The 72,089-nt window shown below is 45.7% G+C and overlaps 2 protein-coding genes across 9 annotated transcripts; both read right to left on the bottom strand.

The window, feature by feature from the left end:
* Nucleotides 1-17,202: 17,202 nt before the first annotated feature.
* LOC120109241 (two-pore potassium channel 5-like) lies at nt 17,203-25,615 on the bottom strand. Its single transcript, XM_039122989.3, has 2 exons — nt 24,528-25,615; nt 17,203-17,622 (listed from the first exon to the last, which is right to left on the bottom strand). The coding sequence occupies exons 1-2, from the start codon at nt 25,490-25,492 to the stop codon at nt 17,475-17,477; spliced, it is 1,113 nt and encodes a 370-aa protein (XP_038978917.3). The 5' UTR covers nt 25,493-25,615; the 3' UTR covers nt 17,203-17,474.
* A 5,261-nt stretch (nt 25,616-30,876) lies between these two features.
* On the bottom strand, nt 30,877-63,633 carry LOC103720047 (Pseudouridine synthase family protein). 8 transcript variants are annotated; one of them, XM_089928146.1, is made up of 7 exons: nt 63,493-63,633; nt 63,305-63,416; nt 59,153-59,292; nt 58,492-58,854; nt 58,292-58,354; nt 55,127-55,333; nt 30,877-31,186 (listed from the first exon to the last, which is right to left on the bottom strand). In XM_089928146.1, the coding sequence occupies exons 1-7, from the start codon at nt 63,556-63,558 to the stop codon at nt 30,989-30,991; spliced, it is 1,149 nt and encodes a 382-aa protein (XP_089784272.1). In that variant the 5' UTR covers nt 63,559-63,633; the 3' UTR covers nt 30,877-30,988. The 8 variants fall into 8 exon arrangements, with proteins under 8 accessions (XP_089784272.1, XP_088569542.2, XP_088569540.2 ...); XM_088713414.2 differs by having other exon boundaries at nt 30,881-31,186; nt 63,305-63,413; XM_088713415.2 differs by having other exon boundaries at nt 31,023-31,186; nt 55,117-55,333.
* Between the last annotated feature and the right edge of the window lie 8,456 nt (nt 63,634-72,089).

Below are 72,089 nucleotides of genomic sequence, written 5' to 3'. Positions count from 1 at the left end.
GCGGTCGACGATCCCCGATCCCCGAAGCGGACAATACTTTCTGAAGCAGAGCTCTGCCATTGAACTAGCGCGCACCCTACTTCGGTAGAGCGCCCACAGGCCCGCCGACCTGACACAAGACTCCTCGACTAAGGTTGAGGCGCCCCGGGGTCCGACCAGAGGGTCTCAAGCTCCCTCGGCCTCGAAAAGAACTGTAGATCGATAAAGCCTCCCCAGATCCTCTCAACTTCGGTGGGTGTCGTCGGGTCCGTGAGAAGCCCGAGCCCCCTTACAAGTCAAAATGACTCCGGAGGACGATGAGGAAGGGAAGCAACCTACCCCGCCATGTGAAACACAACTCCGAGAATGCAAGAGGTACATCCAACTCGATGCCCTCCTTGTCAAATTTTATCTACATACCGCTAATCATCTAACGTTGGAGTCCTATCCCGCCCCAAAGTCGGGCTACTCCAATGGGTCGGCTTAAGACCGATCTCCTAACTACATTATGCATGCTCCGTTCGACAAGTCTCCACTCGTCAAGTCTCAACTTGAACAAAGTCTTCGTAAGTTAGGGCCCAACTCGGCCCCCATACGTAGACTCCGATGTCTAGCTGAGAAAGTGGTCTCGGCCACGAGCATACCAGCCGAACACAGATACTAAGGCGATCTTTAGAGATTCCTGCCTTACTCACCGAAATCTCGGTAAATTCCGAGAACGATAACTATGGAAATCTCCGGCAATAACTTAATTATCCGCCCGCGTTCCCCACGAAGGGTCCGGAGTTGAGTTCGGAAACTCGACTAAACTCCCCGAATAGCGGCACGGACAGACCGACCCCGGTCTTACTCGAAGGGCTAAGGCCCGACCTCGATGCCTTGGGATTTTTCCGAAGGCCGAACGTGACGACTTTCGCAATTCTAAGATCCGAGCTGTGGGACTTAGAGAAATTTTCTGGAAACCTAAGCTCGGAGCTCCCTTTGCTCGGAATGACTAAGATCCGAGAAGGCTAAGGTATAACTCAGGAAAAGGGCAACTTCGTTAAGTGGCCCGAGAACTAAAATACAGAGTTAGAGGTCGTCAAGGCGGTTAGCTAAGACCCTAGCCTCATTCACGACAAGAAAGGGAAAGACGAGCACAACATGACAAAAGTATTCTTTCATTGACAAAGGGCCGGAGGGCCAATTACAAAATAGGAAGTCGGCAATTCAAGAGCCGACCTCGGATACAATGAAAAAGAAAAAAATACGCCAAGTCTTGAGCGGCGGCAGTAACATCTGCGGGGTCGTCCGTGGCGATGGCCCCAGGACCTTCAGCCGGCACAGGCTCGGGGTCTTCTCCAACTGGCTTAGCACTTCCCAGATCATGCCATCCCCCTTCCCGTTTCAAGTCAGCACCTTTCTTTCTCCCTGACATGTCTTGCCCACGCTTCTTTAGCATCTCTATCAGGGAAGGATCCATCTTCTCCGCCTGTGCCTCCACAATCTCGCCCGCTGACATGAAAAAATACGCCAAGCCTTAAGCGGCGGCAGCTACATCCGGGGGATCGTCTGGCACTGTGATGACCTCGGGATCTTCAGCCGGCACAGGCTCGGGGTCGGGGGCAGGGGCCTCGGGCGCCGCCTCCGGGACGTCGACCGTCTCAGCCGCCGGTGCCGCCTCCGGGACACCCTCCGTCTCGGCCGCCCTCGTCGAAGGCTCGGCGGGGTCTTGTTCGTACAATCCTGCCTCGGATGTCAAAATGGCAGGAAGGTCTTCCATGTCGGACCCGTAGCCCGCGTCCATCCTCGGGCGGACCGTCGAAAAGTCGTACTGGGGGCAGTACCGGGTCACCTGCAGCCGGAAGTTCTCGAAACCTCGGAGAAACCCGTCGACCGTCTCCTCCTCTAACATGTCGCGGAACTCCTGCGACCCCTTGAAGAGCTCCACGGCATGATCAGCTCGCTCGAGTGCCCTCCTCTCTCGGGCCTCGAGCTGCTCGATTCGGAGGCGGGAAACCCCGTCCTCATACCTGAGGCCCGCAACCTCGGATTGGACCTCCCCCAGGCGCGCCTCCGAGGCGCGCAAGGCCAACCTGGTTAGGGCGTGAGCGGCCTTCTCCTCCTTGAGCCCCTCCGCCATAGCGAGGCGCTCGGCCTCGGTGGCCGCCCTCCGAGCTTCGGCCTCGGCCAACGCCGCCTCCAGCTCGGCGATCCTTTTCTTAGCCGGCTCCAACTGCCGGCTGACCCGCCGGGTCTCTTCCTGGCATCCCTGGGCGATAAACACCAGGGTGTCGAGCTCGTGAACATGCTGTAAAGAAAGAGACAAAATGATCATGAGTTAAAAACATACGGATTCACTAACAACTTCAAGGAAATCGAAAAAAGGACTTACCCGGGCGGTGTTGCAGTAAGCACTGTCAGCGACCACCTCCAGCGGAATGTTCCGGAACTCGGCCCGGTCCGCTGGAAGCATCGCACGCCGAAGCACGGAGCGTGCGACCTCGGCGTTATGAATGGCCGAGCTCCCCTCGGGAATAGGGGAGTCCGGCTCGACTGACTCCTCCTGGGAACCTCGGGAAGGGCCCGGCATGCCCGAGCCCGAGGTCCCGGAGCCGCTCGCTTCGGGGCCTCGAGTCGGCTCAGGTCCCGGGCGCTGCTGCCGGATCGTGGACGGCTCCCCCCGCTGGGCAATGGGGGCAGGGCAAGGAGGGGCTGATGGGCCCACGTGGCTGACGACCCGTGCCCGCCTCGGGTCGGCTGTGGAGGCCCCCGCCTCGGGGCCACTCGTCCCGGCCGACGTCGAGGCGCCGTCTGATCTCGCCCTTTTCCGAGGCTGAGGCATAGTTCCGCCGGCCTCGGCCTCTCGCCTCCTCAGGCGGGAAAAAAGCGATGTGTTGCTGGTCGGCATGAGGGGAATGTCTGAACAAAAAATTTCACTAAGTGTCAGACCAGTAGCAGTGAAAATAAAGGACAAGGAAAGAAAGTAATATAACTACCCTTACCCTCGGGGCGCGCCGAGCTCAGACCCACGCTCGCCAGGGCGCCCTCCCGCAGGAGCTCGGTCAGGTTGTTGCCCCTCCCGAGGGCTCGCAGAGAGTCTAGGGTCCTCAGCTCCCTCCCCGACGGTTCGGAGAGCCTGTTGAGGGCCTTCAACCGAGGGTGTCCCCACCTCGGGTCGAACCCCCAAGGCGCCTCGGACGCCAGGAAGAAAAACTTCCCCTTCCACTCATGAATCGAGGAAGGGGCGCCTTGGAAGAGTGACATACCGCCCCGAAAGGCAAAGTATAGCCACCCTGCATCCGCCGGATTCTTCTTCAATAGAAAACACCGGCGGAAAAGACCCACTGAGATCGGGATCCCGTGCCCGAGGCACAGGGACAAGAACCCGATTATTATCCTCCACGAGTTCGGAGCCAACTGCGCCGGGACGAGCTGGTACTCGGCCAGTAGGTTGTTCACGAACTCGTGAACGGGAAACCGCAGACCAGCCCAGAGTGTCTCGCGGTAGACCGCGATCCGACCTGGGGGCGGCTGCGTCACCCTGTCCTCCGGCCCCGCGGTTTCAAGGCGAAACCCGGGCCGGAAGAAGAAGCGGGAGCGGATCAACTCCAGCTCCTCCTCTGACAGGCTGGACCCTACCTCCTCCGGACCAAGACCCATTTTACAAGAGCGAAGTGAAATCGAAAACAGAGAATGAAAACTGGGGAAGGAGAAGGAAGGAGAACCCTAGCAGTTGCAGGGTAGGAACCTACTGGACATTGCCGGAAATCGCTCCGGGCACCGACGGCGAGGTTCGGTCGAAGAAGGAAGCAAGGGAGAAAGACAACAAAAATAAGAGGCAGCCAAATAAAACCTTTAGGGCAACCTTAAGGGGTTTATATAGACCCCCTCGGCGGTCCAGATCGGCAGGGTCGGTTCCCATCCCCCGATCGGATTGCACCACGTGTTGACCTCGGAGACCGAGGCACCGTATTCACTCCGGATCAATAAATCGGGTACGAAATCGAAGCCCTGTCCCATCGGATCTCGGGGCCTCATTATGGGTCCGCAGAATCGAATCGCCTTGAACAACGAACGGACGGCACCTCCGCTCCCCTCATTTAATAAGGCCATGGGGCACGTGGAGCCCCGACGTAGCCTTCACCTCGCCGGATCCATGATCCAGTAATACGAGATCGGAAGCGTCCGATCCTAGGTCATGCCGCGTGTCCGTTTTGAACCCCGTAACGGCACGCTCATTGATGAGCGGAGAATTCCGATTACGGGATCGAGGCGTCGCCTCGTCGAGCCCAAGGACCCTCATCATGAGTCCGCCGCACGAAGCGATCTTGGCGATCTAAGAGACGCCACCCCCGCTACACCCGCTCCGAGAAACGTAAAGACACGAGCTCCACCATAAGTTCGCTGAATAAAGCGACCTCGAAACGCCCAAGGGCGCGGGTCTCGCCATAAACACTCCGAGAAACACGAGGGCGCAGACGAGATTCGCCCCCCAACTTTAATGATAGACTTTACTTCCCACGTCCGAGCCCGCAAGCCGCTCGAACTCGGAAGTCGGGGGGTAGTGTTGGGGGAATAAGATTTTTCCCCCAAGTGACACAAATGCCCCCAAGAAGCCGCACAATCGCCGACCCTGAACAGCTGAAGTCGGCGTCCGACCTCGGAACGCCCGACCTCAAGACATCCGACCTCGAGACTTCCGACCTAGGAAAATCCTGACGCTCAAGGTCTACCCTTGTCAGCCACCTACTACGGCCATACTCCTCCGAGGTCCAACTGAGGACCATGCCCTGCCACTGCTTCAGCATTTATTGCGCATGGCCGCTGTAACCCTCCGGTTCACTCTACAATTAATGTGGATCTCCGGCTTACTCCACCATTAATGCGGATCTCCGGCTTACTCCACAATTAATGCGCATGGCTCCTGACATCTACGGATCCTCGGCTCTCTACGGCAAGTTAGCCCAGCAGAGTCTGGTCAACCATGATAAGTCTCTGATCTCGGCCATACCTCCGACACCAATGCAATGATTCGCCTGGTAGCGTACTGGTTCGGGTCGTACGACGCCCTCACCGCCGACATCAGCACAATGATTCGCCTGACCGTGCGCCGACCTGAGCCACATGCCGAGCCGTACTATGGCCTCGCCCTGTTACATCACAGGTAAACCGACCCCCACCTATAAAAGGGAGCCTTAGCTTCTCAGGAGGGGGTTGGGGTTGGAAAATTCCGCGCCTTACAAGTACTGTTTATCTCCTCCTTACACTATCTGCCCCCTCCCTGACTTGAGCGTCGGAGGGCCGGCGCCGGAAAACCCGGCCACCGGCTTGTCTGCAGGCACCCAGACGGAGGACGCCGCCCGCTGACGGATCGCTGCCCTGCCGTGAGGATCCCCAGCTCCCTCTCTCCGGCCACCCCAGACGGAGGACGCCGCCCGCCGACTGGTCGCCGCCCCGCCGTGGTGACCCGCAGCTCCCTCTCCCTCGACCGAAGATTGCCCCCGGGTCCAATTTCCAGCAACATCACCCAAGATTTTTTTCCTTAAAAAAATGAATTTTATTTCGAGGGAATAGGAACCCAGAATATAAAGTTTAAAGATCAACGATCATGATTTCAAGTTTTTGTATTATCACTCTCAATAAGAAAAGATCAATTATTGAAGATGAATATTATATATGTGTTAATAGTAATTGTTTATCTTTCACCCCCTAATGAAGGAAGTAATTTGCATTTTTTTAGTTTTAAACTTATAGATGCAGTAATCCTTTCATAAAACCACTGAGCCTTTACCAATTTGATAGAGATGAGTTTGATTTCAGATATTTAGTAGAAACTAAAATTAACTGTTGCAGTACTGGACTTCGTACCGGTGTTATATTAGCACAGTATCGGTACGGTACCATAAAATTTTTTTTGTGACATATCGAGTGTCGGTACGTTACTCATACCGGATACCGGTATCAAACTGGTATGGTACGATACGTTCCATATCGTTCTGTTTGGGCCGATATGTTACACTATGGTTGAAACACAAAGACTTTTAGATCTACAAGCATCTTTAGAAGATCTTGTCGACTAAGTTGATCAAAAGAAAAAAAAAGAAAAAAAGAAATTACCAAGACAAAAAGCAGGGGAACACGGTGGAACCTAGCAGGGTAGTCTTCCACATCTGTGTACCGTATTTTGACTCTCAACACAACATTAATCCAAGTTATTCAGTATAAAAGGGATGCTTGTCTGCAAACTATGAAAGCAGCTACATTTTACCAAGGTTTTTATCAAAAAGTTACTCCATTTACCAAGGTTCAGATTCTTCGATTGAGAACTTAATGAAAGAAATAGCATGATAACTGCTTCCAGACTATTCTTAAAATGCATTAAAATTTATAACATAAATGTGAAAAGAGTCCGGTAACCGATCCCTCAATGTATTGGGTTTTCTGGTTACTAAAGGGAAGTACAAAGTAGCTGCATAAAATTCCACCGTTCTAGTTGAATAATGCCAAGGAATTCAATTTTGGTTACATTTCAAATGGATCAATACTCATCTTAACCAGCCTTAGTCCCAAACTAGTTGGGATTGGCTATATGAATTCTTTTCATCCATTCCAATCAGTTGAGAATCATACTTTCAGAATAATTTAATATAATCAATACTCAATCAAAATGATTTTTTTTTTTTTTTTTGTTAGCTTGAAAGTGATTGTGTTTGTAGCAGAGGCTTCAAACGTCATTGTGTTATGCCATTTTCAAAAATAAAAAGCATCTAGGAGGGAATAATGGTGAACAATCATGTTGCGGATAAGGCTTTAATCAAAGCCTGCAGAAACTATATCTAAGTTTTGCATTAGTCTAGAAAATACAAGAACTTTGAATAAGAAGTAAATACATGAAAAAAAAGCTTGACAAGAACCAAAGAAGCACAGCAGGCACTTACTTGAAGAGACAAAGTGGGTTTTGTAAGTGGTAAGAGAAGGATGAAGATGGAGCCATCAAAGGCTATGCACAATGCTAAGCAGTGCATGTTAGTGTGGGCTAAAACTAGATAAATATCGTAATAAGCATGATTGCTGTCATGGAAAATTCCTACATAACTTCTGTAGATGTGCTAATCACATGGTAAAAAGATTTTTTTTTTTTTTTTTTTTGTACAAACACTTGAATGATCTAGATCACATTTCATTAAGAAGATGAACTGGGGTACAATAGCCAGATGAGAAACACCTAGCTAATGGAGAAGAACTAGAAAAAGGAAAATAAGAGGGTATAGAAAGGGGGTAGCAACAATCAAGCTTAACCAAAGGAAAAAAGAAATTTGATATCACTAAATCTCCTACTATACAATGCCAATCCAAAATATCAAGTGCCTGATCCATAGCAAAGGAGCAAAAGCCATTTAAAATCGAAAAAAGACTAAGTAATAACTTCCTTTTATCTCAGATAGTTATGAATAACATTTTTGAAAGTAATTTTTTTGACTAAGAAAGAAACTTATGAATAATTATTACAAAAGGAAATTACTCCTCAATCATGTAGGTTAAAATAGTTTGCACAAATACATCATGTACTACATTCTTTCTATTACTGGGTTTTTGAGGTGTGCTAAATTCTACCTCTTATCTGGATGGATATCAGCAACAACATTGGTGTCGATAAGCAGTATATAGAAGATAAAGAAATTGATGGAGGGAGCCCTAGTGCTCCATTTCCCACTCAATTCCCAATCTCAGTGAAAGTTGGCAATTGATGCTATGCACGAGGGGATTGAATGTTATGAAGAGGTGAGCCATTCATGAAGACCCATGTCGGGAAATAGAATGATATGCCTTGGCATTTTTTTTTGTATGAACCCAGCCTTTTTTTTCAGCCTTTCACTAGGGCTTTCCACATCTTCACTGATATTGCATCGCCTTCAAGTAGAGTCCTTTCGGAGTCATACCAGAAAACCAATATCCTTTCATCAAGGCTGCTATGGGTCGGACCATAGTAAAATGGAGTCACACCATTAAAGATATTCAGAGGAGAGCTACTGAACTTTAATTCAGTTTATTAGTCACTATGATACCGAGAGCAAATGGGCATTTATAAAGGAGGTTTTGTAAGACCAGCAGGCTCTCCTAAGTACCTAGGGTACAGTCAATCTAGAGGAAGTAGAAAGATAAAAACAAAAAATAGTTTTCTAAGTGCAACAGGACTTTTCACTCTTTTAATAAGGGTTTCTAGAAAAAAGAACTAAAAAATTTTCAATAACAATGCAAAAAAAAAAATCCCATAGGATATATTCTGGTGCATTTTCTAATTCATCCGCATATTCTTTTTGATTGTCGATAGTTTTTTATGAAAAAAATATTGTGTACCTCGACCTCGGATCAAACTGACCTATCTGATCTTGGTATAAACTAAGGTAGACGACTTCGGATCTAGCCAAGAAGCCATTCGACACCTACCAACGAAGACTGATAGTGCTTCGAACCGGACGACTTTGGCCCTAACCGAGGAGCCGACTAGTCGAGGAGCCAATCAATACGTGCCGATAACAACTGATGGTTCCGAAAACCCACGATTGTGGTAGCACTGCAGTTGGCGCATAGTCATGGTCATACATTGCCCACATGGAGAGACATCCACACCATAGACATCCACCTGACCACTGGTGCACGTCACATGAGTCCCGGTAAATAACAAAATGGACACATATATAAAGGGATAGACCGGAGACCTAAGGTATGCGATATCATTCGCATAGAACTAAACTCTGCTGAAATCTCTTCCTTCCGTACTGTTGCTTCTCTACCCTAACTTAGGCATCAGAAGATCTTCCGCCAGAAACTCTTTGATGAGATGGCAAACGATGTACGCTACGCCCCCATTCTAACAAGGATTCGCTTCGAGCGTCTCACCTCCTCGCCCTATAGAGCCTCTGCCTCGATGGGATATCGACGATAGAAGGATCGAGGAAATGAACCAACAAATTCATGCCTTGAGGGGACAGGGGCCGAGGGCAAACAACAATCTGGATTTCTCCTCGGAATCCCCTTTCTCTTGGTAGATTATGAAAGAATTGATCTTACCTCAATTCAAGATGCTCCAAGTAGAGCCTCTATGACGGCTCCTCAGATTTTCTGGATCATCTGGAGGTATTCAAAGCTCTCATGATGCTACATAGAGTCACCGACATCATGGTTTCTAAAGCTTTCCCTGCAACCCTTTGCAAGGTAGCTTAGTTCTAGTTCTCAAGATTTCAGCCTGGATCTATCCACTCCTTCGAGTAGCTCGGGCGTCTCTTTGTTTCGCACTTCGTCTCCAGCCAAAAGCAACGTCATAGCTCCAATGCACCGCTTGATATCAAGCAAAGAGAGAGAGTCCCTCAAGGAATATATTAGTCGCTTCAATGCAGCGACATTGGAAGTCTGTGACCTAGATTAGTCAGTTGCGATGTTAGCAATGAAGAGCGTCATGCAGACATCGGGCTTCCTCTTCTCCTTAAAGAAGTGTTTCTCCACTGACTTCGCTGAAATGTTGGCACGAGCAAATAATGTGAAGGAGGAAAAAGGAGGCACGGGGAAAGAGTGCATCGACACCTCGGCGCAAAAAGAGCTCACAATGGCCCAAGAGCCATCCTCGAAAGTTCGAGAGGAACACTCACCTTACTGTCCCAAGGATTCAGATCCTCACGAAGATTGAAGGTCGAGGCTACCTGCACCCTCCATGTTGGATGAGGGCCCCAGCGACCAAAAGAGACAAGAAGAAATACTGTCGCTTCCACTGAGACCACGACCAAGATACTGAAGAGTGCCTCCAGCTCAAGGACAAGATTGAGGCACTCATCTGACAAGAACGACTGGACCGATATGTCCCTGCCTGGTGGGATTGAGAAGTGCAGGACATGTAACCCCCAAAGACCATCAAAGAAATTTAGCGCCTGACTAGTCGGGTCGCCGCATTGGCAAGGTTTGTCTATAGATCGACGAAGCGCTGCCTCCAGTTTTTCGCCGCATTGGCAAGGTTTGTCTATAGACTGAGGAGTATCAAAAGGCCTTCGACCAATTGAAGGAGTACCTCAGCTCATCACCTTTCCTCACCAAGCCACAAGTTAGAGCAATTCTTTACTTGTATATAGCCATTTTTTCTTCTACTGTAAGCTAGGTCCTGGTACGGGAAGAGGAAAGATCCAAGAAACCAATCTACTACACAAGGCGGATTATGCATGATCTTGAGACGAGATACTCCAAGTTGGAGAAGACAGTCTATGCTCTCATCGTTTCAGCTCTAAAACTCCGGCTATACTTCCAAGCCCATTCAATCATAATCCTGATCAACCAACCGATGAGATAGGTTTTGCAAAAGACTGAGAAGGCTAGTCAACTGGCAAAGTGGGCTGTAGAGCTCGGAGAGCACGGCCATCTATCAAGGCGCAAGTATTGACAGACTTTCTGGTGGAGTGCACCACCCCTAATGAAGAACCTACCGAGCTCTCCAAAAAAAATGAAGACCACAAAGCTATCGTTGATCCTACATGTAGACGTGTCGTTAGGCCCAAGGGGTAGCAAGTCTGCGCTCATACTTACCAGCTCAAATGGAGTAATCATGGAGTATGCTCTGTAATTTGAGTTCTCAACCTTAAATAATGAGGCTGAATATAAAGCGCTCATCACCGGTCTCAAGCTTTCCAAACAGCTTGGGGTTCAGCAGCTGATGGTCTTCAGCGACTCATAATTGGTCATCGGCCAAGTTCGAGGAGAATTTGAACCACAGGGCCATCGATGATCAAAAATCTATAAAAGGTAAAGGACATCACCTTAGCCTTTTATAGCTTTAACATACAACAAATCCTCCAGACAGAGAATGCAAGGGTTGACCTGCTGTCAAAACTGGCCACTTCGGAGACCGCCGACCCGACCAAAGTTACATACCTCGAAGTCCTTGAGACACCAAGAATTGATGAGCTCGAGGTCATGATAAACACTATTGCCTAGCTAAGCTGGATAGATCCCCTAGTAGACTTCTTGAAAGACGAGAAATTGCCTACGGACTAGGTTGGAGCCTGCTAGATAAAGCGACAAACCTCCCACTATGTTGTCTTCAACGATAAGTTATATCGGAGATCATATTCATTGCCGCTCCTCAGATGCCTCCGTCCGACCGAGGCAGATTATGCACTTCGAAAAGTGCATGAAGGCATCTATGGTAATCACCTGGGGGGCAGATCCTTGGCCTACAAGATCTGCAGCAAGGATACTACTAGCCAAGTTGGTAAAAGGATGCGGCCGACCTCATCAAGAGATGCAACCGATGTCAACACCATGCAAACATCCAACGACGACTAGTTGTGTCGCTGACACCAATCAGTGCCCCTTGGCTATTTGCACAATGGGGAATCGATATCCTTGGACCTTTTTCTATGGCAACCGAGCAACGCAAGTTTCTCTTTGTGGCGGTGGACTACTTTACTAAATGGGCAAAAGTCGATCCAATGGCTCGAATTACCGAGACGAAAGCTCGAGACTTTGTCTGGAAAGCCATAATTTGCTTTAGACTTCCATAGGTGGTCATCACCGATAATAGGCGTCAGTTAGAAAATGCCCGATTCAAAGAGTTCTACATGGAGCTTGGCATCAATCACTGATTCACTTCGGCGGTGCACCCCCAGACTAATGGAGAAGCCGAGATGACCAAACAAACTATCCTGCAAGGGCTAAAGGCAAGGATGGACCGAGCAAAAGGTTTGTGGGCTAAAGAGCTATACAATGTCTTGTAGGCGTACAAACAACACATCGAAGTCCCACTAGAGAGACGCCCTTCAATCTTGCTTTTGGAACAGAGGCAGTGATCCCACTGGAGAGCAAGCCAGTGGGTAGAAATCTTTGACGAGCTTCCGTTACTTTGGGTAGAAATCTTTGACAAACAAATAAATTTGGATCTGCTTCGAGCTAACCTCGATCTACTAAAAAAATCAGAGAGCAAGCCAAATCCTCATGGTGGCTTTTTAGTAGAAAGTAGCTCGGTACTTCAACTCAAGGGTCAAAGGTAAGTTCTTTCAACCTGGCGACCTCGTCTTGAGAAAGACTGAAGCGTCCCGACCATGAGAGCCCGAAAAGCTAAGCCCAAATTGGGAAGGCCTATACCGGGTAGCCAAAATAGCACAGCCAGGAGTGTATAGGCTAGAGCATCTTAACAGCACTTCGATCCCACGGACTTGAAACTCTGATAAGCTTCACATCTATAGTTAGTAAGGAACACTGTAGTCTAAGTTTATTTTCAATAAAAATCTTCTTGTTGTGTTCGTCTTGTAGATCGGATAATTAAGACAAGCGTATTCGACTCGGGATATCCTAGAAATGCCTGAGCCCCGACCTATGACCTTTGAGGTTAACAATAGTCCGGTAACGAAACCAACTACAAGGAGACACCCCGGGCCAACTTGGGACCTCCTTACACTGAGCTCACTCGGAATTCTTCCGGAGACGAACTCCAGAGAAGTCAACTAAGGAGACACCCCGGGCCGACTTAGGACCTACTCAAGCTGAGCTCACTCAGAATTTCTCTGGAGATGAACTCTAAAGAGGTCAACTAAGGAGACACCCCGACCGACCTAGGACCTTCGAAAGCTGAGCTCACTTGAAATACATCTGGAGATGAACTCCAGAAAGATCAACTGAGGCGCCAAAGATAGGAAAAAAATCCTTGCCAATCCGCTGGTTAGAATTGAATATAAGAAGAAGCATCAAAGGAAAGTTCAGTTCGACAACCTGAACTCAAGCAAAAGGTGAACAACACTAGTGAAAGCTAAAGTCGGATACTTTAGAAAATTTCTTTAGCTCCATTACTTTTAATATGTACATCAACCTCGGCAAAGGCCGAGCAAAAAGAGGTACAGGAGAAGGCTGAAGTTTGGGACAACAACCCGAGCTCAGGCAAAAAGTAAACTTTGAAAACGAAGACCAAACACAGGTATTTGAAAAATATTTCTACTTTGATTGCTCTTGAATTTTTACATTGACCTTAGCAATTGTTGAGCCAAAATTAAAGTACATCAAGCTTGTTCCATCCGAGCAAAAAAGCAAAAAAGTAAAAAAGCGAAGGGCTTCATTCTTCGCCTTCACTGCCGTCGTCACCACCCTCGCCGCCTCCGCCAGCCTTTCCTCCTCCACCGCCCTCATCACTTTATTTTTCAAAGTCAGGTTGAAGGTTAGAGAAGTCCATTCCAAGAAAGAGTCGCTAGGCCTGAGCTCGGCAATCCTCAAAGCCCTTCACAAAAGGATCAATCACGTTATCCATGTACTCATTCTTGAACTGGTCCGAGGAGAGGTATTCCTCGACCACTTTGGTGGTGCTCTGCTCGACTTGGATGACGAGCTCCTTGGCCTCGGCAACCTTCCCCTCAGCTTAGATGACAAACTCTTGGGCCTCGTTGGCCTTTAGCTCGACCTAGACTAGCTTCGTAGAAAGCTTTGCGGCCTTCTGCTTGGCGGCTTTGAAGGCCTCTCTTCCCGCGAACAGTTAACTCTCCTTGATTTTTGCCTAGCTCCGCACGGGTGAGACGTGGGCTTCTGCCGACTTGATCTTCTCTTCAACAGACTTTTGCCCTCTCCTTTGCATGTCGAGCTCGCTCCTCAACAGCCTCCACCCTCTCCTCGGCCTGCCGAGCCCGCTCCTCAGTAGCCTCCGCCCTCTTCTCGGCCCGACCAACCTACTCCTCGGCATGACCGACCTGCTCCTCGCCCGACCAGCCTGCTCCTTGGCATGACTGACCCGCTCCTCAACAACCTCGCACCTCGTCCTGAGCTCCAAGCCACGCCTCATGAGCGTCGTGATTGACTCATACATATAGCCGACCTTGTGAGTATGTTGAAAAGAAGAAGAAGGATTATTTATCGAAGTGAACAACTTAGTGAAGATATGTAAGTCAGAAGCTTACCTGAATGACCGAGGTGAAAGGCCATTAAACAGTTCACTGGTACTAATGGAGCGCATGATCTCCTTATCGCCCTGGAGATGCATAGCTTGGATCATCTCCTTCGCCACTTCGAGGGTTAGCATAGTTGAATCAGACTCTTAGATTGACCACTTGTGGTGTAGGTCCTAAAGGCATGGGTCAGAGCTGAAGGGCCCTCCTTGGCTGGAGTAGACGAGCTCGGATCTGATCAAGCTAAGGTACGGGCCTCGAGGGACAACCAGCAAAAAGAGTGGCAGCCGCAGAAAGTTATGTGAGGATGACCCCCTCCGAAGGGGCCAACCTAATTGGTGGCACAATCTCGACTTCAGGGTCGAGCTCCATATTCTTCCCCCAACGTATGGGCACCTCGAGGGAGACCTTGAGAACCAAGGCCTCAACAGCGACCTCGGTGGTAGCTTTGGTGGCAGGGGCCAATAAAGATTCCTCCCTATACTTCTGCCTTTAGGGGGTTTCTCCCCTAGATGTTGTGGCCGCCCTTTTCTGTATCTTCTTGCGGATCACCGCAAAGTTGGTCTTCATTGCTACGACAGCTGCAAAATCGAGGACAAGGCCAGAAAAGAATATAACAAGGTGAAAGGATAAAAAAATAAGAAAAAAGCTTACCCTTGGGATCGGCTTGGCTCGGATCGACGTTGATCAGCGTCTCCTTGGACAACAACTTCTGCAAGGTAGGAATCTTGGATCGAGACTTGAGAAGTTTGTCCAAGGCCCTCTGATCATCGCTAGACAACCTCAGAGGCTGATTCAAATTCTCCGAGGTGTTCTCCATATGGTTTCAAACCACCATAGCTGTTCGAAGCAGACAAAGAAGAATCTTCTCTTCCATCCACAGATAGAAGAGGAAGTACCTCGGATCGACTGGTGGCTTTTTCGAGAAAAAAAGTACCACTAGTTGTTGTCTTGAGGATGCCTCTTTGGAGTGAAGCATCCCCAAAAAAGTGAGACTGAGACTGGTAAACGACAAAATGGACTCTCCTATATAAAGGGATAGTCTAGGAGACCTTAAGTATGCAATATCATTCACAAGAAACTTTGCTGAAATATCTTTTTTCCATATTGTTGCTTTTCTACCCTAACTTAGGCATCAGAAGGTTCCTCGCCGGAAACTCTTCGGAGAGTGGACTTTTTGCAGGCATTTCTGGAGGAGACCAGCTATCCCCACCTTAGCCAGCCGATTCAGCTCGGTTTCTGACGACTTCAGGGTCATCCAAGCTGCACTCCAACTTCGATCCAGATTCAGCAGCAATAGTTTTCATCTTATTGTGTTGGTCCTTTGAGACCTTTGGTTATAAAATTTGGTATCAAATAGACATGAATGTTATAGTGAAAACATAAGGGATTTCTAGCCTACACTAGAAGACCTTACCAACAATAATAGATGACAAATCTTTATCAAGAAGAACATCTTGGAGAGCACAATAGATGAGCCTGAATAGGTAAATCTGATACTTATGAAGCCAATGATAAAATTATCTACAAAGAGTGTATAAACACCTCATCAGTGGCTTTCTTCTACTTGTACCAAACTTTTTTATCTTTTTTAGCTAGAAGAGAATCGAAGACCTCGTTTCTTTGCTGGGATGCAATAGTATAAAAAAAAGAGAAAAGAAAAGAGGAGGAGAGAAAAAGTAGAGGAGAAAAGAAAATAACTTTCTCCCCTCTCATTTGGATGCACAAGAGAGAAAAAAGAAAGAAAAAAAATTGTTTGAACCATTTAGTTTAAAGGTAAAGGAGGAATAGAAAACTCTATTTGAAACTTTACTTTCTTTCCTCTCTGAATCTCTCCACTTTTGGAGAGAGAGAGAATTTGTAGCCTTCAAGAAATAGCTATAGGTAGAAATTAACTATAAATCTAAAAGAATAGCTTTGAAAATTATGTTTAGAAATTAAAATAAAATTCTCCTAAAATAGCTTTGAAAATTACTTAGACCTCACGCTTGCTGGACATTGCTTTAAGAACAAGATCGTCACTTCCATGCTGGTGATCAGCGAGGACGCTACCAAGGTACAATTGATTTGGTTCCATCCAAATAGCCTCGAAGCACAGCATAAGTATGTGAAGGTAGAGGCTTGATGACCTTTCCAAATCACCCAGAATAAATTTATAAGATAGTGGGAGCCGGATTGCAGATCGATGGGAAAGTATGTACAAAGGGGAAAAAAAGAAATGGGAAAAAAATAAGCTTCTCGAAGGAATGGGAGCAAAGCAATAGCGTTTAGTGAAGATTTGTGATTTCTCTAGTTATGCTGAACCTCTGAGAACAAGGTTCTATATATAAATGCCCAGGTCTAGTAACCTTTGGCTCAGAGTAAAGCCTTAATAGCTAGCTAGTATGAGACAAGCATATAAAAAGCTATTGTTAGAGGTGGATGATTACGCCTTCAAAAGAGTTATTGTAGATGGTCGACGACTACCCCGATTGGTCAATCTATTAAAGAGCCTCCAATCGCTAGTAACTCATTATTGCCTATTAACTCCTACATTACCTGAAACAAATTTGAAATACTAACGAAAAGTTCTAAAAATACATCACACGTGTGCATATGCATAGCAAATCAGCCCGTGTCAAGCCACGAACGCATGCATATGCTATTTAGTTCAAAAGCCTGCAAGTCCAACTAGGCTCCCCTAATTCGAGATAATATAAATGCAAGTAGACTTACATGAACACACCTAGCAATCTAGCATTGAACTTAAAAAAAAAGGAGGATCGATAAAGAGTCTCCGATGCTTTAGCATTGGAGTTTTTCTGAATTAGAATGGCAAACACAAACTAAAAATCCCTTTGAAAATCATGAAAAAAATCCAGGAAATTATTTAAAATTATTCAACAATTTAAAGTTATCGAATAATAACTTCTCTTTGTTTCACTTCTTCACTTCTTTTCTCTTTAGTTCCTTCGTTTTCTAACCAGAAAAGAGAAATTCATTTTCTCTTCTCTCCATTTCCAGGATATTTTAAACAGCAAAAGGGCCAGCCAATACACTCATTTCCCAAGCCCAAAATCCTGGAAGATCAGCCCAATACGTCAATCAATCATGAAAATATGACTCTGAAACAAATTTGAGATCTCGTTCAACAACTATGCTTGGCTTGTGATACTGAGGGACACTTTCACTCTCTCAGGAAGCATTAGGAATTTTCTTTGCAAATCCTCTAATTTCTTTGCATTCCCTATAAATCTTTAGTCATCTCTTCATGTACTCCTAAGACTTTCACAAAACTGATACATGATAGAAATTAGCAATTATTTCTGTTTTTTGCTTGATGAACGGGCAATTAATAATGACCACTTATTGAAAGAATTGACATATCAGTAACTTACAAAGTAGAGATTGAATCCATATTTTCTGTAACCTTAATTTCCCGTAAAATTTTCCATCTTGAAAAAATAAAGGGAAAGAAAGAAGAATTATCATTCTATTTACAGTTGCCTTACTTTTTTATACTAAAATTGCACAAGGGTGAGAGAAAAAGGTTTTTTCCCTCATTTCTTTGTAGACCAACAAATGCTACTGCTCACCTGGAGCTGTATATGGCGAACTCCTCTGGGGTCATCTAGAGGCATTCAATAGATCAAGGAGGGTTATCCTCCCAGTGTTGATGGGGTCAAGCTTGTTGAACTGGTTGCAGATTTGCAGTATGTCTTTCTCTCCAATCTTCCCCATCTCCTTGAGCTTGTATATCACAAACTCTGATTTACTGAAACATCAAAACAGACACCATAAGACTGCGCAACGTCCAAGGCACCATAAATGAATTCATAGCAGCTGCTGATGAGTTGTATAGTTTGGAGCTACATATTTTCCATAAGTTATGTTGCAAAATGAGTATGTTAAGTTTGACAAAAACACAATGGAAACCTGTTTTCAATCATGTATCATAAATTCTCTAACTAGAAAATACACTCGATCAAATTTCACTTATCTTATCTTGGAAATTTATTTTATATGAACTGAAGAGTCACCGATGAAAGAAAAAGGATCTACCTAATCATCAGCACAGTTAGGCGAGAAGAAGATATGGCCATGCCAGTTACCCTTTTTCATTTTAGTTCAATGACATCCCAAATTGAGAAGCTAAGTCAAGTCAACTCTTATGATAGAAAGTGCAATAACTCACATGAAATGATATGAACAATTTAACAATCAACACATGATTAGGCATGGAGATTTATCTATCTTTTTTCTAAGAAATCTGACATTAGATGTTGAGAATAAGAATGTACCACAAACAAGAACAAGGAGCAAAGCAACAATAAGCTTTTACTAGTTAGCACTTTATTCATAATTTTTGCAGATCAAAATAGTCTAGATAACAAGAAAGAACAGCTGGAGATGGCATAAAAAATCAACTTCGATAACTGGGTTCAGTACCAGAAAAACAAATTCCACAGATCACCTAATATACTAAAACGAATAGCATAAAATCCCACTAATCACCGGGCATTATACCATCCTACAGCCCTTTACACCATTCATTTTGTATTAACCTTATAGTCATCAAACTCAGTATTTGTCAAAATATTTGAAGCGCTAAAAATTTGACAAGATGTTAACTCAAAATTAGTAAGAGAAAAAGCAACACTAGTGTTCAGTCTTAGATTGCATCACCAAGAGCCAAAATTCTGGTCAAATATCCTGCAAAGTCCATGTATTACTGGCACCCTACTGAGCGCCCATTTTCAATGGCCAACTACAAAATTTGAGGAACATGCAGTTGTTATTTCATGAAAAACCTGTAAAGTTAAAAGTGAGTGACCTTTAAAAATGGGCATCAAATTTGCAAGATAAAATAATAGCTCACATACTTGTCATTAACTTGTCATTTATTTTCTTAACTTATTCTTGGCAGAAGCTAAATCCATGGTTGAATTGAATTTCATTAGTATATGTAGCTTGGCTTATGTATTGATTCCCTCTCTTTCCAGTGTCTGCAGCCTTCCTCCATGGCTTTGGCATTCAACTGATCAATAAACAACTAGTACCACATCATTTGTGAATAACCACAAAAGGCCTCTTCTATGAACGACCAAACACAAAATCTGGGTCACCTGCTTTGCTAAAAGCATTTATAGGCCCCCTGACTAACTCAAATCAAGTCTCTATCAACCTAAGCTTCTGTTTCTGCATTACCACTTCAACTTTCCTAGCTTATCAAACATACATCAAACATATTCCTTTCTAGCATTTACCACTCCAACTTTCCTGCCAATAGTTACTAGCATTTACCTTCATTCTAGGCAAACAATCATAATTCTTCTAGCATACTGCTTCAATTACCCTCTACCAAAGTTTTACTGACATTCAGCAACCCCAGAACAGTTCCAAAGATCACATATTTTCACACATTTATTCTACATATATTGCAAAACCTTCATCAACTTATTATTCTATTGAATAATAGAGTTAATATAGATATATATTTCGATATGCTGCTTTAGAACTTTATTTGGTTGATTCTTCCTACTTAATTTACATTTTCGTATACCAAGTTTACTTAAACAAACTTTTATATTACTTCCCAAAGTATTCCTCCATAATTTCAGCAACCAATGCTGTCTCTATAACTAATACCAAACCAGATGACACAAAATGGCCTAGAATACAAAGAAAAAAATAAAGTTTGGCTTATTTAAAAGGTCAATGTCACATCCAACGGATAGAATTTTTCACTAGTGTCATACACAAGTGACATCAAATGCAATTTATTCTTCATTATCTCAAAACTGTGGGAAGAAATAAAAGCAACACAAGACCAATAAGAGCTCAAGGTAGAGAAATATCACTTTGTTTCTCATGCCAAAAGGGTTATCTTGATCTTAATAGTAAAGGGTAGAAAATTAATTCTATATACTGCCAGAGTTAGTAATTGCAATATTAATTTGCATTTATCTTGATAAATAAAAAGGGCATGGCAAGGTTCCATAACAGCATGCCTGTCAAGGAAGCAATAACAAGGTTTGAACTCCCAAATATTAGGGGTATTCATGTCTTAGTGTATCCTTGATGTGTTTTCAAGACAAGAACATAATCTTTATAGTTCAAACATAATTAAAGGGAAAAAAAGCAGGAGAAGAATGACTGGGAAAAGAAAGAGCCTAAAAATCTAGGGGAAAGGAAGACGATTTCATCTAAAGAAGGCACATAGAGTCTGCTATAGAAAACAAAATGTGACTGTGAGATAGCACATATAAGCTTGCAAGCAACTACAAGATCCAATATTTTTTAGGCTTTCGAAATTCAACTTTCTACCTTAGTTACCAAAAGCAGATGGGTGTGCAGAAGCACAGGCATGCAGAAGTGGCTCTCAAGTGGCTCTCATAAAATAATAATAATAATAATAATAATAATCACAAGAAGCACTTAGAAAGTGGGTGCAAGGATGAGTTTCCAAGGAGATTTCAAAGCAAATGCAGAAGATTCCTACTACTAAGCTTCAACCAGACATGGAGTATTTTAATTTGGACTTAAGTCACAACTCATAGTTACCAATAAAGCTATACTATGGAACACTACTTGGAACCTAAATCCTAAAATTAAGTCAAATAACAAACTTGAAAATCAATAAAATATTAATCAGAAATCAAAAACCCCTTTGCTTGACTTTGATTGGACAAAGGCTGCAAACAGAAGACATGCTGGATATGATTCCCTCTCATGCATTTTTGATACATCATTCTCTCAAAAAGAAAGAAGAGAACTAGGAGGCAAGAGGATATCAAAATGAAGATTAGTGTTCTATAATACAGTATATGCAGCCACATATGTAGATGCAGTTCTCTGATTGTGCACATTGCTTGTTTGCGAACAAACTAGGTGCAGGCTGAAAGATGTCACTTACCATTATGCATCCATATACATGACTTGCTTAGCATTTTGGAGCCACATATGTGGCCCGCTCTTATATGAGCCATGTGGATGGAGCTAGTTCAAGCTGCTGATTAGATTGAATGTGTGTTTGAATCTAGCTAGATATTGGTATTATTAATGATTTTTAATATGTTTAATATGTTACATATATTACTATTGGGCATTAAATACTAATTACAAGGATTGACTATTAGTTATTATTTTTATTAATTTTGCTATTGTTTATCTAAAAAATTATTACAATCACTATTATAGTTTTTATTGTATTTAATATATTTTTAAATAGTTAAAAAAATTACTAACTGTATATGTGGCCCACATACCACATATGGGCTATGCAGGGCCTCAAGCACCTGCAAACCATAGCCAACTTTTAAAAACACTGATGAAGATAATGGTTGAGGATGTTGGGGCCTTGGTGTCTTGAAGACAAGTAGTCAGAGCTAGTGCTCCTTTACACATGCAAAGCATACATGCACGTACATTGTGCGCAAGCAAGAGATGCTCACAGCAGAAACACCCATGAACACACCCTATATACCTACATAAATACGAATTCTTAAATACTAGAGTTTGGAAAAATACATGAGTTAGTATGGATGGCTCTAATCCCCAATCCGATCAAAGTTTAATTTATAATTGTCATTTGCTAAATATACTCCCTAGGTCTTAGATTGGGGGATGCACTTACTATTCTCTCTTACAACCAAAACCGTATAAAGTGGGGTATACTTATCTAAGATAGGAGTATTTACATTAGTGCGAAGAGGAAGAGCAGTCGAGACAAACAAGTTGAGGCTCATAAACAAAGGCACCCAAGGAGTTTAGTTTACTTTTAGAACATGTGTGTATATGTTCCTTAACAGATTATTTTCTCTCAGTCATTGTCAATGGAGATATTTGTCCATCCTCAAACCATGGTATAGTTGCAATCAGAAAAACGTGAAGCCTCTTTTAATCTTATAAAGATTGATCCTCATTTCAGTTTTTTCGTTTCTTTCAATTTGTTATTGCTACTATTTAGTGCTGGTTTCAATTTGAACATTCTAGACAAGGTTGTCATAATCCCAATCTAATTTAAAACAGAAAAACAACTATAGGTTTCCTTAATCTGCATACTGTGAAGTCAGGGGAAAATGAAAACAGGATTTTAAGAGCTTCGCACCTATGTCATGCTAACTTGGGACTAGCATGGTACATGTTGTGCCATGCTATAACAGTAATTGGCATGCCTAGAATGTTAGCATGGTAGATGTTGTGCCATGCTGTGCCAGTGATCGTCATGCCTATCATGCATGGCACTGCAGTCTGCTAAGTACTAGCATGCAACGGTGCCACCTTATTTGACCCCCAATCTCATCGATATGTCTTTGTTAGTTATCCTGAAGGACAGTGAGAATATTGAGTCCATGACTTGGAAACACATGAAGTTTTTTTCAAGTCGTGATGTAGTTTTCTGCGAGAATGATTTTTCTTCTGTCACCATACTTGACAAGGATCATGAAAATTATGTCATCATACCTGTTCCCATTGCTGATTATAGCACCTTCACATTACACCTCTGGATCACAATGTTCAAAAATAGTGTTCTGCTACATCCCCATCTCCTCCAAGAGATATTTCCTCGATGCCAAATACTGATACACCACCATTAAAACTAGCCATGCAATCTATTCAACTAATTGCACCTACCCAACCCGCTACATCCCCATCTCCTCCAAGAGATACTTCCTCAACACTATATACTAATACACCATCACTAGAATTAGCAACACAATCTATTCAACTAATTGCATCCACCCAGCCCACTCCCCTACATGTCACTCCATGTGTCCCTCCAAGAAGCCATTCACAGATACAAGGCTCAGCCTGTGACCAAAGGTTTCACACAACTTGAAGGCCTCGATTATCATGAGACATTTGCCTACAATTCGCTGCCTTCTTGCCGCTACTTATGCAAAAAAATGGCACTTCTACCAACTCGACATGAACAACACTTTTCTTCATGAAGATCTCCATGAAGAAGCCTATAAGAAACTACCTCCTAGCCTTGCATGTAAGGGAGAGACTCAAGTCTATAAGCTACAAAAGTCACTCTGTGATCATAAACAAGCTTCTCACAATTGATTTGAGAAGTTTTCACAAGTTCTTCGCCAAGCAAGATTTCACCATTCATATCTCGGTTACTCCATCTTTATATCTAATAAGGAAGGCATGTCCATGGTAATTCTTGTTTATGGGGATGATGTCAATATTACAGGAAATAATGCCTCTACCATTGCTTCTCTTAATACCTTTCCAGTCTCAATTTTCCATCAAGGATCTTGGTCTATTGAAATTTTTCATAGACATTGAGGTTGCCCGGTCTCGTAACGATATTTTGATTACTCAGAGAGAAATATAGTCTTGATACTCTTTCTGAGAGTGAGTTTCTTGGCTCCAAACTAGCAACATATCCAATTGAGCAACACCACCATCTAACCAATGATACCAGAAAATTATTATCTGATCCAGGCCCATATTGATGATTTGTTTTGCGGATGATTTATGTCACAGTCACTCATCTAGACATCCCCTATATAGTCCATATCTCAAGTCAATTTATGCATCAACATCGTAATGCACATCTTGATGCTGCTCATCAGGTCTTGCAATACTTGAAAGGTTCACAATCTCAGAGGATTTTACTACCTTGAAGTTTCAATTTACAACTTTCTGCCTACACAAATTCGAATCAGGCTAGCTATCCTATGACTAGGCATTCAGCAACTGGTTGTATTATTTTTCTTGGCAATGATCCCATCTCATGGAGAACTACAAAACAAAGCACAGCCTCTTGCTCTAATGATGAAATAGAGTACCATGCTGTGGCTAACATCACCTGCAAACTTGTATGGTTAGGATACTTGCTATTGGAACTTGGTATTACTCAGTCACAGTCAATGCAACTCTATTGTGATAACCAAGTGGCCATGTATATCCCAAGTAGGTACAACCAACCTAGTGTTTCATGAGATGACCAACCACATTGAGTGGATAGCCATTTTTTATTTCATTTCAACTTCAACTTGCATATATCTTCACCAGGGCAGTTGGTAAAGCCCAGCTCATATGATAATATGCAAGTTGGGTGTTTCTACTCTACACACGCTAACTTGAGAGAGAGTATCAAGCAACAAAGTCAAGTATGTCCATTTTCATCTCTCTACAATCACCGGTATCTATTTTTATATTTGAGCTCTCTCTGATTATGAGATTCTTTTTCCATATTTTTACTAGACAACCCAGACAAGCATGTGCACTCTTATCTCCATAATCATTTGGATCCATTTCTATATTTATGCTATGTACAATCATAAGATCCTTTATTGTTGACTTACATACCATATAGCTGTTTCTAAGATCGTGAAATTTATATTTTTAATTGCCCTTAAATTAGGAGATTTTTATTATATATGATTATGTATATTCAAGAAATACAATAAAGAAGATCAAGTCATTCTTCCCAACTAATTTCTCAACTCTCGTGAGGTATTTGATGATGTGTATACGCAGCCCGATATTTTCCAAAGTAAATTTATTTAAAAAAAAAAACAAACTTTGGATAGAGGTTTGCGTACACTATATTTTGCGGCAAACTGATCATATTCCAGCACTCAAACTATATTTTGCAAAGTTAATGAAGATGCACTAAAATTGCTTCCGGGGAAAAGAACAGAGTTAAAATGCACCGACCTGATGAAGCCATTTTGATTGAGATCGGCGGCGAACAAATCCTCGACGGTCAGATCCCGGTGCAGCACCCATTTGGCGATCCTCCGGTGCCGCTTATCGATCCTGGCCTCCGCCAGGTACAGAAACGCCCTCGCGACCGCCAGGGTCGACACCAACAGCCAGAAGGAAGCGAAAATCCTACCCGGCAGCGTCTTGAATGCCCGGTCCCCATACCCGACGGTCGTCACCGACATCACCGACAGATAGAGCGAGTCCATCCAATCAAGATCCTCCACCAGGTACAGAGCCAGCGTGCCCGCACCGATGCAGAGCAGGACGACGCCGATCGCGAGCGCGACCTTCATCCGGATCCTCATCCGCCCCTTCTCGGCGTCGAAGATGTAGCTGGCGGCGCCGGCCCCGGCACGGGCACCCTCAAGAATCAAATTCTCCTGGACGTCGAGGACGTAATTGACGGCGCCGGAGAGGAGGACGTCGATGAGGCCGAAGCCGACGAGGACGAAGACGCAGGAGAAGGCCTTGGTGGCGGGGGTGAGGGGGTAGATGTCGCCGTAGCCGATGGTGCAGAGGGTGACGATGCAGAAGTAGAGGGCGTCGACGGCGGGGTGGGTCTCGACGCCGGAGAAGCCCTGGGGGTTGATGGAATAGACCAGGACCCCGAGGGACAAGTAGACGAGAAGAAGAATGGAGGACTGCCTGAGGATGGAGCCGGCGGAGCCGAAGTTAGGGGTATTGGAGGAGTCGGGATTAGAGGGGAGGAGGTCGCGCACGACGGCCATGGCGGGCGCGGTGCGGGCACGGTGGAGGGTGGACTTCTGGCGGGGGAATGACGCCATCGCTGGGTCGGAGGTGGAGGGGAGCAAAGAATCTTCGATCTCGGAGGAGGAGGGGGAGGAAGACAAGGGAAGAGGGTTCGAGAGTTGGGAGCGGAGAAAGTGGGGTAACAACGACTCCTCTACTTCCATTCCCAATTCTACGTACAAACAAATTCTGGGCAAGATATGAGGAAGATTTATAGCTCTTTTTTTACTCCTCTGGTTTATTTGACAGCTCTACTTGAGAGGTGAGAGCTTTTTTTTTTTTTTTTCGGCCGTCCTCTAGAGAGAGGAGAGGACAAGTAGACAGGAGAGGGAGAGAGTTTAATGATGGCCGTCCGTATGATATGGCTGATGTGGTCCGGACTGATCTGGCCGTCCAATAGAAAGGCTTATTTGGATCGAGCGGATGCCACATCACCTTCGTACTGTGTTTAAAAATGGAATGCTCGTGCGGACGGACGGGTGGGTTTTATGGGGTCGCTGACTTCGGATTGATTTGGAAGTACGTGGATCGCGGATATGGGCGTGCGCTAAGGAGTTATATACGGAAGGAGACGTATGCCTGAGGAAAGGGTTTTTTTTTTTTGAAGAAACAGATGACTGGGTCAATGATGAGTAATAAATGAGGTAATACAATCCGCAGCTTGGTTTGTCTTCCCAAATATGTATCTAACCTAGGCAACACGGCGCTCCTTCTGCGCAACCCCCTTGGAGGAAAGGTATATTCGTGAGGGTGATTACCTTCTATTCTTTAATGAGCGTGGGGCCAAATGTGGAAAAGATTTGAACCAATGGTGACCAGACGTAGAGGTTTTAACCTCCTTCTTCACGAAGATTACAGCATAAAAGGCCATGGTGTCCATCTCGCAATTATATTGTTCCACTTGTCTGATCTTTTCTTTCCATATTATCAAAAGATCAAAAATAATGCTACGGCCATCAGCTGGATCCAGGGAGGTTCGAGGATCGTTGCTGCTGACCATTCCTTGATTCGCGATATCTGGATGATGATGAGGGACGGAGGGGTTGTCCACACGAAGCACGTGTTTAGAGAAGCTAATGGAGCTACAAATTGGGTGGCCACGTATGTGGCTAACCATGCCAATAGCATCCTGTGGGCGGGGGATGCAGAGCTGCTTTAGGAGCTCCGTGATATTTTGTTTTCCGATTTTATTAGGTGCATCCGTACATGTGTTATATGAATCACCCGGTAGCCGAAAAAAAAAGAGCTACCTCCAAACCCAACTTATTATCTACTTTCAAAAATAAATAAAAAATAATAAACATCATTATTCAGTCCATCGTTTTGATATAAAATTCCTGATAAAATTTCTGATAATAAAATAAACAATAATTTGATGGCTAGTCGCCAATGATATTTATAATAAAATATTTCTAAAACTGAAATTCCAGTTATTCAATTTTTTCCTTGAATCTTATCACAATAAAATAAAAATCTTGTTCCAAGCTCAACAAATTTTCTACTTAATAAATAAATAAAAATTAAAGATCATCACGGTGTTTTTCAAAAAAAAATGGCTAGTCTACAAAATTTTTGAGTACCATACGGTGTTTTTTGAATATCCAGAATATATCCCATAGAAGAAATCTCCCACAGCTTGGAGCAAGAAGATCAACCATCATAGTTTATCAATTCTATATGAAAATTAATTGGGAGATACAACTAATACTATTAGCCCTTTGTACAAATCCCTAGTCGCCATATTAATCTAGTTTAGTATCAGACAGGTGATTGATAGCAGTAATCATATTATAAACATCTAGACTCCATCCTAGTGGCAGAGCTGCGCGTGGCGTGGGAGGGTCTCGTATATGTCAGAGTATATTTAGGAACTCAGCGGATATTCTTGGAGAGTGATTCTGCCACAGTGATTGAGTGGATCAGGAGTGGACGTGCTAGGCCAGATCAGGAGTGAGGGATGTTGGCCATCTTCTGGACAGTTTTGACTTTTTCTGGATCGTACATGTATTTCGGAAGGCGAACAGTGCGATGAACTGGGTCGCCTCCTTAGTAGCTTATCATTCTGGGGCTTTCCTATGGGATAGGCACTGGCTCCATCCCTCAGGGTCTCGATCGTGTTTTGCATTCTGATTCATCGTGGCGTATTCATATCCATATGTAGTGAGACGCCAGTTTACCCAAAAAAAAGAAAAAGAAAAAAGGAAGCACATAAAGGAATCCAAGACCCAAGAGTACGTTCATTTTTTTAATGGGGCATGCTTTAGCTATATATATATATATATATGTATGTATGTATGTTCACATCATTCGCATACAGCATCAGGAATAACCCTCCTGAACTTATTTCGCACTTCGCTGCCACGACGAAGCAGGCCGGCGAGCCGCGCTTTAGGCCCTGTTTGGGGGAGCTTTTGGAGGGCCAGAAAGCACTTTCTGGCCCTCCAAAAGTACTTTTAGATGAAAAACTGTGTTTGGTAAATTTTTCAAAAAGCTGTTTCAGCTTTTGCGGAAAGCTGAAAACAGCTTTTGGGAGGAAGCTCCAATTTGGAGCTTTTGGGAGGAAGCTGTTTCAGCTTTTTCGGAGAGCTATATTTTTAACAAAAATGCTCATATTAAAATAACATAATTACATAGTTTATCCCTGTATAAACCTAAAAATCTGCTAGAGCCAAGAACCCAAGCCGTCAGACTCCCTTCCGTAAGAAAAAGTATTTTTCTTTTCAATTTTTGTATGCATCTCTTGAACCACATTTTAGAAGAAAAAAATTTTAATCCTTTTCCATACCTTCCAAAATCAATCTATTGTTTTTTTTTATCATCAACCTCGCGGCCCACGCTGAGGTCCTCCTCGAGCATGGACCATGAAGAAGAGCCCCTGGACCGCGAAAAATTATTTTATGGAAAATTATTATGAAAAATTATTTTATACTAATAATTATAATATTTTATACCTTTATTTTTGTATTATACTATAAATATAATATCATATTATATTATATCATAATACATTAATATGTTATGTTAAATAATTTAATATTATGTTATATTATGGAAAATTAATTTATACTAATAATTATAATATTTTATACCTTTATTTTTGTATTATACTATAAATATAATATCATATTATATTATATCATAATACATTAATATGTTATGTTAAATAATTTAATATTATGTTATATTATGGAAAATTAATTTATACTAATAATTATAATATTTTATATCTTTATTATTGTATTATACTATAAATATTGTATTATATTACATTACATTATAATACATTAATATGTTATTTTAAATAATTTAATATTATGGTATATTATGGAAAATTATTTTATAATATTAATTATAATATTTTATACCTTTATTTTTGTATTAAACTATGAATATAATATCATATTATATTATATCATAATACATTAATATGTTATGTTAAATAATTTAATATTATGTTATATTATGAAAAATTAATTTATACTAATAATTATAATATTTTATACCTTTATTATTGTATTATACTATAAATATTGTATTATATTACATTACATTATAATACATTAATATGTTATTTTAAATAATTTAATATTATGTTATATTATGGAAAATTAATTTATAATATTAATTATAATATTTTATACCTTTATTATTGTATTATACTATAAATATTGTATTATATTACATTACATTATAATACATTAATATGTTATTTTAAATAATTTAATATTATGTTATATTATGAGAAATTAATTTATACTAATAATTATAATATTTTATACTTTTATTATTGTATTATATTATAAATATAATATATATTACATTATATCATAATACATTAATATGTTATGTTAAATAATTTAATATTATGTTATATTACCAAATATTAATTTACTCTAATAATTATATTACTATTATGCTATATTAACATAATATTATTTTATATTACAATAATATTATACTATATCGTATATTTATGTATTAATTTATGTTATGTTTTATTATGTTGTGTTGTATAATACTATGCAATGTCCTTTATGGTAATTTTGTCATATAAAAGTATTTTCTCAGTTTGTTTACCAAACATAAAACACAGTACCACAGCACTTTACGAATGTAGTTACCAAACAGCAAACAGCTTTTTATAACAGCTCTACTTCAGACAGCTCTACTTCCAACAGCTCTACTTCCAACAGCTCCCCCAAACAGGGCCTTAGTGCCCCTCGAGTGCCATTGGCCCCGCACGGCGGCCATGTGTGGCGCTTCAACTACCCCAGCCCGCCCCGACGAGACACGTGGCCTGGACCCGCGACTAGTCCAACGTCATTTGCAATGCCGCTCGGTACTTTAGAACCCCCAAGGTGAGCTTTCGACGAATGCCCCCCTAGGGCAGTAGAAGGTGCTGCCGCTGCCGCCGGGAGCCCCTGCCTTTCCAAGCTAGCACGCCTGCCGGCCCGTGGCGAATGCACCGGGCTCTTGAGCGCAGACGAAGTCGGTGTCGTGCCCCTCGCGCGCCATCGGCCACGGGCGGTGGCCGTGCGTAGCGCGTCGGCTTCCTTGGCCCATCCGGACGAGCAGCATGCACAACCTGTGCATGACAGGCGGCCTTCCTCGAGGTGCCCGACCCACGATGTACATCGGCCTTTCCCTCCCTTCTGCCGGTGATGCGCTCCTGTTCTTAACCGGACGGGTTGTGCCTCCCGTCCTGTGCATATCAGGCGGCCTTTAGCGGGGTGCTAGACGCCCGACCCGTGTGCACGAGACGAGCATCCGGGCTGACCCGTTTGCAATTCTCCTCAGTACTTTAAAATCCCCGGGGTGGGTTTTAGGTGGACGCCCCGCTGGGGTGGTAGGAGGCTGCTGTCGCGCCCCCGGATTTTAGGTGAGTGTTGTATTTGTGCCTACAAGACAAGGTGCGTCCACACAATTCGCAGATGATAAAAAAATCGGCACGGGGCACACATTAAGCATGCCTCAAGAAAAAACTCCTTAAATATGAAAGAAGCATGTGCATATCAGATAGAAACAAAATGGTAAAGAGGTGTCTCGAACATTATTAGAAGCATCATTGGAAGATAAGAGGGGGAAACACAACATCAGCCCATTGCTAGAAAGGCATGAGAAACACATGCGAAATGCATAAGAAAGAAGGTGGAAACTACCAAGAAACTGGTACCCAGTGGTACCCAAGTGTTACACAAGTCTCAAGAAAATTATTGAAAATCACAGTTTATATGTTTATTAAGTCGAAAAGATTTCTGGACCAATCCGCATCTCAATTCTCCATGTTGTAATTTTTTTCTTCGATAATGCAAACAAGAAGAACAGCAAATATATTGTTGTTCTGACTGGTAATCAGCTCTGCAATTTCATCGTTGTCATAAAAATTGAACTAAAAATAGTGTACTGTAAATGAATTATGAAAAAAAAATTTGAGAAAAATCACTTAGGATCTGTTTGTTTGGATGGTTGGGCTGAAAATTCCATAGAATTTGTGGGTTAAGCCAGTACAACCAGTAAAGCCATATGATTATAGGCTGGGCTCGGCCTATATTCATAAATACCTATGAATAGCTTTGGAATGAGCTGACTTGAATTCTATAGGGAGAAGAAAAAGACTTGCTGCTACAGAATTGCATAAGATAAGTTGTTACAGAATTTCTTCAGCTCTCGAAGAACAACAGCTCTACCATGGCATCCGGATGCTTTGGGGAAGACCAAGCATTGGCTTTAGCTGAACCAAGAACCTTCAATACCCAATCAAATGCAAAAATTGGCTCGCCTAGGCGAAGAAATTGGCTTTTATTCCTTGCGTCAAATTCAATTCTGGAATCAACTCGAAAGATGAAGGGTCCAACAATCTGCAATGTGGATGAATAATACTTACAAGATAAGCAAACTTATAATGCAAACAGGAAAAGACGACTTATGATTTGTCTTGAAAGAGAAAGTGAAGCATGCATTAGGAATTTGTAAAATTACATCATCTTGCTAACTTTAAGTTGAAATAGCAACCACATCCGGTGCGAGGGGACACTATGCGTAGGATGACCCACAAATTGAAGCTCACTAAGTGGGGGTTGCGGTGATGGAACCAAAAGGTTGTAGATGACATTTTTAGACGCCTGAACAAGGTGGAAGCGTCTATTGGTGACCTTCAGAAGAGAGAGGATAGTAGTAGAGTTTTGTCGGAGGAGGAGCTAGCAGATCTTCTGAGGAAGCTGGCTTCGCACCATTCTCTTTTGTGGCAGCAGGAAGTATCTAGTGGCAGAAGTCTAGAGTGCAGTGAATCAGGAAGGGGGATAGGAACACCATATTCTTCCGCCAATCTACCATCATCAAGAGATAGAGGAACTTGGTCCGGTCCTTAAGAGATGATAATAGGCAAAGAGTGGAGGAGGAAAGCAAGATCAGATAGGTGATGTTTGATTTCTTTAGATCCAAGAAGATCAAGGGTCGCAATCGGGATGTGGCCTTCCAATTTCCGCCCCTAGATACAAGGGTTGGGGAGGTAGAGAACGTCGGCCTCATTGAGAATGTCTCAGAGATCGAGGTGCGGGGGGCTTTTTGGGCCTTGGTGGAGGATAAAGCCCTGGGATCGGATCGGTTTCCTTATTCTTTTTTAGAAGATACTGGAGCATCATTCGGAGGGAGGTGGTAGAGATAGTCGAGCTCTTCTTCAATATGACCATGATGTCGAATGGCTGGAAGGAGACCTTCATTACCCTGATTTTGAAGCGCCAGAATGTGACAAAGCCTAGCCACTTAAAATTAATCAGCCTATGCGCTATCCTCCATAAGGTAGTGGCGAAGATCATAGTAGGTAGGATAAAGCCGGTGCTACCTAGACCAATTAGTCTGGAGTAGGAAGCCTTTGTGGAGGGTTAGAGCATTACAAATAATGTTCTAATTATGCAAGACCTAATGTTCGATCTGCAGCATACCTCATGTCGACGGAGTCTCATGGTAGTAAAGCTCGACATGGAGAGAGTTTACGACACAGTCCGCTAAGATTTTCTCTGGTATGCCTTTGAGATCTTCGACTTTCACGAGATGTGAATTAGCTGGATTATGGGCTATGTGCGGGTTCCTTCCTTCTTCAACCTTATTAACGGCTCGCCGACATTGTTTTTCCTCACCACGATCGGACTGCGTCAATGTTGTTCTTTGTTCCCTTATCTATTCATTATTTGGGCTAACGTGTTATCCCGAGCCTTGCAAGCGGCATGTCAGGACCAAGCATTGGATGCCTACATGCCTGCCTTGGGGGTCAGACCAATCTCCCACTTGCTTTTTGCAGATGATTGCCTTTTGTTGGCTTGGGCAGTCATGAGGAACGCGGTGGTTCTCAGATGTATTCTGGAGAATTACTAAAAGGCCTCAAGTTAGAAAGTGCATCTACTTAAGTCAACCATTTGTTTCAGCCCAAAGATCAAGATGCGGGTGAAGCAGGCCATTAGGGAGCTCCTTGGAATAAGGGAGTAGGAGGGACCGTGAAGCTACTTAGGTGTTCCTATTACTAAAAGAAGACTCTAGACGATGAAGTGCCTCGGTGTGTGTAGCGCATCCAAGAGCGCCTGGAGGGTTGAAGATTCTTTTTCTTATCCATGATGGGTAAGTCGACCCTCGTGAGATCGGTTCTGAGCTCCATACTAGTCTACATCATATCTAATCTATCGTGCTGAGGTCCGTGTTGTCGAGGATTGAGCAAATACTTTGTAGCTTCCTATGGGGTTCATATGGTGGTAGGCATGGTATGCACTTGATCGCCTAGGGAGTGGTCTGCTAACGGGTATAAGAGGGAGGGCTTGGTGTCCAGTCTCTGCTGAGGAGGAGCGAGGCACTAGTTGTCAGGCATGCTGCGAGGTTGGTTCTGGAGCCCTAGTGCTTGTGGAATTTAGTGATGAGGGCTAGGTACGGCCTATAGACACTGACAGGAAGATTCGAAGTACATGGAGGAGCTCTTTTATGTGGAGGGAGATCTATGCGCACGCTCCAAGAGTATTGGCTAACACCATATGGCTTATTAGGGATAAGCGAAGTGTGGACATGATGGGTGACCCCTAGATGGATGACCTCCTGCTAGGGCTCTGGCTAACCACATTTAATGTTGAGGCTATGGGAGGATTGTGAGTCTGCGATTTTCTCTGCCCCGATGGGAGAAGGTGGGACTCTAGCCAAATTGGTCATCTCCTTGGTGAACACTGGCAAAGAGAGTGCAATCGGTGGTGGTTCCAGGGCATGACGCTTCAGATGTGAGGGTCTCGAGCACTTCTTGCAGCCTGAGGGTCAGTGTGAGGGATCTCTATGACCTCTTTAGTAGTGAGCAAATCTAGAATCGAGACTATGCCTAGATTTGAAGGTTTGGTCTTCACCCAAGAGTTGCTTTGTTCTTATAGAAAGTGACCTGGGGACGTCTCCCGTCTAGGATCGACCTAAGCAAGCACGGGTTGAGTATCCCACCAACTTGCCTCAAGTGTGGGATGGAAGAGTCCGTGGGCACACGTCCTCTTTCAGTGTGACTGAGCAGTGTGGGTGTGGAGACTTTCTGATATTCCACCAGAGGTACCCCACAAGACGACTTTGGTTGGCTATTTCCTCTAGGTGTTAGGGAGGTGGTCGGGTGTGCCTCACTCCCGTCATGGGGCAATTATGGCTACATATATTGTCCATCACATTTGGTTGGCCAAAAATTTTTGGATCTTTGGGGAGAGCAGTCTGATGCCTAGGCTTGTTTTAGACAAGGTGCGTATGCAGGCCGTGGAAATCATCCATGCAGGTCTATCTAGAGAGCCTATGACAGCTCAAGGCACCTTAGACTCTACCTCTGCTCTTATAGCATCTCGAACGGTGTATATCACTTAAAAGCCCCCCCTCCGAGCTTTCTCAAGGTTAATTTCGATGAATGTATATTGGATGGCGGCAGGAGGGTGGTACGGGCTTTGTAATTAGAGGCCCAAACTCTAGAGTGATGGCAGCTAGATAAAGTCTAATTTTTGATATCTTGGTACTGGGGGCGGAGCTAAGGGCAACCTGGGCTGAAGTTAGTTATGCTCGGCGTGTGTTGAGGGTTAGCACCATCCTATTAGAGGGTGACTCGGCCACAATGGTTCGGTTGGATCCGGGGACACCCTAGAAAGGTAGAGGGCCACTACACCCTGCTTCGGGACATCGGGGGTATGGCTGGCGGTGGCATCACCTTCGGGGCAAGGCATGTCTAAGGAAGACGAATGGAGTTGCGGACTGAGTGGCTTTCTTCATGGCAGATCACTCGAGTGAGGTTCTTTGGACCTGTGAGGCGGAGTTGCCTCTGGCGCTTCGAGACCTGCTATATTTTGACTTTTTTGGATGTATTCATAACATATCTATGTAAGTCATCTATTATAGCAAAAAAAAACATGGACAAGTATGGTCAATCGACACAAATCATAATGATAGGTGTGATTTTTTTTCCCATAATTTTGCTCCCACTCTTAGCTAGTACATTTTTTCTACACTCGCCTCACCCAGACCGCAACTCAACTAATGAACAGATATTTATTTTTAATGAAAAAGAATTATAAGTAGAATACTTTAGAATAATTTTCATTATATAATGAGAATGATAGCTGCAACCTAACAATTACATTATTCATGTGAACAATGTAATATCATAGATTGTGGGAAGTTTTCCTTCTCTATTCTAGATTGGATGGCTGATACTGTAATCTAAGACTGCCAAGGGGCTATTTACATGTTCGCTTCCCCCAAGGACCAGCGCACTGCTTTCCCTTGACCTCCCTATTGATCTGGAAAGATTTATACCTCATATATAAAATCCTGTTCGAATCTTATTTCCAAAATAAACACTCTTGCCCAAGGATGATTACAAGTTTGGCAGGCTAGGCTACCAATCCATCATAGAAGGAAAGCTTTTTGACTTCTCCTAATTGTCCTAATATTGGAGTTGTAATTGCAAATAACTAGCTCTTTGATAGAAATAATTAAGCAATTCAAGTACTTCTATTATATTTATTTAACAATGTAGCATATACAAATGACATAAATGATTGTCCATGAGTAATGTCTACAAGGAAGAGAGCAAGTTAAACCCCTAAATTCTTGGTCAACTCAATCCCTACCAAAATGAAGACTTTCGGCAGATATGATCATAAAAGGTTAGTCGAAGATATGGAATTTTCACTTGGGAGCTTTCTTAGGCAAAGGAGAAGTTCCTGCTTGAATTTATAATTGATAGCAGATTGCAATGAATACAATTATGAGGGAAAAGACAGTGATCATTTATTAGGCAAAGATAGTGACTAAATTGCAAGTTGAGATATGATAAAAGGTGCAGTTTTGTTAACACACTCACCATGCCATGTCGTCTGATGCTTCATGAACTCAAGGTGGGATTGAGCTCAAACATTTCAATCTGACTTCAATTTGGGCTTACGCTTAACTAGGATTGAGATCCAACTTGAACTTGACCTGACCTAACCGAGTCCAACCTGACCCAACCTAATAAATAAATAAATACATAAATTATATCTATGTTTCCATTGAAAATACTTGTCTTCTTTATAAATGCACCCAAATAAGATCCCAATAACTCCAATGCTAACCTAACCCTGGGGAGGGATTTGTGTCAGGCACTAAGAGGGCCATCCCTAACCCTGGAGAGGGATTTGTATAAAGTGACCACTCCAAAGGAGATATTGCTGCCACCTACATATCCTTTAAATGCACTTCCAATTCCTACAGCTTAATTCTATGATTTAAGTTTTATCTCCTTTGTCTTTGGACACAAGGCATATCAAAGCCTGGGTGGTTTTGTTGGAGAGCTTAGCACAATGGAATAAGCAATTGACATGATGATCTGGGGGTACCCATTCTCATTACCTTCATGAGGCTGATCTTAAGCATAAAGAATAACTTTTGTTCAGAGCAAAGTTGGTAAAAAAAACCCTATCAAGGCTTCGCCACGACCTGCAAAATTAGCCAAATTATCGAGACAAGTGTATGATGAATGAAGTGGTACACCGCCCTGTGGTGCACAAGGTGTAGAATATCAATTATTCTGACTCCGACCCTACCCTAAACCAATCCAGACTTGCAGACCTATGGATGATCGTCTTTCATTTAGATAGTGAGAAGTTTTTTTAATAATAAGTCAAGTCAAGAATAATAATCGAACTGGAGGAGCTTGCCGGGACGGCTTGGTTATAAGCAAGCTACCGGGTATGGGTCCAAAGCTAAGAACATAAAACATTTCAAGCCAACAGTCCTCAGATCTTGTAAAAGTGAAACTTTTATATCCTTCAAGAGAGTAATTGATTTAGGAATAACTTTTATGAACTCAATGTGTAGGTAAACCCAGCTTCGAGCTCGTTAGTTTACCTGGTATATATCTTATTGAACCCAATTTGGATAGAAACTGATGATTTGCTTTGAAGGTATGAACAACATGAAAATATACCACTTCAACAAAGAACAATGGAAACTTAGCTTATCTAGTGAATTTATCAATAGCCCTGCAGCCGCACTCGTTTGCAAAAAAGAAGAGGCTTTGGGTTCAAAACTTGAGAGGTGTTATTCCCTCCCTATTATTTGGAACTGCATAATTCGACCAAGTGAGTATTCCCTCCCTTCTACAAAATACACAAACAAAAGAATGAACAAATGAAACAAAAAATTCATCATCTGATAGCTTAAGCTGCTTTCCTAATACAAGGATGGTTCACAAGTGTTCTTTATCTTCTATGATCTACCAACAATCCAAGAAAAAGCTTGGCATCCCATTTCACTTGTACGATATCGAGCTGCCACGGTAACACCAACGAATTTTCCAAAATAATTGCCCGCCTGGGAGTATTCAGTGTCCCAAGTGATTTTGTTTTGACTGCAACCTTAATCATCCTTTACAGAACTTACATGAGCTAAATTTTGGCAGTTCATACCTTACCAGGTCTTGAATAATACTGCCAATATAATAAGGAAGCTATTGTAGTGTGACTAATGCTCCAACAATGCATGCTTTTCGGCCCCAGCACCTGCAAGCCTAATTCATCAGCATCAGTAGTGACCTCTTAATTTGGTCAGCCCCTCCACCCTAGAGATACTACAAAAAAATTGATCTTTTCCGGCGCTTATTAGAGCCAATACCGATGCTTATAAGCATCGATAATTTTGGCGCCGACGCTTTTGAAAGCATCGCAAAAGCGTCAGTAGGAGGGAAATGAAAATTTTTTTTGCCGACGCTTTTTGAAAGCATTGGCAAAAATGGAAACTTTACCGACGCTTATAAGCATCTGGCTATCTTGGCTTCTGTCAACGCTTATCGGCATCAGCCTCTACCTACCGAGCAACCTCATATATACTACACTCTTTCAAGAATTAAGAGTCTGTTGTCTATGAAGAAGTATGATCTGATTTGAAAATTCAAGCCTGGAAATATGTTTGTTTTACAAACTCCATTAATGAGATGCTGCAACAAAAGAATATATAATCGGATCTTGGTGCAAATTATAATAAATTACATATAATCTCATCAATGATGTTTCATTTACAAATTACAATAAACTGTAAAAAATTTCCTAAACGCATTTGGGGTTCCATTTATAAATTACAAATTACATCCCCATCCCCATCCCCATCCCCATCCCCATCCCCATCTGGGGTTCAATGATGTTTTATTTACAAATTACCAAAAATTTCCTAACCCCACCCCTAGCCACAAACGTAATATAGACCGATGCTTACCAACATAATCTCATCTGAGGATGTTTCTTTTCTCCCCTACTTTTACTGACAAAAGAAGCGAAAACTAGAAGCGAAAATTCTATAGTTGAGCATCTCCTTGTACCTCACGATGGAGTCCAACCACTGAAACTCGAGTTGCTGCCGGAACTAGTTGATGAAGTCGTCGGCGCAGGAGTCCACCTCCCCTCCCGCCACCCAGTCCTCTGCCTTCACCTCCTACCACCCGGTCCTCCACCTTCGCCTCCCACCGCCTGCATCGTCCGCCTCCTCCGCCTTCGCGGCGAGCTTCACCAGCACCTCCCCCACTGTCGGGCGTGCGTCCGTCTGGATGAACTAGTGGTGCTCCTCTCCGGCAGGATCGGCCTCCAGGGCATGGATCGCCTCCGCGGCCTTGGAGACGGCGGGATCCAAGGCTAGGGTTTCCATCCTCCCCACCTCTCTCTCTCTCTCTCTCTCTCTCTCTCTCTCTCTCTCTGTGTGTGTGTGTGTGTGTGTGTGTGTGTGAGCGAGCGGCTAGGTTTCTCTGAGGGGAGATTGGGCTTTTATAACGAGATTGGCAGTAGTGTCGTGGGGAGTCCGACGACGCTTTTAAGCATAGTCTAGCCCCACACGCTTTCCTCTGCTTTGCCTCGAACGACGCTTTTAAAAGCGTCGTTAACACTTTTCTTTTTTTCTTCTTTTCTTTTTCCTCTGACGACACTTAAAAGCGTCGTTTTACCGTTTGCTTTCAACAACGACCCAGTTTAGTGTCGTCTTAGTTTTATTTCTGCCAACACGACTTAGAAGCATTGGCAAATTTTGGCACTGGAGATCTTCTGTTGCTTTCTCAGAAAATACCGAAGCTAGTGGACTTAGTGCTTTGAAACTTTTTTGTTTTTGTTCCTTTTTCTTTTCTCTAGAAGATTGCAAGATGAAAGTTTCACACGCTGGTAATAGGAAAACCAATGCGAAATTCGAGTTACTGGAACACTTGTTTATCAACTTCTAAGATAAGGTAGGGGAACCTTCTCACTTCGCAGGCAAAAAAGCATGGCTGCCAACCCACCTACTCCAAATATCTCCGGCTTCAGCAAATGCAACTTAAATTGGAGGACTACCCTAACAGCTGCTTAAGCAATACAGAACTTCCCCAAATATATGATAAGAAATTAAGCATATCAAAATAATATAGATGCTATAGTAAAATACAGGGTGAGAAGGTCTACAGAGGTTTTAAAGATCGTTTAATATGATCAGGTTTTCATATATAATGTATTAAAATACAAATTAAAAGATCGTTTAATATGAGAAGGTCTACTGGCATCCGAAGTCTGATCTGAATGTTGAAGGCTGCTCCTACTCTCTGATCCTCTTCTGCTCTCTCTCTAACACAGAGTGGCTGTATTTTGTATATTTAATGTATTCGGTGTCTGGGTCTTAAGCAAGTGGATTCCCATGAACACAGCTAGACAACAGAACATGAATAACTAGACAAAATAGATCTTAAGATCCGAGTTTCAGGACAATCTCTAAATAAGCAGTTTTTTAATATTATTTTTGCCCCTTAAAAATGGAAAACTCCTAGGTACCACAAGAGAGCATCTGAATAAGATCAAACTTATGTTTGGAATTTCTAGGGAACAAAAGAAAACATATTGGAACCTTGAGTAAGAAGCTGGGAGGAATACTATAACATAATATTCTTCTAGATTACATGTGTACAAGTTAAGCCTTTGGACATTAAGCAAAAGGAAAAAGGCAAAAGACATTAATGCCAAAGGCAACAATTCACGTCCCGCAGGTACCAGCACATCCTACAGGTACTGCACCCCTTCTGATGAGTATTTGGGTGCCTCCAGAACACTCGTTCGCTCATGAACTAGGACATCGCTGCCACCCTGATTGGAACTGTTTGGGACAAACTAGGACACAAGTCAGGCTGTCCAATATTGGCTAGGATAGCTGGAACCGACACAAAAAAGAAGGGAGGAAAAAAAGAGAGCCCACTAGACTCTCTTTAGACGACTCTTGTTTGGGCACAGGAGAGAGGAAAACCGAGAAAGAGAGGAAGGGGATCAAAGGAGAGAAGAAAGAAGAGGAAGAATTTAAACTCCATCACCAACTCAAAAACCCAATTAGGGACCTTAAAACATATAAAAGATAAACAAAAAAAAAAAACAAATGGTGTCCCAGTACTTTGTTGGGATGCCAACCTTCCAGAGTATTGGATGCAAGGTTCGCCGTACCGGTACCGAACCCCGTACCGGTGCCGCACTAGCATAAGCGTACCGAATGTCGGTACGGTACGATACGCGGTACGTCAGGCGTACCGACACTGGCGTACCGATACCGGTATCCATCGGTACGGATACGGTACGCCCGGTACCGACCTGTACCGATCGGTACAGCATACCATGATTGGATGGGAGTGTCCTGATACCATGCTGACCTAGGACCAAACTGAGATGGGTACTGTTGCTGGTGGTCCAAACCGAGAACGATTGGCACAGCGGTGTGAACGGGGTTCCGTTTGGGTTGCCTTAGTTGGTGTTGATTGCGCTCCACTTTCCACCGGGAAACCTGCAAGCAAGCCTCGCACCACCACTGGGGTAGTGGGGGCCCTCCGACGATCAAGTCAGAGGAGATTGGAGGAGAAGGAAAGATAATAGTAGCAAGTAGGAGAATGCTCTGGAAGTTCTTGCTTACCCCCCTTCTCCCCCCAGCCGCATATATACCAGGCTGGGGGGTCTTTCAGGGGGGTTCGTCATCGTGGGGCACGATGGAGCTGCCACTGACACGGCCGTTACAGGGCGTCGTGGGGCAGCGCTGGGTACGGCCGTGACAGGGCGTAGTGGAGCTCCGCCTTGTACGGCCGTTACAGGGGATCGTGGAGCAGCGCCAGATACAACCGTTGCAGGGAGTAGTGGAGCAGGAGGCTGCGGCGTGCCTCTGGGGAATAGCCTGTCGTTGTCGAGAGATGTCCGACTCGGGGTCGGGCTGCGGAGACGAAGATGTCCGACTCGGGGTCGGATTGCTGGATCAAGGGGCTGCCGACTCGGGGTCGGGCTGCGGAGGCGAAGATGTCCGACTCGGGGTCGGATTGCTGGATCAAGGGGCAGCCGACTCGGGGTCGGGCTGCGGAGCCGAAGATGTCCGACTCGGGGTCGGATTGCTGGATCAAGGGGCTGCCGTAGTCTTCCTGGGCGCGCGTGCCGGTCACGTGGGGCATGGTGGCTAAGTTCCCCCGTAACAGTAGCCCCCCACTTCCGAGCCTGGAACCAGAAGGGGAACGGGTGAAGGGAGTGATGCTTCGTGATTGCCGCCATCCCTCGGAGAGGCGCGCGCGCTTCGAGCTCCCCGCCTTCTTTATGGCGTATGGCGGTTGTTGCTGACCTGGCAGTCTGAGGATTTCGGCGGACATCACTCCTTAGTGGCGTCGATTCGCCTTTGGGGCGCGAGCGACCCTTCGGCAGCCAGGCGTCCTCTGGCGTCACCGAGGCGTCACCCACCTTTCCGCCTATTTAACCGGGGGCCCTCCTCCGTCCGCCTCTCTCTTTACAGACATCTCCGAGTTTCTCCTTTGCGCTGCCGCCATTGCCGTCGGACTGTTCGCTTGCTCCTTTGACGCTCTCGGAGCCGTTCTTCCTTTTCTTCCGGTGAGTTGCCCCATTCTTCAATTTAAGGCTCTCCATACTTTCTCCTTTTGTATTAGGGTACTCCAGTCGTTCCGGTCCTTTCCCCCTTCTTGACCCTGTCCTGACCGTAGATTCACTGGCCATTAGGGATGGGCGAAGTGAGAGCAGACCGCATTAAGTCGGAGCTGGTCGCTGAAGACCTAGATAGGTTCGTGGCTCGATACCACCTTCCCGAGGCCTGCAATGTTACGCTCCCGGGGCCTGAGGAGAGGATGTCCCATTCTCCTCCAGGGAAGGTCGCCATCAATGAGGGCATTCTTCAGGCTGGGTTTCGCTTTCCCCCCTCGGACTTAGTCGTTCAGGTGCTTCGGGGTTTAAGAGTGGCGCCGACGCAACTGGTGCCGAACTCATGGCGCGCCCTGACGGCCTTCCAGGTTCTCTGCCGCATGCACGAGGTTCCCGCCACCCTGAATGTCTTTTGGGAATGCTACGGCCTGAGCGGCCACCCCCAGGACAAAGGGTGGTGGTGCTTTGCGGCGCGGCGAGGGTGCGGCCTCGTCAAGGAGGCTCCTTCCTCCATTCACGGCTGGAAGGAGCGTTTCTTTTTCGTTGACGCAGATCCATCTTGGGGAATCAGGGCTACCTGGGAGACGCCGATGAAGTCCCCGATTGGCCTATCGAGGTTGTCGAGGGAGGAATCCGATGGCGTCGCCGTCTTGAAGGGGTTGGTTGCCGAGGGCCGGCTCCCCTCGGTGGCTTGCCTTATTTCCGAGGATACCTTGGTGAACGTTGGTCTGAGCTCGGTCCCCACTGACCGTGAGCCCGCCACCATTTCTTTTTTAGCTCTTTTCTCCTCTTTCGTCTCGTTCTTTCCTTCAGTTTCTCAACCTCCGACCACCTCGTCCTTTTTGCAGAGATCGACGACGTCATGCGGTCGGACAAGGCAACGGCTGTTGGTAGGACGTCCCTACTGGAAGCAGTCCGGAGGAAGAAACGAGCTCCTCCGAGCGGGGCCCCACCGGCGAAGAAGTCCCGCCGGCAGGCGACTCCGACACCGACAGACGGGTCCGGACCCACCGATCAGGGGGACGCCGCGGGCGAAGACCGGGAGTTGACGCTGTATCAGCCCTCCGATGCCGAGACTACCGTTTCTCCGGAGGCATCACCCGGGCGCGGCCGAGATGGACGGGTCGGACGTGATCGGTCCCCAGCCCAGCCTTTGACTCGGTCGGCTCCGGATGATACGAGGAGGGACGCGCCGAGGCCCCGGCCGAGCGGGACCCTGTCAATTCCAGGGGCGGTCCCCGCCCCGAGCATGGTCAGCATGACTCTTCCCCAAGCGATGGGTAAGGATAAGGCTACAGAACCACCGTCCGACTCCGGGGAGAAGTCGGGGTCGGCCTTCACTTTCGCCGGCGCCCGAAACCTCATCGAGACGGTACTGCTGGAGAAGGACCGCAGGCAGGTCCGGAAGATGAGGGTCCCTGACGTTGGGGCTGCCAGCTGCGTCTATCTCATGTCGGTGAGTGTTTTTTCGGTCGCTTTCATCATTTATAGGCTCTGTTGATCCCCGCCTGACGCCCTCGTTTTTCCTATCTCTTAGCTCGCCCAGTACATGATCCGCCTGGAGGAGTGCTACGAGGAACAGGCGAGGCTTCTGGCGAGGGCCGAGAGCCAACTGAAGGCAGTAGAGGAGGGAGGTCAGGCTGCGGCGGGGAGGACGACCAGGGACCTCGAGATGAGGCTCCGGGTGGCCGAAGAGCGGGCACTCGGCTTCGTCACCCTCGAGAAGCAACTGTTGGAGGCTCAGGAGCAACTCAAGGTTGCCTCGGGTCTCGAGGGCGAGATCAAGAAGGCGGAGGAGCGGGCCGAGAAGCAGTCCCGAAAGGCTGCCGACTACCGGGAGAGGTGGGAGAAGGCCCAGCGGTCAGCCGACAACGCCCGCAACCGAACCCGGTCTCTTGAAGCCAAGCTGGGCGAATTGGAGTCGGCCTTGGAGAAGTCCCGCGCGAGCGACCAGGAGCTTCATTCGCGCCTGGAGGAGGCTGAGGCTGCTCGCATTGCTGCCGAGGCGAAGCACAAGGAGGCTCAGGCTGATCTGCTGAGGGTCTCCTCCGAGGCGGACGACCGGATTGTGGCGAAGGTCTTGGAGGCGAAGGCTCAGATTATGGAGCGGGCAGAGGCGGCGCTGGCCGAGAAGAGTGCGGAGATCGGGCGTCAGGCGGTACAGGCTTATCGTCAGTCCGCCAAGTTCACCCGTGATATGTCGGAGGCGGTACAGGCCTATCGTCAGTCTGACGAGTTCGTCCGTGACATGTCGGACGCGGGGTCCGACTCCTTTGTCTTAGGCTTCGAGGAAGGCCTGGCAAGGGTGTCGGCTAAGTACCCCGAAATTGACCTGAGTGGGATCTCCCTTCTCGACTCCCCTCCGGCGCCATTGCCTGCTGCTTCTCCAACCGTCTCCCTACCCCCTGCGGACGTGGCCGGCGTTCCCGACCCGGGGGTTCCTCCAAGCTGACCTTCTGTACTTTCGTTCTTTTCTTTGTGTGTTGGCGTTTTGCCAAGTTGTATGGGTCTCGGCCCTGAAACAATGAAAGTTAATGCAAATAGAGTTTCTTCATTTCACTTCCGTCCTTCTTCTTTTTAACTCTTGGTAGCGTCTCGCTGACTCCCGACTCTTGAAATTCTTCTGGCGCTAGGCCGGGTATCGGAGGGTTAGGCCTCAGGGAACTCTTCCGGCGCTAAGCCAGGCATCCGAGGGTTAGGCCTCAGGAACTTCTTCCGGCGCTAAGCCAGGCATCCGAGGGTTAGGCCTCAGGAACTTCTTCCGGCGCTAAGCCAGGCATCCGAGGGTTAGGCCTCAGGAAATTCTTCCGGCGCTAAGCCAGGCATCCGAGGGTTAGGCCTCAGGAAATTCCGCTCGTTGGTCGGCCAAGGCTGGCGCAAGCCGAGGCGACCGGTCGGGGCTTCAGGCTAGTCTGCTCCCGGGATGATCATCGGGTTAGCCTGGCATCCGAGGGCCGAGCCTCGAGAGATTCCGCTCGTTGGTCGGCCAAGGCTGGCGCAAGCCGAGGCGATCGGTCGGGGCTTCAGGCTAGTCTGCTCCCGGGATGACCATCGGGTTAGCCTGGCATCCGAGGGTTGTCAGGCCTCAGGAAATTCCGCTCGTTGGTCGGCCAAGGCTGGCGCAAGCCGAGGCGACCGGTCGGGGCTTCAGGCTAGTCTGCTCCCGGGATGATCATCGGGTTAGCCTGGCATCCGAGGGCCGAGCCTCGGAAAATTCCGCTCGTTGGTCGGCCAAGGCTGGCGCAAGCCGAGGCGACCGGTCGGGGCTTCAGGCTAGTCTGCTCCCGGGATGATCATCGGGTTAGCCTGGCATCCGAGGGCCGAGCCTCGGAAAATTCCGCTCGTTGGTCGGCCAAGGCTGGCGCAAGCCGAGGCGACCGGTCGGGGCTTCAGGCTAGTCTGCTCCCGGGATGACCATCGGGTTAGCCTGGCATCCGAGGGCCGAGCCTCGGGAAATTCCGCTCGTTGGTCGGCCAAGGCTGGCGCAAGCCGAGGCGACCGGTCGGGGCTTCAGGCTAGTCTGCTCCCGGGATGACCATCGGGTTAGCCTGGCATCCGAGGGCCGAGCCTCGGAAAATTCCGCTCGTTGGTCGGCCAAGGCTGGCGCAAGCCGAGGCGACCGGTCGGGGCTTCAGACTAGTCTGCTCCCGGGATGATCATCGGGTTAGCCTGGCATCCGAGGGCCGAGCCTCGGAAAATTCCGCTCGTTGGTCGGCCAAGGCTGGCGCAAGCCGAGGCGACCGGTCGGGGCTTCAGGCTAGTCTGCTCCCGGGATGATCATCGGGTTAGCCTGGCATCCGAGGGCCGAGCCTCGGGAAATTCCGCTCGTTGGTCGGCCAAGGCTGGCGCAAGCCGAGGCGACCGGTCGGGGCTTCAGGCTAGTCTGCTCCCGGGATGATCATCGGGTTAGCCTGGCATCCGAGGGCCGAGCCTCGGGAAATTCCGCTCGCTGGTCGTGCGCCTGTCGCTTGCCGCCCGACGGGATTTCTCCGTGGCCAGCTGCGATCGTGTTTCTCCTCCTCTCCAAGCGTCGCCTGGGGAACACCAGATGGGCATTAAATGCTAATTGAGGGGTTACCTGGAAAATCGGATCGCCAGTTGCTGCTTGCGAGGAGTGTCAGTTAAGCGGCCGCGATACGCGCGTTCTTCGAGGCGGATGCGGCCTGGGCGCGAGCGGAGATATGTGGACCTAGGGGTACAGGGCACCCGGAGTGTCCTGCACAAAGAATGCGATTAAGGAGAATAACGCTTAGGAAATCGCGGGAAGATACGCCTCGAGAGCCGGATCGGCTCCGGATTCAATGCGCCCGCATTTATTGGAGCCACCCGCAGCGGAACGACCGGGGGGCCGCAGTTTGGCTATAAATATAGGTGCAGGTGCGATGGAGCCTGCCAAGCCGGAGCTGTTCAGGTTGCCATGGATCGTGGGCCTCCTCTCCGGCGCATGGTTGAGAGACCCCTATCGAAGGAACGGGAGGCGCGCCCTTCGCGACTTCCGCCAACTAGCCGTTTCATCTGGGATCAACAAGGAGGTTCTCCCCGGCGGAACTCCGCTCTAGGCGTTTCATCCGGGATCACGTCTCCCCTCCTTGAAGTTCGGCCTCCCGATTGAGCTCCGCACCAGGCGCTTGATCCGGGACCGCGCCTCCATATGCTCTTCTCCCTTGTATTCCTTCTCTCCCCTAACACTGGGGAGGACCGGAATATCCTTTGGAGGTGGCGTTTCCCTGGAGGCAGCGGGAGCTTCGTCTGCGGCGGCTCCTCGTCTTTTTCGTGAGGCGTGGATGGCGCCTCTGGGTAGGAGCAGTGTGGACTTCTCCTTCGTCCACTTCTTCATCCGCGCCGGCTCTTCGTCTTCTTCGTGAGACGCCGATGGCGCCTCCGGTTGGAAGCACCCACTTCCGGCGGGATTGCAGCCGCTTCGGATGGAGGTTTCGGGATCCCAGATCTTCAGCTCTCGGAGTCTCCACCTCTTCTTTACTTTCTTTACACCTTAATTCCCCTCTGGGAACTCCTTGTAATCACACGAGCACGCCATTGTAACCAGAAATTATTGAAATGAAAAGTGTTATACATTTTTGAACTGTCTTTCTGGCATTGTCGTTCTACTGGTAATACATCCGCAGGTTAGCAGAATTCCAGCTCCTTGGAATTTCTCGACCATCTAGGGCCTCCAACTGGTAGGAGCCAGGTCGGTTTACCCAGCGAACCCTATACGGGCCTTCCCAATTTGGCGCTAGCTTCCCACCTTCCGCAGGTTGAGATGCTTTAGCTCGCCTTAGCACCAGATCTCCGATTCTGAAAAGCTTCGGTCGGACCTTGGAGTTGTAATATCGGGCCACCCTCCGCTGATACATCGCCATCCGAACCTGCGCCATTTCCCTCGCTTCTTCCAAGAGATCCAGGTTCCCTCGGAGTTGCTCCGAATTGGCCTCGGGTCGGTGCGCGGCCACCCGAGGTGAGGGGAGTCCGAGCTCCACGGGGACAACGGCTTCCGTGCCATAGGTTAGGCTGAAAGGCGTCTCCCCGGTAGGGGTCCGATGCGTGGTCCGATACGCCCAAAGGACATTCTCGAGTTCTTCGACCCAAGCTTGCCCCGTCCGACCGATTCGCGCTTTGATTCCTCGGAGGATTGTCCGATTTGTGACCTCGGCCTCGCCGTTGGTTTGGGGATGCGACACAGATGTGAACCGATGCTCGATCCCGAACTCCTCGCAGAAGTCACGGAAATGCTTGTTGTCGAACTGTCGGCCATTATCCGAGATGAGGACGCGAGGTACCCCAAATCGGACAATGATGTTCTTCTTCACGAACTTCCGGACTTGCGCCTCCGTGATAGTGGCCAGCGGCTCTGCCTCCACCCACTTGGTGAAGTAGTCGATTGCAACAATCAAAAATTTCCGCTGAGCTGAAGCGACGGGGAATGGTCCGAGGATATCCATTCCCCACTGGGCGAAGGGCCAGGGTGCAGTGATTGGTGCCAAAGGGACAGAAGGGACTCTCTGGACGTTGGCGTGGCGCTGGCAGGCGTCGCATTTCCGTACATGATCCTTTGAGTCCTCCAACAAGGTAGGCCAATAATAGCCTTGCCTCATGATCTTGTGCGCCAAGGACCTAGCCCCCAAGTGTGATCCGCAAACGCCTTCGTGGACTTCGCCGAGGACGTAGGCCGCTTCCGAGGGGCGGAGGCACTTTAAGAGGGGGGCGGTGAACGAGGTCCGATACAGCCTCCCTTCATAGAGTACGTAGTGGGCGGACTTCATAACAAGTCGCCGAGCTTGATCTTCGTCTTCAGGGAGGATCCCTTCGGCGAGGTAGGCGACAAGCGGGTCCATCCAAGACGGCTCCGGATCAATCGCCATCACCGCTCCAGCCTCGCCGATGCTCGGGGCATCCAGGGTCTCCAGGTAGATCGCCCTCGACAAGTTGTGCGCGTCTGCGCTCACTAAGCGGGACAACCTGTCGGCCCTGGCATTTTCACTTCTTGGGACCTGCTGGATGTCGACACTGCCGAGGTCGGGAATGAGTGCTTGCACCTTCCGGACGTAATTCTGCATGGTCGGGTTCCGGGCTTCGAACTCCCCACGGACCTGCCCGACCACCAGCTGGGAGTCGGTGAAGACCTTCAGGCGCCGGATGCCGAGCTCCTTGGTGAGTTTGAGTCCCGTGACTAGGGCCTCGTACTCCGCCTCGTTGTTGGTCACTGGAAATCCGAACCTCAAGGCATACTCGGCTATCACTCCATCTGGACTGGTAAGGACCAGCCCGGCCCCTCCACCTTCGGGGTTCGACGACCCATCGATGTGAAGCGTCCAAATCGGGAGGTCGAGGCTGGGTGTTTCCGGCGACCTAGGTTCCGCCTCCTGCACCGTGCACTCAGCGAGGAAATCCGCGAGCGCCTGGGCCTTGATGGCGGGTCGGGGCTGGTAGCGGATGTCGAACTCACCAAGTTCTACTGCCCACTTCACCAGCCGTCCCGCATTCTCAGGATTGCTGAGGATCTGCCGCAGCGGTTGATCGGTCAAGAGGGTGACAGAATGGGCCTGGAAATAGGGGCGAAGCCTCCTGGTCGCGGTCAGCAGCGCGAAGGCGATCTTTTCAGCCTTCGTATACCGCGTCTCGGCATCCCGTAGGACCCGGCTGATGTAGTACACAGGCTTCTGGAGCTTTGCCTCTTTCCGAACCAGTACCGCACTGACTGCGGTTGGGGAGACCGCCAGATAGAGGTAGAGCATCTCCCCTTCTTGCGGCTTGGACAGCAGGGGAGGAGACGCCAAGTATTCCTTGAGCTGGTCGAATGCTGCTTGACATTCGGCCGTCCAGAGGAAGTCTTTCGGGCGTTTCAACACCTTGAAGAAAGGTTGGCAGCGTTCGGCCGATTTTGCCACAAATCGTCCGAGCGCGGCGACCCTCCCAGCGAGCTCCTGAACCTACTTCACTTTGGTCGGAGGGGACATATCTTGGATGGCCTTGATTTTGTCCGGGTTGGCTTCGATCCCCCGCTGGTTGACAATGAAACCGAGGAACCTCCCGGCCGAAGCGCCAAAGGCGCACTTCGCTGGGTTCAGCTTTATGTGAAACTTCCGCAAGGTGGCGAAAGTCTCCTCCAGATCCGCGATGTGCTGGTCTGCATGGCGGCTCTTCACCAGCATATCGTCCACGTACACCTCCATGTTCCAGCCGATTTGCTCTTTGAAGATTTTGTTGACGAGGCGCTGGTAAGTGGCGCCAGCATTCTTCAGACCGAAGGGCATTACCTTGTAACAGTACAGCCCCCGGTCTGTTATAAAGGCAGTTTTCTCCTCGTCCTGTGGAGCCATCATTATCTGGTTGTAGCCGGAGAAGGCGTCCATGAAAGACAGCAGCTGATATCCGGAAGTCGCGTCGACCAGTTGGTCTATCCGCGAAAGCGGAAAGCTATCCTTGGGGCATGCCTTGTTCAGGTCGGTGTAGTCGACGCACATCCTCCACTTTCCGCTCGCCTTCCGGACAAGTACGACATTTGCCAGCCATTCAGGGTAGCTGACCTCCCTTATGAATCCTGCCTCCAAGAGTTTGTCTACCTCCTGGTCGACCACTCGGATCCGATCCGGGGCACAGTGTCTCTTCTTCTGTTTTACCGGTCGGTGGGTCGGGTCGACGTTGAGGGCGTGAGAAATGACCTCCGGGTCGATCCCAGGTACATCGGCCGCCGACCAGGCAAACACATCGACATTGGCTCGGAGGAATTCCACCAGCCGGGCCCGAGCTCCCAGGTCGAGATTGGCGCCGACCCGGATCGTCCTGTCCGGGCGACCTTCCTCGAGGGGAACTTCGATCACACCCTCGGCCGGCTCCCCGTGCCGCAAGGCCACCTCGTCTCTGGCGTCGAGGGACTCGACGCTTAAGGCTTCTACGGGCTTCTTCCCTTTGAGAGTTGCTAGGAAACATTGCCTTGCGGTCGGTTGGTCACCTCGGACCTCTCCAATCCCGGCCGCCGTGGGGAACCGCATGAGCAAGTGGTACGTGGAGACCACCGCGCGAAGGGCGTTCAGTCCGGGTCGTCCGAGGATAGCGTTGTAGGCCGAGGGAACACGGACGACCAAGAATCCGACCCGCACCGTGGCTTCTGCGGGTGCAACGCCCGCAGTCACAGGCAGCTCAACGACACCTTCGGCCAAGATAGCGTCACCAGTGAATCCTATGAGGGGGGTGGATGTTTTGTGCAACAATTGTCTGGACAAGCTCATCTTTTGGAAGGCCTCGTAAAACAAAATATCAGCTGAGCTTCCACTATCCACAAGAACACGCCTTACATCATAGTTTGCCATAGTGAGGGAGATCACCATGGCGTCATCGTGGGGGGTCTGAACCCCCTTTACATCTTCATTACAAAAAGTGATTACATTACCGACCCTCTGCCTCTTTGCGACGGCTGCCCCTGACGCTTCAGTCGAGCCCTCTGCGTTCCTCTCGGGCCGTGAGCAGCCCCCAGTGATAGTGTGGATCACGCCCGCGACGGGTCGATTCTGCTCCCGAGGCTCCTGAGGGGCCGGATCGGCCGGACGCGGGTCTGTGGGGGGACGTCGGTCGTTCACATATCGACCGAGACGCCCTCGGCGGATGAGAGCCTCGATCTCGTCCCGAAGCTGGAAGCAGTCTTCGGTGTCGTGGCCGTGGTCCCGGTGGTACTCACAGTACGCCCGAGAGGGCCTCCTCCCAGGAATCTTCTTCATCTGTCTCGGGACCGGGAGGTCCTCCCGCCCCTTGATTTCCATGAGGATCTGGGCCCGGGGAGTCAGGAGAGGAGTGTACCGGTTGAAACGTCGGGGAGGAGAACGAGGGCGTAGGGCGCCGTGGTTCCTCGCCGGCGACAGGCTTCTGTGCCGACGTTGAGGCGTCGGGCTCCTCCTCTAGCGTGCCTCTTTTCGCCTTTTCTTCCCGAACTTTGGAGGGATCTCGGCGGCCTCCTTGCTCCGGTGGGCGGCCGCCTCCTCGGCGTCCGCATACTGGTTCGCCCGGGACAACAGCTCCGGGAAGCTCCGCGGCAGGCGTTTGTCCAGGGAGAAGGTGAGTCTGCCCTTTCGGAAGCCACGCTTCAGGGCTGAAAGAGCCACTTCCTGGCTCAGGTTCCGGACTTCCAGCGTAGCCTTGTTAAAGCGGGTAAGATAATCCCGCAAGCTTTCTCCCTCGTTTTGCCGGACATCAAAGAGGGAGTCGGAGACCAGTCGCCGCCGGCTACTGACGGCGAAATGGGTGATGAAGAGGCGAGTAAACTGGTCGAAGGACTGGATTGAGTTAGCCTCCAAGCCGGCGAACCACGCCCTTGCCGGGCCACGGAGGGTCGCCGGGAAGGCCTTGCAGAGGAGAGGATCTGATGCTCCGTGGAGGAGCATAAGGGTCCTGAAACTCTCGACGTGATCCCGCGGGTCCGCCGCCCCGTCATAGGGCTCGATCGCCGGCATTTTAAACCCCGGCGGATTCGGGGTCCGCAGGATCCTCGAGGCAAGCGCCGGCTGGGAGGAGATCTCCAAGTCGGCGAAGGGATCTTTGGAGTGGCCCTTCAGGACCTGGAGTTGTCGGTGGAGATCGTCCACCCGCCGGTCCAGGGAGCGCGACCGATGGGTGGGAGACAAGGAGCACCGAGAGGGGGACCGACTGGAGCGCGGGTTCCTTGAGGACTGGGGGGTCTGGGAACGCGCCCGGGCCCGCCTCTCGTACCCCGCGCAGCTCCGATGGGAAGGTCCCGGCAGAATGGACCGTGCTCGAGAATCTTCCTCGCGCCGGCGCTCCTCCCCATGGGAGAGGAAGGAGCGCGGGTTGAGGAGGACAGGTGAGCGCTCAGGGAGCAGCGGCTCCTGGGCCCGCTGCGGCGCCCGAGACATCACACCCTGCAGGTTCTGCACTGCCTCCGCGAGGGTGCGAACCTGCTGGGCTAACTGGTCGAACTGAGCGGCTTCGACCATCTGAATGGGGGGTGGAACGGTGGAGTGTTGCTGAGAATGTGTTGGAGACGCAGCGGCCTCCCGGCCGGAGGCGCGAGAGGCCCCGCGACCGGAGGCATTGGAAGCTCCACGACCACCTCGCCGTGCCATTACGATCGCTCTGAGATTCGATCCCTTCCTCTAGCGCCAACTGTTGCTGGTGGTCCAAACTGAGAACGATTGGCACAGCGGTGTGAACGGGGTTCCGTTTGGGTTGCCTTAGTTGGTGTTGATTGCGCTCCACTTTCCACCGGAAAACCTGCAAGCAAGCCTCGCACCACCACTGGGGTAGTGGGGGCCCTCCGACGATCAAGTCAGAGGAGATTGGAGGAGAAGGAAAGATAATAGTAGCAAGTAGGAGAATGCTCTGGAAGTTCTTGCTTACCCCCCCTTCTCCCCCCAGCCGCATATATACCAGGCTGGGGGGTCTTTCAGGGGGGTTCGTCATCGTGGGGCACGATGGAGCTGCCACTGACACGGCCGTTACAGGGCGTCGTGGGGCAGCGCTGGGTACGGCCGTGACAGGGCGTAGTGGAGCTCCGCCTTGTACGGCCGTTACAGGGGATCGTGGAGCAGCGCCAGATACAACCGTTGCAGGGAGTAGTGGAGCAGGAGGCTGCGGCGTGCCTCTGGGGAATAGCCTGTCGTTGTCGAGAGATGTCCGACTCGGGGTCGGGCTGCGGAGACGAAGATGTCCGACTCGGGGTCGGATTGCTGGATCAAGGGGCTGCCGACTCGGGGTCGGGCTGCGGAGGCGAAGATGTCCGACTCGGGGTCGGATTGCTGGATCAAGGGGCAGCCGACTCGGGGTCGGGCTGCGGAGCCGAAGATGTCCGACTCGGGGTCGGATTGCTGGATCAAGGGGCTGCCGTAGTCTTCCTGGGCGCGCGTGCCGGTCACGTGGGGCATGGTGGCTAAGTTCCCCCGTAACAGGTACCGATACTGGAACTTGAATCCTTGGCAAAGAGCTTCACGCTTTGACCTTAGATCAGTTAAAAAGACGAGGAAGATGAAGGAAAATAAGGAGACTCCAAAACCACCAATTGTGAAATAGTAGTTTTAAACTAACACTTCAAAAGCTTCCACAAAATGTAATAATCCAAACTAAATTTTACCTTTCACCACTCTTTATATATACATCTTCTTTAACAAGGTCGAAACAAATTTCTGAAAAGAATTTGAAATGGAAATCAAAGAATCAGTTATCTTAACATTAGATAACATAAACTACCCTGAAACCAATCACAGATTTGAACATGTCACCCACAAACTCCGCCAAGCTATTTGAAGCCCACACCACTACTCAATTCTTGCATTTGAAAACTCCCAGGGATGAGGCCAAAGGGAACTTTTCAGAACTAAGAGCCTTTGATAATTCAATCATGCTTTCCTCATATGGACTCTGATCAACGCAAGTCTGGATACATTAAAAAATCTCCAACGAAAGGCTCCCAGAGGGTATTGTTTGGTAAAGCATTCTTTCCAAATCTTGCAGAAGAATCATAAACGGCCTTCCTAATTATTATTTGTTTCAGATTGCATACAGCTTTTATATTACGACTTTTGCACTGAATTGCACATATTATTTTAACATGGCCATTAATCTGTTCAAAGCAACACTATTTAACCAGATAAGTGTAATATTAGAAAAATATTGGACTCCTAGTCTGACAATATCCTGTTTTTTAAGATTTTAAGTATAATTCAGCCATGTTGAGTTTATGTTTGTGGTTTAGATAGAGCCAGTAAGCTACTTTCACTTATTAACGTGCTTGTCCTCAATGTTTCACATAATTCATGTCAGTGCTATTTCTCAATGATCACTTCCTGCTTTTGTTTCCCTGTTGCTTCACGCTCTCTTCTCCCCTCATTGCAACTGTAGATGCAACTAACAAGCCCCACATGTTAAGTCAGCACTGGAACCCAGATGAAGCTTTTTTGGGCTGGCTACCCGTACTTTTCTAATCATTGACTGACAGTAGAATGCACCAACATGCTTTTTAATCATTTTCTGACATATAAGCCCCCTCCCCGCAAAACACCCACCCTCAGGGCCCAAATTACCTTTAGAAATTAGAAGAGGCTGCTAGAATCAATATCATATTTGGGTAGGGTAGAACACCTCGATATGTTTATACTTTGTATGCAGATAATTTCTGTATCAAACTCAATGCATGATACAGGTCCACTTGAATAATTATATATTTTGCACATGGTTCGTTGTTTTATATATATGGCAGCGCTTGATATAAATTTGTGAAATAATTATTCATGAATGTTAGACATCTAGATTTGTAGATTCATTTTTCTTCTTGATTGTATCTTCAGTTATCAATCAGTTTACTAGAATTCATGTACCTGTATCCAAACACAAGTTTTGGATAATGATGATTCACATAAGCCATCATCAAGGTATGAAGATTATAGCTACCACCACAAAAATAATTTTCCATAATTATCTCATGTTACATGAACTCTTCTCCACTCCACATTTAATTATACCCTATAGTTCATCAAAAGAAGTGTTTTTCGGCCTTTCTTACCTGTAACTTTTAACGGAAGTTGTTTTGGTGCTTATGACATGACTTCTAATGCTAGGAATGAGGAAGTGTCATAACAATTTATAACCAAGTTTATAAGATCAGTGAATAAAGGGGAAAAAAGTAGTTCTACAAATTTTAGCTCAGTCAAAGATTAAGAGCACCCTACTAGAGCATGACCATTTATCTAGAAATTACCTTGCATAAGATCCTTTTGGATCCTTGAGACCCTTTTAACTCTGTTAACTCTTGTATTATATATTATTTTTATTTATTCAATTCATACCAATTTTAAATTCGCATTGGTAGTGAAATACTGAATAATGTTCCAAAAAATGCTCCTTCAGTCAATAAAATGGAAGCTTACATTTACTCACTTGATGAGTCCTGCCAAAACTGATATCTGGGCCACCTTCAGGAGGTTTTAGAATTTCATGCTCATAGTTGACAGACATGAGACATAATCCATGAGGTGGAGCTGATAATGCAAACTTTGCAAGCTCTCTACGATCCTGAGCAGCTAGGATCTTTGGAACAACATTGGGAGGCAATGCTTCTCTTCCAATTTGAAGTAGCAAAGCTACCTGCAGAAAGATAACTATGAGGAGATTTCTGATAGGTTACATAGGGAAATAGAAAAGTCACAAGCAAGAATATCAAATATCTTAGAACAAGCCCTGAAAAAATAGACATATTATATTAGACCATAGTAACAAATACGAAAGAGAAATATGATTTTTCGCATCACAAGGACAACATATATGGTTAAAGATGATGAGGGATACCTAATGTATGTATGCTTAAAGATGACGAGGGATCCTGCACTAAAGTGAGATACTAAGAACAAGCCCATTGTCTTTTGTTCCTCAAAGTTTATATGCTTAATATATTACTTTCAAGTTGTAAATGGAGCACGGTTGCACACATAAAGCATAAAGGATGTCAATGACAAACCAAATAATAAGAGATAAAATTGCCACCACAACCCCCCCCCCCACCCCCACCACAAAAAAAAAAAAAAAACCATTTTCTGACTGTTAAGAACATAACTTAAGAATATAAAGAGCGCATTATGTGTATGACCACAGTCATTTTTGCTCCCTTATTTTTACAAGAACTGGTTTTCCATCAGAGCTAAAATCATGACTGATGAATGTTGAATCTTCAATTTATTGTTTGGAAGTGTCAAAAAATATTACAGCTATGTTGAATATAAATGTCACCCTTCCTACTCCATGCTGTTAACTATTCTCTAGAAGAGATAAACATGCATTAATAAATATCATTTCAAAGCAAAATGTTAGAACTACATTATGATACAAGACAAATGGGTCCAGCTGCAGAGCCAGAGGTGTATGGCTGTTCAGTGTTGCATAGGCATCCCCTCTTTTACAGCTCAATGAAAACACAACTTGCTTCCTAAACTACAAAAAGGAAAAGGCCATTTTTTGTTCTAAACATGGTTTTAAGTTTTGGCTGAAAGTGATCGGTTTCGATCAAGATTGAATTAAAACCGACTCCTAGTTTCAGATTTCAGTTAGTTTCAGCAGTTTTGGCTTGTGTATGCCAAAACTGACCAGTTTTCATCTAATTTTGGTCGAAGCCACCAAAACTGAACTAAAACTAACTAAAAGCATCTCTTTTAAGAATTATTTTGATGTTTACAATTACAATGAGGTCATTTTTTTAATTTATTTAACTACATAGGCTATAAAGGATTAGTTTCAATGATTTTTTTCTTTTTCTTGAGTTAAAGGACGAGATAGATAATAAATATAAAGTTGATGGACTGAGATGTCCAATAAAAGGCCCTTATTGTAGCATTTTGCAAAGACTAATCTGGACAACTAAATACAAGACGTCAAAGATATGACAACTTTTCTATATAAAATAAAAAACGTTCTTTAACAACATAGAGATAATCAAATAGGTACTTAACTTCACACACATAAGAATTCAATGTAATAAATAAGTTCTAGTAGGAAATAAAGAAAGATTTGAATGCACATGGTGCAAAGATGCTTTCAATTTCATAAATAAGATGAATTTGTAAACATTTTAAGTTCAAGAAGAAAATTACATATATCTATACAATATGTTCCCAGCAAAAATGGCAATATAATTTCATTCATATGCAAAACTAACTTCAGCCTAAGATTGTGAAGACTACACAAATAAAAAAAAGAACTATATAATACAAAAATACTCTAAATGTTATCTAATAACTTCTGGGTTATTTTGTTTTCTTCTTTTTTAGAATATTAGAATTTTTCTCAACTTTTTGGGACAAAACTCCAAAACTTGGAATGAAACTTCCAAAACCATTGAAACTACCAAAATAGAGTTTCCACAAGCCCGACAGAGACTGAAACCAAAACTGAGTTTTCAAACCTTGGTTCTATATCATTGCTATGTATATTCCAACTACTATCTTTATATATTCAACATGAGTGCCAGCTAAAATAAAATGAAGCACCCATATGTGGTTGCCTATGTTCTCCCGAACCATAGATCTACCATCACCTACTCTCAAAGTTCTCTTTCTTTTTTTTTTCTTCAACCAGGGCTCCTTACAGATTTAGTAACTACAAATTGTACATCAAGTGGTTCTTCAACCATTTTTGTCTCAACCATATGCAATGCAGAAGACAAAACCCAAAGTATGTCCCAAGGAACCGTATTTCTAGACCTGATTGTTGAACAGGCCAACTTATCTCTGATAGCTCAAGTAACCGATGTCTCTGTTACCTAGACACTTGCATTCAATGCCTAGAATCCATTCAGATATGTACACAAGTCAGATATGGGTCTGACTAACTAATTCAAAAGAATGGAACATGAAACCATCAAGGACATGCATCTCACATTTCGTTAGGATGAAAATGTTCCTCACCTCCTCAAAATCCTTTTCCTTTTATGCCCTTGGCAAAATCTTTATTGTAGGCATCTAGGTGTAGACTATCAAGTATAGGTCTAACCACATTTTCTATCAATAAAAGGTTCATGTCTAACCCAACAAAGCTCCAACCTCATTCTGACCTTCCCATTGTTTCTATTTCATCCTTGAGATACTAATAAAATCCTTATATCAGCTACAGTTTGAACGTATTTCATATCTCTATTAGCCCTTCTTTGAATCTCTATCTATTTATTTCAAATGAAGCTCCTGCCTCTAAAAGACCACTTGGTATTCCTTTTCAAAACTCTATCTTTTGTTCCCTTCTATGTTCAGAAGAATGACCAATTTTTCCCTTTTTTGTGCATCTTTATGTCAGCAAAAGATTTGCAATTTCCCTTTTTGTTGATACCTTGAATACGTTGTACCTTCATGTTGCAACCAAAAGTAGGTATTGCGAGAAGCTTAGAACTTCAATGAGGTAGTAGTGCTAAATTTGCATGAAAACAAGAAAGATATCAAGCACATAAGCACAAGATTATCAAAAAAGTTCTACCAAGTACACCTTCCATCTTTTCTGAAACTGAAAAAGGATAGCTGACAAACTAAGATGTTCCAGAAAAAAATTGTAAGTGGATGGACTTACCATGTTTCTCACTTGTCTGTATAAGAAACCAGTTCCTTCAACCTCAAGCTGCAAAACAGCACCCTGAACAACCACCAAATCATGTTTATGTTAAAACAAAATTTATTTTCAGAACACGCACAAACAATGGTGGGCAACAAGGCTTCATACACAAACAATAAATGGTATCACTAAGTTTCTTCAATGGACACATGAAATACCATTTCATTGAGGTCAAAACGAAAGATTTCTTTCACAGGATCCGGCAGGCGGTCATTGTGTGATGCATTTGCAAAAGATGAAAAGTCATGCTTTCCAACGAAATATGCCGCAGCCTCCCTCATAGAGGCAGGATTGAGTTTATGAGCACTATGGTAGGCATAAAGAGACAGAAAAGGATCCATAATTGGATTATTATATATCTTGTAGTGATAAGTCTTGCTCTTTGTGGAGAAACGAGCATGAAATTCAGGAAGTGCAGGACTAATTTCCCTCACTCGGATTTCAGGGGGAAGAAGCCCGTTCATTGCAGCATGGAGACTTTGCAAACCATCATAGGTGAAAGGTGTGACAAAGTGTGCAACCTGAAATAAAAGTGGAGTTACAAATTTTAGGACTGATAATTTTAAATGATATAATAGAAACTGTAAAATGTTTCAGCAGACTAAAGAACAGCAGTAGATTGATATTTGACATGTGGCTTCCTTTTTAACAAAGTTGGATAACAATAATGAAGTCTGATTAAATGGGTTAGAGATGCCGCACAATTCCTTCCATGTTAGTATAATCATACTGCCTTATTATGCACTACAACAAGCATCAATGAATGTTATGCATTTTCGTAAAATTTGGGCACCACTAATGTAATTGAGGTAATCAAACCTGACCCCAGGCATGAACGCCAGTATCTGTCCTGCTTGCACCAACCAACCGAAGTTCTTTACGGTCTAGCTTTGTGATGCGTATTAACGCACTCTCAATAAGATACTGTATGGTTGGAGGAGACCGCTGATACTGCCAGCCTGAGATGTAACTCCAAAGTTTTACCAGTCAATGGCTGTTTAAACAACAAGCGTACCTTAAGCACTGAAAAAGCAAAAAAGCAAGCAGGCATGGGTGATGGTTAAAGGCAAATGAAATTTAGCTCGCTTCTAGAAGCAAATGTCATTCCCTAATCCTAACAAATATATGCCTTGAAGAAGTAAAAGCCAAGAAAAGCATGAATAATGGTTCAAAGTGAGGTATAGCTTCTAGGATTTAGTCTCTGGAAGTGACAGATAGTTCCATGATTCTAATATAATATATGGCTTAAGCATTGAACAAGAAAAACAGTAAGGCATTGGTGATGGTTCAAAGGAAATAAAATATAGCTTATAGAATTTAACCTCTGAAAAGTAATGGATTGTTTCCTAATTAAAAGAAAAATGCATCCTAAGAACTGAATAAGCAAAAAGCAAGTAGGCATGAGTGACCATTCAAAAGAAAGTGAGATACATAGGAGTTAAATCTTGGAGGGGACAGTTTTGTTCCTGTTCTAGCAAAAGACATGCCTTAAGCATGGAACAAGCAGAAGGCAAGTAGGCATAAGTGATGGTCAAAAGGAAAACAGATTGTAGCTTACAGTGATCTTTAGACATGATGCATTGTTCCCTAATTTTAGCAACTAAATGCCTCGACCACTGACAAGAAACAAGCAAGGTATAAGTGACAGTTCAAGAGAATGTGAGATGTAGCAAGATAAGATTGAACCTCTGGAAGCAAGGACTGTTCACTAATTCTAGAAAGTGGAGAGAGTCATTCAAGCAAGAATAATGTATACTACATGCCAGCACAGGTCAAATCAAAAATGCTAAGAAAATATTCAAAATAATTGAAGATGTATTTTCAAATACATAACAAACATGAAATAGATCTATCACAAAGAAGCATTCAATAAAGAACCATTTCATCCAACAAGCACTTTGATCATACAACTTATTTTTGGTGATTCCAGCAAGCATAGTGCACACATACCTGTCAAGAAAGATCTTGCCCGCAAATATGATAATTATGCCCAGCATTTTTTATAAAATCCACTAGTTACCCAGGAAATATGCTAGCTTGCACCCAATCTAATGGGCTGTTCAGGTCTCCTTCCAAAATATAGCATCACAAAAAATAGCATTGGCATCCACAAGATAAACTATGGAAATCGCTTGACCTCAAAACCAAATTCAGGTGTAAGATCTGCATCCACTCTTTTACTGATTGTCCAATTCAACAACCCCTGAAGAAAAGAAATAGATAGTGGTTGATGGGGCATTCTCTATTTGCTTATCACTCGCACCTAGAGGAAGGCCTAGCACTGCCCTTCTATTTATCAAATCCTTTAAAGATCGTATTTTTTATTCTCCTTTCCTCTCCCTCCTTTTACAATGTCTTTTCTGTTCTACATCCATGTTACGACCAGTATATGCCCTGAGCACCTAAGCCAACATGAAAAATTTTCCTACATTCCAAAACATTAACTCAAAAGCATAACAAAGTGTACTTCAAATAATCCATTATCACCTAACCAGAGTCTTCTTGTCCAGCCAACATTTGGCTGACCCTGGTGGAACACACTTTTGCACGATCCATCTACACATTAAAAATTTTCAAGCTGATGCTGATGATAAAGAAGGCCTTGTGAAGCAAGTTTTAGTGCCCGCTAAGGAAGAAAAGCAAGAAAAGAAACAGTTGATATGTGGAGAGCTTTGGAGAGTTTTTAGAGTTAGAAGGTGGTTCACCCTAAAATCTTCATAAATGAATGCAGACAGAATCAAATTTTCATGGGTTGTCCTCCAGTGCATTCAATGCAACAGCTAACTGGAGTTTACCCGGAGCAGGAGGGAGCATCATCCCCAAAAGGAATGACCAATAATAACTTCATCTATAATTTAAGCCTCAAAATTCAACTATTTATGGCATTATTTCTTTGACACCTAGGCTCCAAAATAATACCCATTTGATGTCTCACCCAATCCACCCTATATTTAGATGTTATCTCTTCGTTGTACTCTTTAAGAGTTTGACCACCTACATAGAACATGACCATCAAAATCCTCCAAAAATTCTAATTCTCTCAAACCCAAAATGAAATCCATTTCTGTAGAGTAAACCCCATTGTCACTCTCCATGACCACCTCGAAGAAAATGTTGAATATAAGTCTTTCAAACTCCAAACCAGATGCTGCCTTACACTAAGGATCAACACACATTCACCAAATTAATTGAGTGAATTTTCCTATCATCATTTAATCATATGAAATGGAATCTCATATCAATTTTCCTACCCTTTTGTACCCTCATCATATTTGCAAAGAAGAATGATAAGAAAAACAAGGAGCACTATGCTTGAAGGGATCAGCTTTTCTGCAACAATTTATACACCCATCTTCTAGCTAGCCAGTATCATTTTGATTTCCTCTATCATTAAGTGAAGCACTTAGTCTTCATAGTACAAATGGATGAATAGATAGATTTTAAAGTTTACATTACACCAATAACTTTCTAGTTTCTACCCACTTAGAATCCCAGAATCCCTCTCAAAACTGTTTCATCACTTAGAATCCCTCCCAAAACTGTTTTAAAAAATTACAATGATCTTGATGTCATATATAAACATAAACTTAACGTCACAAAGTACATTAGATACTCCTGGTACTGAATGATGGGAATTATCTGGATTCAAATCAAGCTTCTGCAAAACAGGGTATTCTTATAAGAGAGCAGCGGTAGAATGTTCAAACCCTCGGCCTCCACTCCACTCTGTCTCTTTTCACTTATGCCTACAAAAAGGCCTATCTTCTACCCTCCATTCCTTGACACCTCCACAAAAGATCTGTCATTCTCCTCTCCTTTCCTTCTTTTCTACACTTTAAAATGTCCCTTTTCTGTCCATCTTATACCCCAACAGAAACAGCAAATGAAGATAGTTCCTGCTTGGCAAGGCACCAACTAAAAGCATTCATCATACCAAGATACATTTTGTTTCTTTTTTTCTTTTTCTTTGAGAGGTATTACCAAGATGAAGCTCAAAGTAATTCAAGTACCATCTGACCAAATAGATTTGTTATCTCCATGCAAAACATGTCTTAATACTTATTTATGCAGCGCATTATAAATTTTCATGCTGATAATTAAGTAGGCCTTGCAAATTCATTTACCACTTGTAAGTAAGAAGCACAATGAAAAGGTTTGCCACAACCCTTCTCTAGAAATTTGAAAGTTAAATCATACAAAGATCAATAGAGTTTTCAACAGCCTAAGGTATAAAAAATGCCCAACCTTAAATTCTCTTCTTAGAATAATAATCAAGGATAAAACTGAAGAATGGAACAGGTTCTTTGTGTGTATTCTCCAGCATACTTAATGCTACAATATAGACAACCACACGACCATTCACAATGGGACAAGGAAATTAAGATGCCTAAAGCTGAGCATCTCACTGCTTCATCCTCGAGAAGGCCAAATGCCAAAACCAGACTTCAGTGTTAACTAATCCCATGAAGAAAATAAAAAAATCTAAGAAAATGCGCCAAGCATACAAATTCTTCGCGAAGCTTCATTTCTAAGAGTTGCAAAAAGAAAGCATGGCATTTTACGTCATGACGGAGGAGACCAAGATCCAGAAAGCCCACAATCATCAGCCAAGGCAGAAGGACTAGTGGCAACAATTCCATCTCATGAAGTATGACATAAACACTGAATTTCTAACAAAAATCTCAGTTTTAGGAGTTGCAAATAGAAAGTGTGCCATTCTATGTCATGAAGTATGACAACAACATTTAAAAAAAGCCAAAGATTTTCAGTAAATCATGAAGAACAAATCACGACTCCATCATAACCAAAATTTGGTCTTTTCAATGGAAAAAATGCAAAATATTTTTCAGTTCCAAACAATATTTCATTTTTAAGGACGGCAAGCCGAAAACGTGTCGTTCTATCCAAAATTACCCTACAAGTTTTCCGTAAATTTGAGGGCAATTCGAAGGTGTGGGTTGGGAGAGGGACCTGAGAACTTGGTGCCGTCGTAGGCTATAACTATCCGCCATTTATGAGAACAGGGAAGGGTCAGCTTCCCCGGGTGGTGGTTCTGCTCCTCTCCACCACCCTCCAAACGCTGCTAAAAGGAAAGAGAGAAATTAAGAGCAGAATAGGAAAAGGAGGAAAGAAGAGACGAGGGAAGCAGAGGGAGATACCGAAGGGTTTGAGAGAGAGAGGGCGCGAAGAGGAGAAGAAGAGAAGCCAATGGCCGCAAAGCCCATCTCTCCTTGGTCAGGGTTCAAGCAAGGGAAAAGAGCATGGAGAGATGAGAAAAGAAGGTGGGTGGATGATGGCTAAGCCAATTAGCCAAGGGAAAGGAGCGGGGTGATGAGGTTTGGGTCCGAGTTTTAATAAACCCAGATCCAGACTCATTTGAAATTTCAGGTTTCACGAAAATAATGATCATTGCTTGGTTAAATAAATTTATTTGTTTATTATGATTAAAAATAATTATTATTATTTAGTTAAATAAATTTATTTTGTTTATTATGATTAATAGTTTATATTACAATAATAAATTAATGTCTATCATAACATTGTACAATGATGACTGACGGAATCTTTATTTGGTATATTAGCATTATTCAAGCTTTGCTCCTATGATTAGTAGAGCTGATCAACCTAATCTTGAAAGCTCAATACCAAGCCCGCCAAATAGGTTCGATATTGATATATTCATTAATATAATATAAAATTTTGTTATTGTATATAATAATTAATATATAAAATATATACTAAATATATTTAATTATCTCAAGTTGGGCCAGGTCAATTTTTAATTTTTTCAAGACCTATTTTTTTTTGCCCAGACTCGTCCTATAGGCCTATTTTTAATGTCCGAGCTTACCAAATTTTGAGCTAGAATGGGCAAGTTGGACGGCCAGCTCTAATGATGAGCATCAGTCTATGGATGAGTCAAGACAATAGCCATACACAGGTCATCCAAGTCAATTTTCATTTACAAGTTTTTGCATTCATATTGATGAAATCGCGATATTAATGGTCTATATATGATATGGGATGTCTAAAATCCTATAAATGACATTTCAAATGGTTTGAGTTATCAAGCAATCAAAACTCAAGCAATCAAAAAAGCAAATGGTTTTGGTTTACCAATTGTAGCTAAGGTTGAGAATGGACCTAGGACTGCTTGGATGAGAGCCAGCCTAAATCTATACCAAACCCAGCCTCTAGATTGCCCATTTCTAGCCTACCTGTATGATAAATTGATAATAAAATTGTCTAGACCTATAATTGGAAATCAAGTGAACCATGTGAATTTTGGTTTACAAGTATGAGCACATGCATTGTCTATGAAAGTGTAATTGACTTCAGTTTACATATTCACTTTCTCAGAAAAGAAATAGGAAAGAGTCTAGTTATCTGATGAAGGAAAGAGGGAACATTGGGGGAAAAACTAAGAGGAAAAGATGGATTGAATATGGTGAAAAACTGAGAGAGAGAAAATAATGATAGAATGGGGATGAGATTTTCTTTACCCCTTCCTAAATATCAAAATTTTATTGGTAAAGATAAAAGTGTATAATATTAATTATGGTAAATATTTACATATCTCTGTACCTATTAAATGAATAGGAGAGAGAAACCTCGCTCCTTTCTGAAAATTCACCAAAATTTTAAAGAAAATCAGAGAAACTAGTATCCCTATTGCGTTGTCAGAAACTGTCATTCTCGATCTTAAAAGGAGTTTTTTGAAATTTGAAATCATGTGCCTATTAAGGAATTTTCAAATAGATATAAATAAAAAAAATGCATTGGTTCAAAAGGAAAGAAACCATTTCTTAACTAATTAATATTCCTCTTAACTAAAATCAATTAAAATTCCTCCCCATGTCATTCTCGATTTTAGGAGTTAGATATTGAAGTTTGAAATTCCCCACCCCACTTGAAGAAATTCCAAATAGATATAAGTTAAAAATATACTGGCATTGGTTAAAAGAAAGAATTTATCATTTCTTAACTAATCATGATTCTTCTTAACTGAAATTAATTAAAAATTCTCTTCTCCATTTCTCTCCAGTGATCTCAAAACGGGCTTTGGTGCGCTCTTAAGCGACATTAGTAAGAAAAAGGTAAAGATTCTCAATCAAATCAATGCAAATAGGATCAAATCAAATCAAGATCCACTTTATTTCTCTTTATCTATTAGAAAATTTCTTTATTGATGGTTTCGTTTATGTTTTTCTTCTTATCCATCAAACAAACTGATGGATAAGAACAGTGCAGTAGCTGATCTCCTGTCAGGTTGCCCATGCTTACCGAGAGGCGAACAGTGCAGCAGATTGGGTCGCCTCTTACGTTGCCCGGCACACTGGGGAGGTCTTTTGGTCTAGTTTAGATGGTGTTCCACACGCCTTATTTTGTTTGCTTTTCTTTGATATGTCTGGTTGTACTCACGTTAGAGGTATATGAATGAAATACCGCTTTGATCAAAAAAAAAAAACAAACTGATCCATGAAATTAAAAGTAGTGCAAGCTTGATGCGGCGAGAGCAATGGCATTCTTAAGGTATGATTCTTGGTTTATTCATAACTTCCTTTTAGCCTTCTTTTTCTTATCAATGTTTTAAATCTTAAATTTTGGAGAACAAAAATTTGCTAGATAAATTCAAATGCTGAACTTTAGTCTTTTGCTTGATTTTGTTTAAAGATTTTTCTTTTTTGGTATTTATTTTGGGGATGGGTATTTACTTACATTATTTCCAAGATTTGATTTTGCCCCCTTATCTTGTTCAAAATAATGATCTATTTTGTTTATACTTGGGTGTTTTGTTTAAATTTATTTTCAAGATTTAATTTTTTTTGATTTTCTTGCATAAAAAAGAAAATGATATTTTTAATTTTAGGGCATGCGCGATGGTTAGTTGGGAACAAGAGTTATAAGGCAGCAATCATAGGAACCTCACTTACTTTTCACCTCTTCCAGATCTATCTCTTCCTCAGGCTAACTGGAATAACATTTATTGTTACATATGATACAACTATTTGTTTACATAATTTGTTTGAAAAAAAAATATTATCTCTCATCCAATAAATAAAATTTTAAATCTTAAATCTATCTCTTTATATTCCATTTTCTTTAATATTTCTTTGTATTTACTTTGTTTTACCTCCACTGTACCACAGGGGTATTTTTCTTGTAATAAACTATTAGCATGCTAATTGATTTTTTTTGCTAATCGTCAACGATAGCAATAGGTTGAAAGGCCTAAACCCATGTTTCTTTGGTATAGATGTTGAATGCAATGAATGGCATGGATTGGATGGCTATGGTTGGTAGTCATGCCTCGAGAATATTAAAGCATTCTTCCTAAAAGTTTCCACAAAAGTTAAAACAAAAACCTTTCCACCAGGCCTACATGTTATGCACAGCAATGGCCCCCTTTAGGAGATGGCTAATTCAACATAGATTGACAAAGTACTTTCTTGCATCATCCTCCAAATATGAATACCAACTTGGCTCACTCAAAATCCAACAAAAATAATGCCCATAGCTTATCACAAACAAAAATTGTACCCTCCTTCAATAAATTCACTAGAAAAAAAAAATACTCTCTTGCTAATACCTTTACATATATATACATATACACACGCACGCATATAGATAGATAGATACGGCGGGAAAAACCTATCACTCAAATTGCATGGAGCCCGCTACCACTACCTTTTCAATAACAAAGCCCTCAACCAAAAGATTAACTTGAAATGAGTAATTCATGCCATTGGCCACCCACCTCTCAATTCAAGCAAAGGGCATCTCCACTGCTTGTCAATATGGGACATTTGTATTCTTTCAATATATCGACCACAATGGAATGTTTTCCGCTGTTGTTTTCATACATACACATTCAATTGGACAATATATACACAAATTTTTGGACAATATTGCATAGCTTCACAAGGGAGAGGTTTTAAGTTCATGATGAATAATACTTTGATTTGCTAGCTGGTTTTCTATAGATGGTTGGTTTATAGAGTCGACAACCTAAAAATATTGTCATGATCAAGAATCTTCGTGAAGCATAAAGTCGAACGAAACATACAATATAATTTGTACATGCAATATAAATATTATATTATTAAATGAAAGAGGTATCTTTCATAGTATATTTCATCTATCAAGTCCCCCAACCAAAATATCCCATAGAAAGTGCAATTTAGAAGTCATATATCTAATCCATGCGCACAAAGGCTGGCAAATAGTGACTCCACCCATCAACTTGACTCACATCCGACCTGCTATACATGGGTTTGGATTTGGGCTACAGAGGCTCGAATCATAAACAAGTCGACCCATCTTGACCTATTTATTAAATTGGTCAGATTCGGATGCAAGATAATGACCCATTTATTTTACCTGTTTAAGCTAGATAATGAAGCTAGTGCTCGTTCCTAAAGTTGATTTTCTTGATCCGGACCTGCTTAGCCTTATGCCCTTATGCTTAAGGTGGAACTTGGCTTCTGGAGAGCTCTCCAATTCTTGAGTTCCATCTTCGAGACTTCGATCAAGGGTTACAAAAAGTAACATCTGGCCCTCCCCAACTCCTTGTTGCTATGTGGTGCTGTCCGGACCTCTCCTACCTGGAAACGGCAATTCCCTCCACTTCTTTTCATTGCAATCCCCTGGGTTCAGCCATATTGATGCTGTTGCTGGTGGTCCAAACCGAGAACGATTGGCACTGCGGTGTGAACGGGGTTCCGTCTGAGTTGTCTTGGTTGGTGTTGGTTGCGCTCCACCTTCCGCCAAGAAACCTGCAAACAAGCCTTGCACCACCACCAGGGTGGTGATGGCCCTCCGACGGTCAAGTCAGAGGAGATTGGAGGAGGAGGAGAGGTGATCATCGCAAGTAAGAGAGTGCTCTGGGAGATATTGCTCACCTCCCCCCCTTTTTCCCCCCAGCCGCATATATACCTGGCTGGGGGGTCTCTCAGGGGGGGTTCGTTATCGTGGGGCACGATGGTGTGGCCACTGACATGGCCGTTATAGGGCGTCGTGGAGCAGCACCGGGTACGGCCACGTCAGGGCATAGTGGGGCTCCGCTTTGTACGGCTGATGTAGGAGATCGTGGAGCAGCATCGGATACAGCCGTTGCAGGGAGTAGTGGAGCAGGAGGCCGCGGCGTGCCTCTGGGGAATAGCCTGTCGTTATCAAGAGATCTCCGACTCGGGGTCGGAGCGCTGGATCAAGGGGCAGCCGACTCGGGGTCGGGCTGCGGAGCCGAGGATATCCGACTCGGGGTCGGATTGCTGGATCAAAGGGCAGCCGACTCGGGGTCGGGCTGCGGAGCCGAGGACGTCCGACTTGGGGTCGGAGCGCTGGATCAAAGGGCAGCCGACTCGGGGTCGGGCTGCGGAGCCGAGGACGTCCGACTTGGGGTCGGAGCGCTGGATCAAAGGGCAGCCGACTCGGGGTCGGGCTGCGGAGCCGAGGACGTCCGACTCGGGGTCGGAGCGCTGGATCAAAGGGCAGCCGACTCGGGGTCGGGCTGCGGAGCCGAGGACGTCCGACTCGGGGTCGGATTGCTGGATCAAAGGGCAGCCGTAGTCTTCTTGGGCGCGCGTGCCGGTCACGTGGGGCATGGCGGCTTATTTCCCCCGTAACAGTAGCCCCCCACTTCCGAGCCTGGAACCAGAAGGGGAACAGGTGAAGGGAGTGATGTTTCGGGATTGCCGCCGTTCCTCGGAGAGGCGCGCGCGCTTCGAGCTCCCCGCCCTTTTTGCAGAGATCGACGACGTCATGCGGTCGGTGAAGACAAAGGCTGTTGGTAGGGCGTCCCTGCTGGAAGCAGCCCAGAGGAGGAAACGAGCTCTTCCGAGCGGGGCCCCACCGGCGAAGAAGTCCCGTAAGGAGGTGCCTCCGACGCCGACCGACGAGTCCGGGCCCACCGATCAGGGAGACGTCGTGGGCACGGACCGGCAGCTGACGCTGTATCAGCCCTCCGGTGGTAAGATTGCCGCTACTCCGGAGGTATCATCCGAGCCTGCCCGAGACGGACGGGTCGGACGTGATCGGTCCCCGACCCGGCCTTCGACTCGGTCGGCTCCTGATGACTCGAGGAGGGACGCGCCGAGGCCCCGACCGAGCGGGACCCTATCAATTCCTGGGGTGACCCCCGCCCCGAGCGCGATCGGCCGGACTCTTCCCCAGGCGATGGATAGGGGTAAGGCTGCAGAACCACCGTCCGGCTCTGGGGAGAAATCGGGGTCTGCCTTCACTACCGATGGCGCCCGAAATCTCATCGAAACAGTGCTGCTGGAGAAGGACCGTCGGCGGGTCCGGGAGTTGGAGGTCTCTGACGTTGGGGCTGCCAGCTGTGTCTGTCTCATGTCGGTGAGTGTTCTTCTGGCCGCTTTTCACCATTTATTGGCTCTGTTGTTCTCCGCCTGACTCCCTTATTTTTCCTATTTCTTAGCTCGCCCAGTACATGATCCGTCTGGAGGAGTGCTACAAGGAACAGGCGGGGCTTCTGGCGAAGGCCGAGGACCGGCTGAAAGCAGTGGAAAAGGGAGGCCAGGCTGTGGTAGGCAGGACGACCGGGGACTTCGAGGCGAGGCTCCGGGAGGCCGAAGAGCGGGCACTCGGCTTTGCTGCCCTCGAGAAGCAACTGTTGGAGGCTCAGGAGCAGCTCAAGGTTGCCTCGGGTCTCGAGGGCGAGGTCAAGAAGGCGGATGAGCGGGCCGAGAAGCAGTCCCGGAAGGCTGCCGACTACCGGGAGAGGTGGGAGAAGGCCCAGCGGTCAGCCGACAACGCCCGCAACCGAATCCGGTCTCTTGAAGCTAAGCTGGGCGAATTGGAGTCGGCCTTGGAGAAGTCCCGTGCGAGCGATCAGGAGCTTCATTCGCGCCTGACGGAGGCTGAGGCTGCTCGCATTGCTGCCGAAGCGAAGCACAAGGAGGCTCGGGCTGAGCTGCTGAGGGTCTCCACCGAGGCGGAAGGCCGGATTGTGGCGAAGGTCTTGGAGGCGAAAGCCCAGATAATGGAGCGGGCAGAGGCGGCGCTGGCCGAGAGGAGTGCGGAAATCGGGCGTCAGGCGGTAGAGGCTTATCGCCAGTCCGCCGAGTTCGCTCATGATATGTCGGAGGCAGTACAGACCTATCGTCAGTCCGACGAGTTTGTCCGTGACGCGTCGGACGCGGGGGCCGAAGCCTTTATCTTAGGCTTCGAGGAGGGCCTGGCAAGGGTGTCGGCTAAGTACCCCGAAGTTGACCTGAGCGAGATTTCCCTTCTCGACTCCTCTCCGGCGCCATTGCCTGCTGGTTCTCCTGCTGCTTCCCTACCTCCTGCGGACGAGCCCGACGTTTCCGACCCGGGAGTTCCTCCAAGCTGACCTCTTGTACCTTTCATTGTCTTCTCTTTTTTTTTTTGTATACCGGCGTTTTGCCAAATTGTATGGGCCTCGGCCCTGAAACAATGAAAATTAATGCAAGTTGAATGTTTCTTCATCTCGCCTTCGTCCTTCTTTTTCTTTTAACTCTCGACAGCGTCTTGCTGACTCCTGGCTCCCGAAATTCTTCCGGCGCTAGGCCAGGCATCCGAGGGTTAGGCCTCAGGAAACTCTTCCGGCGCTAAGCCAGGCATCCGAGGGTTGGGCCTCAGGAAATTCTTCCGGCGCTAAGCCAGGCATCCGAGGGTTAGGCCTCAGGAAACTCTTCCGGCGCTAAGCCAGGCATCCGAGGGTTAGGCCTCAGAAAACTCTTCCGGCGCTAAGCCAGGCATCCGAGGGTTAGGCCTCAGGAAATTCTTCCGGCGCTAAGCCAGGCATCCGAGGGTTAGGCCCCAGGAAATTCTTCCGGCGCTAAGCCAGGCATCCGAGGGTTAGGCCCCAGGAAATTCTTCCGGCGCTAAGCCAGGCATCCGAGGGTTAGGCCTCAGGAAACTCTTCCGGCGCTAAGCCAGGCATCCGAGGGTTAGGCCTCAGAAAATTCTTCCGGCGCTAAGCCAGGCATCCGAGGGTTAGGCCTCAGGAAATTCTTCCGGCGCTAAGCCAGGCATCCGAGGGTTAGGCCTCAGGAAATTCTTCCGGCGCTAAGCCAGGCATCCGAGGGTTAGGCCTCAGGAAATTCTTCCGGCACTAAGCCGGGCATCCGAGGGTTAGGCCTCAGGAAATTCCACTCGTTGGTCGACCAAGGCTGGCGCATGCCGAGGCAACTGGTCGGGGCTTCAGGCTAGTCTGCTCCCGGGATGGTCATCGGGTTAGCCTGGCATCCGAGGGCCGAGCCTCGGGACCTTCCACTCGTTGGTCGGCCAAGGCTGGCGCAAGCCGAGGCGACCGGTCGGGGCTTCCGGCTAGTCTGCTCCCGGGATGATCATCGGGCTAGCCTGGCATCCGAGGGCCGTCAAGCCTCGGGAAATTCCGCTCGTTGGTCGGCCAAGGCTGGCGCAAGCCGAGGCGACCGGTCGGGGCTTCCGGCTAGTCTGCTCCCGGGATGATCATCGGGCTAGCCAGGCATCCGAGGGCCGTCAAGCCTCAGGAAATTCCGCTCGTTGGTCGGCCAAGGCTGGCGCAAGCCGAGGCGACCGGTCGGGGCTTCAGGCTAGTCTGCTCCCGGGATGATCGTCGGGTTAGCCTGGCATCCGAGGGTTGTCAAGCCTCAGGAAATTCCACTCGTTGGTCGGCCAAGGCTGGCGCGAGCCGAGGCGACCGGTCGGGGCTTCAGGCTAGTCTGCTCCCGGGATGATCGTCGGGTTAGCCTGGCATCCGAGGGTTGTCAAGCCTCAGAAAATTCCACTC

This window comes from Phoenix dactylifera, chromosome 17 (assembly GCF_051530095.1).
Source record: "Phoenix dactylifera cultivar Ajwa chromosome 17, Ajwa_hap1_PhDact_Kaust_v1.1, whole genome shotgun sequence".
Taxonomy (NCBI): domain Eukaryota; kingdom Viridiplantae; phylum Streptophyta; class Magnoliopsida; order Arecales; family Arecaceae; genus Phoenix; species Phoenix dactylifera.
The sequence above is the reverse complement of the archived record's forward strand: the minus strand, read 5'-3'. Positions and strand labels throughout refer to the sequence as shown.

Coding starts and splice junctions, on each gene's coding strand:
- LOC120109241 (XM_039122989.3), bottom strand. CDS start 25,492: ATGGAAGTAGAGGAGTCGTTGTTACCCCACTTTCTCCGCTCCCAACTC. Junction 17,623..24,527: donor AATCAAAATGGCTTCATCAG/GTCGGTGCATTT, acceptor TTGATGTTTCAG/TAAATCAGAGTTTGTGATAT.
- LOC103720047 (XM_089928146.1), bottom strand. CDS start 63,558: ATGGGCTTTGCGGCCATTGGCTTCTCTTCTTCTCCTCTTCGCGCCCTC. Junction 59,293..63,304: donor CGACGGCACCAAGTTCTCAG/GTCCCTCTCCCA, acceptor GTTACATCTCAG/GCTGGCAGTATCAGCGGTCT. Junction 55,334..58,291: donor ACAGACAAGTGAGAAACATG/GTAAGTCCATCC, acceptor ATCTTTCTGCAG/GTAGCTTTGCTACTTCAAAT.